The 67820-nt window shown below is 46.2% G+C and overlaps 1 protein-coding gene across 7 annotated transcripts; it reads right to left on the reverse strand.

Moving 5' to 3' along the window:
- Positions 1-788: 788 nt before the first annotated feature.
- On the reverse strand, positions 789-53085 carry ctnnd1 (catenin (cadherin-associated protein), delta 1). Of its 7 annotated transcripts, none has more exons than XM_038987171.1 (23): positions 52740-53085; positions 30106-30177; positions 29789-29914; positions 29017-29309; positions 28823-28907; positions 27273-27463; positions 25851-25961; positions 24640-24778; positions 18553-18775; positions 17757-17952; positions 16567-16684; positions 16363-16407; positions 14503-14614; positions 13969-13986; positions 12782-12841; positions 11093-11220; positions 10498-10648; positions 10162-10357; positions 9316-9512; positions 4603-4650; positions 4426-4508; positions 3763-3817; positions 789-3281 (listed from the first exon to the last, which is right to left on the reverse strand). In XM_038987171.1, exons 3-23 carry the CDS (start codon positions 29906-29908, stop codon positions 3220-3222), a joined length of 2631 nt encoding a protein of 876 aa, XP_038843099.1. In that variant the 5' UTR covers positions 29909-29914; positions 30106-30177; positions 52740-53085; the 3' UTR covers positions 789-3219. The 7 variants fall into 7 exon arrangements, with proteins under 7 accessions (XP_038843099.1, XP_038843100.1, XP_038843094.1 ...); XM_038987172.1 differs by lacking the exon at positions 52740-53085 and adding an exon at positions 43302-43416; XM_038987166.1 differs by lacking the exon at positions 52740-53085 and adding an exon at positions 33556-33716.
- Positions 53086-67820: the final 14735 nt, after the last annotated feature.

A 67820-nucleotide genomic window follows, 5' to 3' on the forward strand; every position in this document is an offset into this window, starting at 1 on the left:
CACTGACAATAGGCCTACAATCAAAAACACAAATGTTAATGTGTTGCATTAGTGCACATTAAATTTCGTTTTCAAACAACTGCAAGTGTGGTACAGCTTTCTATCTAATTAGTTTAATTTATATACTTTTCAGTACACTCGTACCGGAGGAGGAACTGGAAACTAAAGTCTGGTGACGTTAGCTAAATGTGTTAGCTAACGTTAGCTGGACGGCTAGCTAATGCACATGCTTACCTTTTCGATGCCAGTCAGGGCTTTTTCTTGTCTGGTGACTTGCTTTGTCAAAAATCTGTATATCGCCAACCAATTTGTTTCAAATAGTTAATGTTGGCATATTCCATAGTTGATCGATTCCCACAACTTGGCCAAATTCACGGACTTACGTCACACTTCAGAAAAGAGTTCACGTCAAAATCGCGAGGGGCGATCGTGCGTGCTCATACTTACAGTTAACGTGGGAAAAGCCTAGATGGGGTTAACTGCATATTCGAATCATGGGGTCATTTCGGCTCGTCGTTGATCAACTTCTGTTGTTCCGCAGCCATTTGATCTGATCAAGAGCAAACCTGTTGAAATCTTCAATTCAATGTTGAAAAGTATTCTCTTGACTTTAGCCAATCAGAGGCGTGCGTTACTTCAACCATTGATTTCAGCGTCTCAACACCGTATGATGACTGATGTTTGTTTATGAAGAGTACAACTGTACAGCGAGAACTACTAACATTTACTATAACACATGTATTTCTCAAATCACACACAGAGCTAGAGAGAAAAAGTCAAGGCCAGTATTGAAAAATGCACTTTTTTATTATAAACAGTATTGCTTGTTACATATTCCATTCATGAGAGAAATGTGCAACATTAAGAGCCAAGGCATAGAAGAGATTAAGGTTTTCATTCAGAATCACATTTTAGATCAGCGTTCCAATAATAAACTGATGACAGAAATTGAGAGTTGGACTGTCTCCTAAAAGGCCCCCTATATAGTTAACTACTTTCACCCAGAGCCATATCAGGCCATTTAGTAGTGTACTATATTGGGAATAGGGGACCATTTGGAATGCAAAATTGATTTTACATTGTGTTTTTCTTGTTTTATCTTTAATTAAAATATATAAACCATAAATGTTTCTCAATTAAAAAATAAACCCGATTGCATATGCGTTCACCCACAATTACCTGCAAGACGAATAAACCCAAATCATAAAATATTTTTAAAAAAGAAAAATACATAAAACCATTCAAATTAACAAATATTTATCTTGTGTATATATAGTTAAATTTGCTTTTTTTAAATAGCAACTAGAATCAAAATCTGGTCTTTGCACTCATAACAATCTTGCAAATTTTATGCTCCGCCCCTCTTTAGTCCCACTTTCCCATTGGATTCCACTCCCACATCATTTCCTGTATCAGTTCTAGATCATCTCATTCTAGGACTATATCTGGTTACAAGGCAACTCATTTACATTTTTCTGAGACTGACCATTTGTAGTGTTGGATTGGCATGAAAATAATCAAAGGAACCAAGAAACGCTTTTACCCCTAGTGCTTTAATCTACTGAGAAAATATCTACATCTTACTCTGCACTGAGAATAATAATGCCGTCTACGGTACTAAAGGAACTCTGTCTGGGGGAAAACCACCAGCTAAATGTGTCCTCTCCCCTCTTAGTGTTCTGAGGTCTCCATGGACACCAGCCAGTCCAGCAGGGTAGATGGACACCCAGGCGTAGGTTCAGTAGGCTGGAACACTCCAGTCTGACGTGGAATGTATGGCACTAGAATGGTTCTCTCTGTTCCATATGCAGAGCATCAATCATATCAACTCTATACATTCCATTGTGTTATTATGCGGAACACACAAAAAAACTGTTCTATACATTCCATTTGGATGCAATGTTCTGGAATGTAGCTGCTAGTGAATGATATCCCCAGGGCAAACCCCCCCCCATTAGACCAATCAACGAACGAGGCACTCCAGTTAGCCAATAGCCACACAGACGTAGTTGAAGGCAATCACATATTTACACATTCATATATATAGACTTGCAGATTGAAAGAAATGCACTCACTGGATCAACAATCAAATCTGTGGTTTCTCCCATAGCTTCAGGAGAACCATTAGAACCAGAGGGAGTTGAGAAAGGGAATATAACAATGATGCTAAAGAGCCCCACAGATAGAAATGTATTGAATAGAGCCAAAACGGTTCACTGGTCTATTATACACGGCTGAAAATCATAGAAATATACTCTGCAGAACAGACTATCAACAAGAATGTTCTGTGACGCAAGACCCATGTGTAAAATGTTAAAGTGGTCGTCAAGCTACTTACTTTCCCACAATCCTTTGCCACAACACTGCCCGTCTGACATCACCCAATGATGTCATATACACTATAACATCACAACAGATGTGGCTCTGAGAAGAGAAGTAGTGTTCAGAAATACTCTGTAGTAGAAAGTTAGTGCAATAGTGGTGTGTAGTTTGGCACGTGTTCATCACTGTAGTCAGAACCACAACTCAGCAATCACACTTCAAACAGACGAAAGCAACGCCGGCGGTAGATCAACAAACATTGATTCTTTGTTGGGAAACAGAAGTTTAGTGGTAATTAGTTATCACAAGAAAAAAAACGTTGACTGGAAATCTTCACAATTACTTCTAGAAATGCAGTTTTAACCATTCCAGTAAAAAAAGGAGGTTTGTCAGTTTAAGTTCAGTTACAGTTTGAATCCCATTCCAACACTTCCCTTTTGATTAGCTTTGCTACTGTGGTGGTGAACGTTCCCAGTTCCCAGATGAAGTCACAACTGTCCCTATTGTGGTGGGAGGAGCGAGTGTAGTGTTGGGGGTTAGTGTGTCACTGTGGTGGGAGGAGTTACTAAATTAGAAGTGGTGTTATGTCATAGTAGTGTCGACAGCTAGAAGAGGGATGTCAGGAGGATGTCAGGAGTCCATAGTGTTCCTTTAGTGGCTAAGTCACAGTCTAAATAGAGGAATGAGAGAGATAGGGAGGGAGAGAGATAGGGAGGTGAGGAAGGCTGAAGGACATGCAAGTGGCTTATGTCACAGAACCCGAGAGAGATAAGAGGGAAAGAAGATTAAGAAATTGGGAGATAGAGAAGACAGGAAAAAGAGAGAAAGAAAAGAGACGCAGAAGGAGAGAGTCCAGTCCTAGTGGAGTCAGTGGTCCCTCAGTGAGTATCCAGAGGTTCAGCAGGGGCAGTAGGCCGGTAGAGGCTGCTCTCTTCTAGTGATGCACACTATCAGTTTCTCTGTGGGAAGACCAGGACAGAGACAGAGTGAAGGGTTACTACCATGTGCAATATTTGTTGTACTAGTGCAACTCATAAACCAGCCGTATAAACTTAGAGGATTGAGAGGACACAGAGCCTGCTAGTGAAGACAATATCGGTCACAGCCTAAACATTACCAATCAATACATGAGGCACACAGACAACATGAACACACATAGATGCTTGAAAAGAGATCAAACACACACAAGACAGAATTCCAGATGTATACAGACATGAAACAAACGAAACGAACATCAAGACACAAGATCAACAACATACTACATCAAATATACAAAATCACCAGCAGAGGGAGCAAGAAACTAACACCAATAAAATGGGGGGGGACACACAGAGAGAGAGGTTAGTTAGGCCATGCGGTTTAGTGAGAGAGGCAGGTGTTCAGTCGGTGGACACACATACCATGCGCTCACATGCAGTGTGTGAGGGGGTGTGGCCTAACCGTCATAAGAGTCCATGAGAGGAACAGAGTCCCGCCTCTCCTCATACAGCCCTCCCTGAGAGGGGGAAGAGAGAAGTGGGGAGGAAGAGAGAAGGGGGGAGAAAGAAAGAATGGGGAGGAGGGGGGGGAGAATGGGGAGGAGGGGGGGGGAGAATGGGGAGGAGGGGGGGGGAGAATGGGGAGGAGGGGGGGGGGGGGGGGGAGAATGGGGAGGAGGAGGGGGAGAATGGGGAGGAGGAGGGGGAGAATGGGGAGGAGGGGGGGGAGAATGGGGAGGAGGGGGGGAGAATGGGGAGGAGGGGGAGAAAAGGGTGGTAAGGAAGACAGGAGAGAGAAAAGGGGGGGGGAGAAGAGGGAAGAAAGGTGGTGGGTTGAAGCAGAGTGAGAGAAAAAAGAGAAAGAGAGAAGGGTGTGTTCAGAACGAACAATATGAAAACCAGAAGAATCAGATAAGAGAGAGAGGGGAGGACGAGAGAGAGAGAGGGGGGACGAGAGAGAGAGGGGGGACGAGAGAGAGAGAGGGGGGACGAGAGAGAGAGGGGGGACGAGAGAGAGGGTTAGTGTCAGAAGTTAAGTGAGAAATCGTTTGTGAGAAAAGAAGCTAGCCACAGTATTTAGTGAGACATGCGAGAACATGCTCTCTGTGTGTGTGTGTGTGTGTACCTGTGCTGTGTCTTTGTCAGCAGGCTTGAGTGTTCCGTCCAGAGTGTTCTTCCTCCCCCTCTGGTCCAGTGTGGAGTAGGCATCTGGAAGACAGCCAAGGCCTGTTAACAACTGAGTGTGTAGGCGTGTGTGTGTGTGTGTGTGTGTGTGTAGGCGTGTTTGTGTGTACAGACATACCTGGTCCCATATCATTTAGCGGAATCATGTCTCTCTTGTCTCCTCCTCCTGACAAACAAACACAGTCACAGGATGAGAGACAGCTAGTGTGTAGGTTATAGTGTGTAGGTTATAGTGTGTAGTTATAGGCCAGTGGTCAGGGATTGTAGTGAGGTGACTGGGGTCCCCACATAAACAAATACAGCTTTTTTGGTTTTAATTACGAGTACAGATTGGGAGAATATACAAACTCTTTTGAGAAATGTTATAATTTTATTGAGTAAATGTATTTATCAGAGAGATGAAAATGTAATGAATAAAAGGTTGACGTCAAAATCGAAATGGGCAAAATGTCAGGGTTGCGTCATTAGATTTGTGGTGGGGTGTGGGTAGTGAGAAATTCTGGGGGGGGAAATGGGGTCCCACAGAAAACCACTGAATACAACCGCTATAGGCTATCCAGAGCCATGATTGGGTCCGGTCCATCAGCTGTAGTTACATAGACCAGAGACCCGTGGCAATCAAACATGGATCCAACCCAGACCCCAGGGACAATTTTGGACTCAGACACTTAGTTCCGGAGTCCAAAATCGGGTCAGGTCACAGATATTGGGGTAGACCTGTGAAGACCTCAGTCTGTGTGTGTGTGTGTGTAGTGTGTGTAGTGACCCTGGATCATTTTTATTCTAACTTCTGCGACGTATATAAGGCCCTCCCCCGCCCTCCTTTCGGAAAAGCTGACCACGACTCCATTTTGTTGCTCCCCGCCTACAGACAGAAACTAAAACAGGAAGCTCCCGCGCTCAGGTCTGTTCAACACTGGTCCGACCAATCTGATTCCACTCTTCAAGATTGCTTCGATCACGTGGACTGGGATATGTTCCGCATTGCGTCAAACAATAACATTGACGAATACGCTGATTCGGTGAGCGAGTTTATTAGCAAGTTCATCGGCGATGTCGTACCCACTGCGACTACTAAAACATTCCCAAACCAGAAACCGTGGATTGATGGCAGCATTAGCGCGAAACTGAAAGCACGAACCACTGCTTTTAATCAGGGCAAGGTGACCGGAAACATGACCGAATACAAACAGTGTAGCTATTCCCTCCGCAAAGCAATCAAACAAGCTGAGTGCCAGTATAGAGACAAAGTAGTCGCAATTCAACAGCTCAGACACAAGAGGTATGTGGCAGGGTCTACAGTCAATCACGGATTACAAAAAGAAAACCAGCCCCGTCGCGGACCAGGATGTCTTGCTCCCAGTCAGACAAAACGACTTCTATGCCCACTTTGAGGACAATACAGTGCCACTGACACGGCCCGCTACCAAAACCTGCGGACTCTCCTTCACTGCAGCCGACGTGAGTAAAACATTTAAACGTGTTAACCCTCGCAAGGCTGCAGGACCAGACGGCATCCCCAGCCTTATCCTCAGAGCATGCGCAGACCAGCTGGCTGGTGTGTTCACGGACATATTCAATCAATCATTATCCCAGTCTGCTGTTCCCACATGCTTCAAGAGGGCCACCATTGTCCCTGTTCCCAAGAAAGCTAAGGTAACTGAGCTAAACGACTACCGCCCCGTAGCACTCACTTCCGTCATCATGAAGTGCTTTGAGAGATTAGTCAAGGATCATATCACCTCCACCCTACCTGATACCCTAGACCCACTCCAATTTGCTTACCGCCCCAATAGGTCCACAGACGACGCAATTGCAACCACACTGCACACTGCCCTAAACCATCTGGACAAGAGGAATACCTATGTGAGAATGCTGTTCATCGACTACAGCTCAGCATTTAACACCATAGTACCCTCCAAACTCGTCATCAAGCTCGAGACCCTGGATCTCGACCCCGCCCTGTGCAACTGGGAACTGGACTTCCTGACGGGCCGCCCCCCAGGTGGTGAGGGTAGGTAACAACATCTCCACCCCGCTGATCCTCAACACTGGGGCCCCACAAGGGTGCGTTCTGAGCCCTCTCCTGTACTCCCTGTTCACTCACGACTGCGTGGCCATGCACGCCTCCAACTCAATCATCAAGTTTGCAGACGACACTACAGTGGTAGGCTTGATTACCAACAACGACGAGACGGCCTACAGGGAGGTGGTGAGGGCCCTCGGAGTGTGGTGTCAGGAAAATAACCTCACACTCAACGTCAACAAAACAAAGGAGATGATCGTGGACTTCAGGAAACAGCAGAGGGAGCACCCCCCTATCCACATCGACGGGACAGTAGTGGAGAGGGTAGGAAGTTAAGTTCCCCGGCATACACATCACGGACAAACTGAATTGGTCCACCCACACAGACAGCGTGGTGAAGAAGGCGCAGCAGCGCCTCTTCAATCTCAGGAGGCTGAAGAAATCCGGCTTGTCACCAAAAGCACTCACAAACTTCTACAGATGCACAATCGAGAGCATCCTGTCGGGCTGTATCACCGCCTGGTACGGCAACTGCTTCGCCCACAACCGTAAGGCTCTCCAGAGGGTAGTGAGGTCTGCACAACGCATCACCGGGGGCAAACTACCTGCCCTCCAGGACACCTACACCACCCGATGTCACAGGAAGGCCATAAAGATCATCAAGGACAACAACCACCCGAGCCACTGCCTGTTCACCCCGCTTCCATCCAGAAGGCGAGGTCAGTACAGGTGCATCAAAGCAGGGACCGAGAGACTGAAAAACAGCTTCTATCTCAAGGCCATCAGACTGTTAAACAGCCACCACTAACATTGAGTGGCTGCTGCCAACTCCAGCCACTTTAATAATGTAAAAATTGATGTAAAAAATTTATCACTAGCCACTTTAAACAATGCCACGTTAATATGTTTACATACCCTACATTACTCATCTCATATGTACAGTGGGGAGAACAAGTATTTGATACACTGTCTATTTTGCAGGTTTTCCTACTTACAAAGCATGTAGAGGTCTGTAATTTTTTATCATAGGTACACTTCAACTGTGAGAGACGGAATCTAAAGCAAAAATCCTGAAAATCACATTGTATGATTTTTAAGTAATAATTTGCATTTTATTGCATGACATAAGTATTTGATACATCAGAAAAGAAAAACTTAATATTTGGTACAGAAACCCTTGTTTGCAATTACAGAGATCATACGTTTCCTGTAGTTCTTGACCAGGTTTGCACACATTGCAGCAGGGATTTTGGCCCACTCCTCCATACAGACCTTCTCCAGATCCTTCAGGTTTCGGGGCTGTCGCTGGGCAATACGGACTTTCAGCTCCCTCCAAAGATTTTCTATTGGGTTCAGGTCTGGAGACTGGCTAGGCCACTCCAGGACCTTGAGATGCTTCTTACGGAGCCACTCCTTAGTTGCCCTGGCTGTGTATTTCAGGTCGTTGTCATGCTGGAATACCCAGCCACGACCCATCTTCAATGCTCTTACTGAGGGAAGGAGGTTGTTGGCCAAGATCTCGCAATACATGGCCCCATCCATCCTCCCCTCAATACGGTGTAGTCGTCCTGTCCCCTTTGCAGAAAAGCATCCCCAAAGAATGATGTTTCCACCTCCATGCTTCACGGTTGGGATGGTGTTGTTGGGGTTGTACTCATCCTTCTTCTTCCTCCAAACACGGCGAGTGGAAATTAGACCAAAAAGCTCTATTTTTGTCTCATTAGACAACATGACCTTCTCCCATTCCTCCTCTGGATCATCCAGATGGTCATTGGCAAACTTCAGACGGGCCTGGACAAGCGCTGGCTTGAGCAGGGGGATCTTGCGTGCGCTGCAGAATTTTAATCCATGACGGCGTAGTGTGTTACTAATGGTTTTCTTTGAGACTGTGGTCCCAGCTCTCTTCAGGTCATTGACCAGGTCCTGCCGTGTAGTTCTGGGCTGATCCCTCACCTTCCTCATGATCATTGATGCCCCACGAGGTGAGATCTTGCATGGAGCCTCAGACCGATTGTGATTGAGCGTCATCTTGAACTTCTTCCATTTTCTACTAATTGCGCTAACAGTTGTTGCCTTCTCACCAAGCTGCTTGCCTATTGTCCTGTAGCCCATCCCAAACCTGTGCAGGTCTACAATTTTATCCCTGATGTCCTTACACAGCTCTCTGGTCTTGGCCATTGTGGAGAGGTTGGAGTCTGTTTGATTGAGTGTGTGGACAGGTGTCTTTTATACAGGTAACGAGTTCAAACAGGTGCAGTTAATACAGGTAATGAGTGGAGAACAGGAAGAAAAACTAACAGGTCTGTGAGCCGGAATTCTTACTGGTTGGTAGGTGATCAAATACTTATGTCATGCAATAAAATGCAAATGAATTACTTAAAAATCATACAATGTGATCTTCTGGATTTTTGTTTTTAGACTGTTTTAGACTCTCACAGTTGAAATGTACCTATAAAAATTAGACCTCTACATGCTTTGTAAGTAGGAACACCTGCCAAATCAGCAGTGTGTCAAATACTTGTTCCCCCCACTGTACATACTGTACTCGATACAATCTACTGCATCGTGCCTATGCCGTTCTGTACCATCACTCATTCATATATTTTTATGTACATATTCTTCATTCCTTTATACTGTGTGTATAAGGTAGTTGTGAAATTGTTAGGTTAGATTACTCGGTTATTACTGCATTGTCGGAACTAGAAGCACAAGCATTTCGCTACACTCGCATTAACATCTGCTAACCATGTGTATGTGACAAATAAAATTTGATTTGATTTAGCTAGATGTTATTGTCTGTCTCACCCCTGTCTATGAGCGGCAGCGTACTGTCTTCATATCCTCCGTTGACCCGGGGCTGGGTGCTGTTAGGCGGATTGAGGTTCACCATGAAGTCTGTCTTCTTCCAGCCATCCTTCTCCAGGGTCTTCCTCAACTCCTTATAGCCCCAAACTAACTGTAGTATCAGGCCTGCACCACGCACCTCTCGCTCTGACCGGTTCCTATCAGGAGAGAGAACTAGAGGACTCAGAAAGAGAAACAGCAGCAAACAGAAAGAGGTGATTCAACTACACCCCCCCAGTCCACCCCGGGTGGAGGTCAACCACACCCCCTCCAGTCCACCCCGGGTGGAGGTCAACCACACCCCCCCACAGTCCACCCCGGGTGGAGATCAACCCCCCCCCCCCCCCAAGTCCACCCCGGGTGGAGGTCAACCACCCCGGGTGGAGGTCAACCACACCCCCCCCAGTCCACCACCACGGGTGGAGATCAACCACACACCCCTAGTCCACCCCGAGCGGAGGTCAACCACACCCCCCCACCCCCAGTCCACCCCGGGTGGAGGTCAACCACACCCCCAGTCCACCCCGGGTGGAGGTCAACCACACCCCCTCCAGTCCACCCCGGGTAGAGGTTAACCACACCCCCCACCCCCAGTCCACCCCGGGTGGAGGTCAACCACATCTCTGGAGGGACGTGGCTCTTTTGGTTTTTGGTATTTCCTTTCAATTAGTGTCTAATTGATCAAAGGGAGAAACCCTGCAGACCCTCAGCCCACCAGAGATTGAGTTTGACACTCCTGTTCTACATCATCCTTACTGATGGATAGAGACACATGCACCTATATTGGTCACACACACACCAGCTTACCCGTCCTTATTGATGAGCACCAGTCTCTCGATGCCCTGCGAGGCTCTGAGGATCTTGGCAGCGTCCAGGCTGGAGCCCAGTACCTCATGAAGGGTGCTCAGTACAGACACCACCGTCTCCTCTGACAGAGCCCTCACAGGCTGGCTCTGACCCCCACCAGGCAGGTTGGATACCAGGTGGGGAACTGCATGTTTACCTACAGAGTTAGAGATATACAGCTATAGTATTTAATAACACAGGTTGGCTCAAAGAGAGCGCGAGAGAGAGAGGAAGAAAGAGAGGGAGAACGAGAGAAATAGGGAGAGCAAAAAACAGTTCCACGGAAACAGTACTAACCGAGCAGGTCTCTGTTGCGAGCGTCGATAGCCAGGTTCCTCAGAGCTCCAGACATGGCCCTGACCACCCGGTCGTTCCCATGGGCCAACAGCTCTGTCATCATGGGAAGACCCTTCTCCTGACGCAACAACGCACGGATATACCGCCCATACTGAGACACAGAGGGAATACATACAGATCAATGATTATTCTAGTGTATCTGTGTTCAGGAAATGGACAGACTGTTTTTTGAGTACTAGACTGTGGTTTAATAAGGGTCTAGAAAGGTGGTGTCTTGGTTGGAGGTGGAGTTTGTGATTCTACTGTGGTTGACTTACGGTCCAGGTGTAAAGGGTTCTGTTAGAGGTCAAGTAAGGAGGCTGAAACGGATGTGTGGACCTGGTGGTGGTTGTGTTAAACAGGCCCTGGTGTCTCAAGGTGTGTGGTGGTGTTGGGCCTGGTGGTGGTTGTGTTAAACTAACAGGCCGTGGTGTCTCAAGGTGTGTGGTGGTGTTGGGCCTGGTGGTGGTTGTGTTAAACTAACAGGCCTGGTGGTGGTTGTGTTAAACTAACAGGCCGTGGTGTCTCAAGGTGTGTGGTGTTGTGGTTGACTCACGGTCCAGCGTCCGGCACACAGGTTCTGCACGGCTCCGGCGGAGGCTTCCAGCACGGTGGGGTTCTTACTCTCCTTCAGCAGAGAGGTGTAGACACGTACCACCTCCGGCTGGAACAACAACTCATAACCTGGACGGACACGGAGGGAGAGGTGTTAGAAACATGAAGACACGCACCACCTCCATCTGGAACAACAACTCATAACCTGGACGGACACGGAGGGAGAGGTGTTAGAAACATGAAGACACGCAGCACCTCCGGCTGGAACAACAACTCATAACCTGGACGGACACGGAGGGAGAGGTGTTAGAAACATGAAGACACGCACCACCTCCGGCTGGAACAACAACTCATAACCTGGACGGACACGGAGGGAGAGGTGTTAGAAACATGTAGAGACGTACCACCTCCGGCTGGAACAACAACTCATAACCTGGACGGACACGGAGGGAGAGGTGTTAGAAACATGAAGACACGCACCACCTCCATCTGGAACAACAACTCATAACCTGGACGGACACGGAGGGAGAGGTGTTAGAAACATGAAGACACGCACCACCTCCGGCTGGAACAACAACTCATAACCTGGACGGACACGGAGGGAGAGGTGTTAGATACATGAAGACACGCACCACCTCCGTCTGGAACAACAACTCATAACCTGGACGGACACGGAGGGAGAGGTGTTAGAAACATGAAGACACGCACCACCTCCATCTGGAACAACAACTCATAACCTGGACGGACACGGAGGGAGAGGTGTTAGAAACATGAAGACACGCACCACCTCCGTCTGGAACAACAACTCATAACCTGGACGGACACGGAGGGAGAGGTGTTAGAAACATGAAGACACGCACCACCTCCGGCTGGAACAACAACTCATAACCTGGACGGACACGGAGGGAGAGGTGTTAGAAACATGTAGACACGCACCACCTCCGGCTGGAACAACAACTCATAACCTGGACGGACACGGAGGGAGAGGTGTTAGAAACATGAAGACACACACCACCTCCGGCTGGAACAACAACTCATAACCTGGACGGACACGGAGGGAGAGGTGTTAGAAACATGAAGACACGTACCACCTCCGGCTGGAACAACAACTCATAACCTGGACGGACACGGAGGGAGAGGTGTTAGAAACATGAAGACACGCACCACCTCCGGCTGGAACAACAACTCATAACCTGGACGGACACGGAGGGAGAGGTGTTAGAAACATGAAGACACACACCACCTCCGGCTGGAACAACAACTCATAACCTGGACGGACACGGAGGGAGAGGTGTTAGAAACATGAAGACACGTCTCCTTGTCTTCTCATTTACACCTGCACTGTTGCTGCATTCAGAAATCTCAGACTTCAGGGAGTTCAAGAGAACTGGGAGCTCGGGGGGGGGGTCACTTTGAACGGTCATTCCTTGGAATTCCAAGTTAGAAACTCGGGCCTCCTCACAGAGCTCGAAATTTCAGACCTGAAGATCACTGACATGATTTGACCTTGTTTCCCAGTTGTCTTGAAAGCAGCATGATTGGGGGAAAACTTCACAGGTGAAAACAATGTGATGGAAGCTCATTAGGCTGGCTTAGCTTCACCTGGTCACTTCTTTCAGATCAGTACAACAGAGGAGTGGACAGGAGAAACATATTCCAGTCTACATGATGCCACTTTATACTGTGTTACCTTTGGCAGGTGTAGTCCTCTTTGGAATGTCAATCATATCGGCTCCGTCCTCATTTCTCCCTGCAACAGAACATCAGAACACTCAGAAACAGACGCACAGAACACTCAATAACCCCCTGCCCACACTGCGGTGCTCTAGAACCCCCTGCCCACACTGCGGTGCTCTAGAACCCCCTGCCCACACTGCGGTGCTCTAGAACCCCCTGCCCACACTGCGGTGCTCTAGAACCCCCTGCCCACACTGCGGTGCTCTAGAACCCCCTGCCCACACTGCGGTGCTCTAGAACCCCCTGCCCACACTGCGGTGCTCCAGAACCCCCTGCCCGCTATGGTGCTCCAGAACCCCCTGCCCTCTATGGTGCTCCAGAACCCCCTGCCCGCTATGGTGCTCCAGAACCCCCTGCCCGCTATGGTGCTCTAGAACCACACCTCTGTGAGCCACTGAAAAAGCCGCTAGGTAGGAGCACACATGCTAACACAGACTCACACATGCTGCCTCTCTTACACACACGCTGCACACTGCCTCTCTGACACACACGCTGCCTCTCTGACACACACGCTGCCTCTCTGACACACACGCTGCCTCTCTGACACACACGCTGCCTCTCTGACACACACGCTGCCTCTCTGACACACACGCTGCCTCTCTGACACACACGCTGCCTCTCTGACACACACGCTGCCTCTCTGACACACACGCTGCCTCTCTGACACACACGCTGCCTCTCTGACACACACGCTGCCTCTCTGACACACACGCTGCCTCTCTGACACACACGCTGCCTCTCTGACACACACGCTGCCTCTCTGACACACACGCTGCCTCTCTGACACACACGCTGCCTCTCTGACACACACGCTGCCTCTCTGACACACACGCTGCCTCTCTGACACACACGCTGCCTCTCTGACACACACGCTGCCTCTCTGACACACACGCTGCACACTGCCTCTCTGACACACACGCTGCACACTGCCTCTCTTACACACACGCTGCACACTGCCTCTCTTGCACACTGCCTCTCTTACACACACGCTGCACACTGCCTCTCTTACACACACCGTCCTCTAGGAGACGGCAGAGAGCATGACAATGCATGCATAGAGTTAGGAGACTGACATCATTAGCCAGTCCTAATTAATGCTCTAACCAGCAGACAAGCAGAGGTCAGAGAGTCAGAGCTTACCTTTAGAACACCAGTCATCTGTTCCACAGCAGACAGAAGGACAGCAGAATGAGGGAGGAATAAATGATAGGAGAGAGGATGATTTGAGTCAAGCGAGAACAGCAGCAGTGACCCAGCCACCAAGACACCTCCTCCCACCAAAGCACCAGCATAGATCAAATGTAGGATTAGATTAGAAACTATCGCAGCAAAAACACACACCAACATGCACGCCAGCACAAAGACAAACCATCAAAAACAAAATGTCTGTTCACAAATAGAGAAACAAATCATTTCCATCACACAGACATCAGACACACAGACATTAAGGAGTGATACTGAACATTCTTTAGGATGGGGGTAAATAGCATTCAACATCCCAGGCTAACCACTGGTTCTCTGCTGTCTCGCTTTCCTGCTACACTGTCACTTTACTGTGCATACTCACACACACTAAAGTCAACAATTGCGTCACTCTCCATCTGCCTTCCTTCCACAGACAAATAATATAAACACTCTCAGACAGGCAAGACAGACAGGCACCCACACACTGACCTTTGCCCCTGCGGGAGCTGAAGCGGTTGGTCTTTCCAGTGGAGGGGGCGGGGCCCTGGTTGAGGGACATGGCTTCCTGGTAGCGCTCAGCGCCCGGCACCTCCCGGTGAACCTAAGGTCAAGTCAAGTTTACAATCATATAGTATAATATTGCTTATTTAAACACATGCTGCGAAACTTTGGTGCCTACTACGTATTTTCATTACCCCTCCGGCTTTGGGCTGATGTGTCAACGTGTTGTTCATACATTCAGAATCTAGGAGCAGAATTACTGTCTTAACTCAATTAGCCACGAAATCCCTAGTTTGAAAGTAACTTTTTCTGGGAACTATACTGCGCCATTTGCCTACATTGTCCCCCATGTGGGTCAGCCCCCGAGGATTTCAAGTTCTAGCCAATGAGCTTCAGCCCCTCGCAATTTGAGTGACAGCTAGCAAGAGCACTGACGTTGTGCACATATCTATACATATGTGACGTAGTATGCGATTTTCAGGGACCACTTGTGGCTCGCTGGCACTACTTTCAGACCTGTGAACAGTGTTGTCACGATGCCAGAATTTAAACTTCGATACAGATACCAGGTTAAGTATCACAACACTCGATACTGTACCAAAACAATACTGTACCAAAACGATACTGTGGCAAAAAAACGATACCATGGCACCTGATCCAGACACATCTTCGAGTTCAATATTATTACATTTTAAATGTCCGATTTTGTTCAAGGCATGTTATCACAAACAAGGTACTAAGGTAGTGAATTGACGTTAGCTTCAGCTGTAAGTTAGCAAGGAAAACTAGCCTACAAAGCTGGAAGCTACCAGTATCTTCTTGCACTGTAAAGTGTTCTAGTCTGTAATGGACATTGTTTTGCGATTAACAGTTTCAACATTTCTACATGCCGTGTTGCTTTATTCAAGTGTTAACTTCTGTGCAACATGGTGATGCAGCCCAGCCTCCCAGTGATGCAGTGTTTCCCCAGGACAGGCTAGTGCTAGCCATGGTGATGCAGCCCAGCCTCCTAGTGATGCAGTGTTTCCCCAGGCTAGTGCTAGCCATGTTGATGCAGCCTCCCAGTGATGCAGTGTTTCCCCAGGACAGGCTAGTGCTAGCCATGTTGATGCAGCCTCCCAGTGATGCAGTGTTTCCCCAGGACAGGCTAGTGCTAGCCATGGTGATGCAGCCTCCCAGTGATGCAGTGTTTCCCCAGGACAGGCTAGTGCTAGCCATGGTGATGCAGTGTTTCCCCAGGACAGGCTAGTGCTAGCCATGGTGATGCAGCCTCCCAGTGATGCAGTGTTTCCCCAGGACAGGCTAGTACTAGCCATGGTGATGCAGCCCAGCCTCCCAGTGATGCAGTGTTTCCCCAGGACAGGCTAGTGCTAGCCATGGTGATGCAGCCCAGCCTCCCAGTGATGCAGTGTTTCCCCAGGACAGGCTAGTGCTAGCCATGGTGATGCAGCCTCCCAGTGATGCAGTGTTTCCCCAGGGCAGGCTAGTGCTAGCCATGGGGAAGTGGAGCAGGTACCGGACTCTCACACCATAAGGGGACCTCGGCTGCGCTGATAAACAAACGCGATCCTCTCTCAATCAGTAGACGACGTGACACTCATTTGACAGAAGCACCAAACATTTTCTTTTTATCGAGTACCGAACCCTTTGTCATGAGCTGGTACTGGAAAAAGTACAGAAGTTTGGATATACCATGCGACACTAAGAACTACAGGCTAAAAAGTCTACAGAAGTACCAGAGAATCTCTTTAAAGTACAATTCAAAAGGTCACAACACATTACTAAAAAGGCAGGATGAAACACTGTAGAAAGAAACAGAAAGGAGAACAATATCAACTACAACAGTACCTGATAGGACAGATTCCTCAGCAGACACATACTGTTCTCTATCAGCTGGAGACAGAGAGAGAGGGTGTGGGAGGGAAAGAGAGAGGGTGAGGGAGGGCGAGAGAGAGAAAGGGATAAGAGGAAGGAAAAGGAGAACAGGATTAAAATACATGCGGACACACAATCAAAGTTCAGGATCTTAAGAAAAATAGCCTTGGGCCACACCTTGTTGTCCACGTCTTTCAGGTTGATCTGTGATTGGACGATGTACATGAGCGAGTCGACCAATCCTGTGCACTCTCTCAGCTTCCTCCTGGCCTCACTGCGCTCTGAGCTCACGTTCCTGTTTCAGAGAGTGCGGGAGAGAGAGGGGGGAGGAGAGGGAGAGAGAGGGGGGAGGAGAGGGAGAGAAGGGGTGTGTGAGAAAGCAAAAAAAACAAGCAATACAGAAACAGAGGGGGACAGAATAAAATGGGCAGAGAGAGAGGGAGTGAGGGAGGGAGAGAGAGGAATGAGAGAGGCTACAATCAATGGCCACAATAGGATTCCAGCACACAACACAACCATTAGTAGGGAAACACTGAGTGGTCCTATGTCAGTGTGTTGCTTTCAGAGACTGAAAGAGTGTGGTCACGTCCCAAAAAGCACCCTATTCTCTATGTGGTGCACTAATGTTAGGGATGCCCATATAGGAGATAGGGGGACATTTAGGACGCAACCTGTGTTTGTTAAACTCCAGTCTAGTGAGGAGACAGTGAGATCGTAGATTAGGTTACTGGGCAAGTCATTGTGTTGTAGCCTGCCTTTAACAGAGACAGACACACCCACTGGAGAACACAGCACATTCCCACTCTGCCCTACCTTCTGGGAATTCCTCAGGCACACCTGTACAGACATGTACATACACACACAGCACTGCAAGACCAACAGACATGTACATACACACACACACAGCACTGCAAGACCAACAGACATGCACACACACACACACAGCACTGCAAGACCAACACACAGCTACCAGTCACTCATGGACTATACATGACTGTTTTAGGGCAGGCTGATACATCTTCAATACTGGTATGTATTTTTACAATACGGTCTATCATGATATTTTGATACAGCGCTAAGTTAAATGAAAAGTTTGACAAATTGGACGACATCACAGTCAGTTTGGTCCTAGCTTGGTTGAGTATAAAACCATCAGAATGGAAAAAGACCAATAAAATCATTAAGAATTCATTTGTTGCAATTCTACAGTCAATGTTGAAGCATAAAACATATTTACAACTTTTATTATTCAGAAACTTTAAAATACCGTAAAAAATTAGAAACATATTATGATATGATATTATGGCCATATCACCCTTCTTTTTTTCCTCTCCTTGTACAATCCATCCCTCTCCCCCTCTCCGTACCTCAGGCAGCCAGCTGTGTTGGTGAGGGACGTCTCCCACTCCAGGTGTCGTGGTTTGAGGTTCTCCTCTCCTCCTGCCTCGTTCCCTCTCTCCCAGCCCGAGTGAGCTACCATCACCTCGTCTGAGAGGGCGTGCAGGGCGTGGTCAACGATCTCCATCTTCACTGAGTCGTGAGACGACAGATTCCACAGCGTGCCTGAGGAAGAGGGTGACGGATCATCATCATCACCACACACTACCGTTTCCCACTTACCGCAGTAGTACACTAGTCGTAACCGCAGTAGTACACTAGTCGTAACCGCAGTAGTACACTAGTCGTAACCGCAGTAGTACACTAGTCGTAACCGCAGTAGTACACTAGTCGTAACCGCAGTAGTACACTAGTCGTAACCGCAGTAGTACACTAGTCGTAACCGCAGTAGTACACTAGTCGTAACCGCAGTAGTACACTAGTCGTAACCGCAGTAGTACACTAGTCGTAACCGCAGTAGTACACTAGTCGTAACCGCAGTAGTACACTAGTCGTAACCGCAGTAGTACACTAGTCGTAACCGCAGTAGTACACTAGTCGTAACCGCAGTAGTACACTAGTCGTAACCGCAGTAGTACACTAGTCGTAACCGCAGTAGTACACTAGTCGTAACCGCAGTAGTACACTAGTCGTAACCGCAGTAGTACACTAGTCGTAACCGCAGTAGTACACTAGTCGTAACCGCAGTAGTACACTAGTCGTAACCGCAGTAGTACACTAGTCGTAACCGCAGTAGTACACTAGTCGTAACCGCAGTAGTATTACCTGTGATAGTATCAGTCAGGTCCTGGTCTCTGGTCTTCCTCAGCAGTCTGACCAGGGCCGGTACTCCATCACAGTTCTTGATGGCGATCTTATTGTCAGCTTCTCGTCCGTAAGAGATGTTTTTGAGCGCTCCGCAGGCGGCGTGGTGGACCTCCTTCTTAGGGTTGTCTAACATGGACACCAGGGATGGGATACCTTTCATACGACGGACATCTGTCTTCACCTGGAGGGGAGAGAGAGGAAGGAGAGGGGACGAGAAGGGAGGGGACGAGGGAGAGAGAAGGGAGGGAACGAGGGAGAGAGAAGGGAGGGAACGAGGGAGAGAGAAGGGAGGGAACGAGGGAGAGAGAAGGGAGGGGACGGAGGTAGAGGGAAGGAGGGAGAGGGAAGGAGGGAGAGGGAAGGAGGGAGAGGTGTTAGTGGTTGTGTGTGGCTCTCATTCTGACATGAAAGACAGTAGCTAGGTAGCCCGCAGCATGGCTGTGTTTATGACTAGATAAAGGGTGTGTGGGTAATCAAATCTAATTTTATTTGTCACATGCTTCGTAAACAACAAGTGTGGACTAACAGTGAAATGCTTACTTACGGGCCCTTCAACAATGCAGAGAGAAAGAAAATAGAAAAAAAATTATAGAAAAGCTATAACACTTAATAACAAAAGTATATAAATACATAATGACTAATGATAACTTGGCTATATACACGGGGTACCAGTACAGAGTCGATGTGCAGGGGTACGAGGTAATTGAGATAGATATGCAAGGGGCTGTAAAGCTGTGGGTGTGAAGGTGACGTGCTGCAGGTACCATTTGTGTATATAAAGGAAGTGTGTATAGATAAAGATATGACCTTGTCGTTCTTAAAGGTGATGTGGGTGCTATAGGTGTATATATTACCTTGTGTGTATTAAAGCCAAGTGTGTGTGTATGTGTGTGCGCGTGAGTGAGAGTGAATGTGTGGCATGGGAGAGAGAGAAGTGGGGGATGTTCTGCCCATGCAACCTAGATTTCTATGTAGCTAGTAACTTATGGGACCTGTGTGTGTGTTTGTAGTTGAGGGAGTGACTGACCATGAGAAGTGGGGAATGTATTTGTCAAATAGAATAAATGTTTATTAGTCACATGATTGGGCTAATGTTACGTCTACTCTCGCTCCTCCTCTCTGGCGCTCGTTGTCACCAGTGTACTCATCATTACACACACCAGACACCATCGTTACGCGCACCTGCGCTTCATGAGACTCACCTGGACTCCATCACCTTCTTGATTACCTCTAATACATCCGTCACTCCCTTTGGTTCATTCCCCAGGCGTTATTGTTTCTGTTTATATGTTCCATGTCTGTACACTACTTGTGTTTCTTGTTTTGTTCCATGTTGGTTTATTTATTAAATTCCCTCCCTGAACCTGCTTCCTGATTATTAGCGTACACGTTACAGGTAAACAGATGTAGACTAACAGTGACCTGCTTACGGCCCTTCCCAACAATGCAGAGAGGGGAAAAAAGAGAAATAATAAACATGTGTGTGTGTTTATATTTGTCCAAGACAGGTTACATAAATACATGAAATGGCCATCTACAGTAACCAAATATCTTAATATCAAACATGACCCATTTACAATACTAATAAAAGTGTGTGTGTGTGTGTGTGTGTGTGTGTGTGTGTGTGTGTGTGTGTGTGTGTGTGTGTGTGTGTGTGTTCACGCATGCATTTCAATGAGTGCAGGTTGTGTCATTTGTGTGTGTGTTGATATCAGTTTTAAATGTATCGACTAGAATAGATTATGATATTGACGGACTTAAATAATTATTTATTGCTATTCGTCTTTTCTGATGAAAAACATCTAGTGCTCATTGTCAAGATCGCTGGTGCCATGGCTACTCTACTGGGGCCAAAATGTGACTGTAGGTTTTCAGAAAATATAATTAGAGTTTACCCTATTCATCTATGGAAAAGATACTTATGTGTTTCCCCTTTCATCTGTGTCTGGTGTTCGCTAGATACTGGCTAGCTGGGTCTTCAGTCAGCATGGAACAAAGGGGGGGTCTCTTTCAAAACTCATACGCAGTTGTCAAGTCAACACGTGTCAGTGCTGCTGTGAACCACATCACAAAATACATTCTGAACGGGAGATGTATATAAAATATATAGAAATATATCATTGATGCAATTCCATAATTGATGCAACATTGTTTGAGGTTCTTTGTGTTTCACCACATTTGCTTGAGGTGATTTTACTGCAACACTGCATCCAAGTTGCTTGACAAAGGCTTTTCAAAGAGCTGTCAGTCAAGGCGAGCTCATGAATATAAGCTCCACGCCCACTCAGCCTGTCTTTTCAAACTTCCTGGTATTTAGCCAGGAGAGAAAAAAAGTGCTTTTCAGAATGACTGTTCAGCACTTTTAAATAATTGACTTTCTGGTTTCAGAATTTCTACAGACAAGCTGACTGCAGTGATAAGGTTCTAGAAGGAACACGGTGTGGCTCCAAGGAAGAAGCGGTGTGGTGGTTGAAGAAGCGGTGTGGTGGTTGTAGTAGCGGTGTGGTGGTTGAAGAAGCGGTGTAGTGGTTGAAGAAGCGGTGTGGTGGTTGAAGAAGCGGTGTGGTGGTTGAAGAAGCGGTGTGGTGGTTGAAGAAGCGGTGTGGTGGTTGAAGAAGCGGTGTGGTGGTTGAAGAAGCGGTGTGGTGGTTGAAGAAGCGGTGTGGTGGTTGAAGAAGCGGTGTGGTGGTTGAAGAAGCGGTGTGGTGGTTGAAGAAGCGGTGTGGTGGTTGAAGAAGCGGTGTGGTGGTTGTAGTAGCGGTGTGGTGGTTGTAGTAGCGGTGTGGTGGTTGAAGAAGCGGTGTGGTGGTTGAAGAAGCGGTGTGGTGGTTGAAGAAGCGTGTGGTGGTTGAAGAAGCGGTGTGGTGGTTGAAAAAGCGGTGTGGTGGTTGAAGAAGCGGTGTGGTGGTTGTATTGCCAGCAGACGGGTGCCGTCCTACGACGACATTCGGAGAATCATCCACTACATCAACAATTTGACAGATGTCCACGCGATGCCACTCCCAGGATGGATTTAAGAGGCCGACATTTCAGACCTTCTGTGTGGCCCAAGTGCAAAACTTTGATGCGTGATCATGGTGAGTGCTTTCCTAAATCTTGATACTTAGATTTGTATGGAACGTTGAACAGCTCAAACCAGCAGAACAGCGGCAAAGACTAATCAAGGCCCACATGAATCGGACCCAGAGAGACGGTCAGTCTGTACTCTGGTGCCGTGCGGTCATATTGTCTTTAACGTTTCTCCTTTTAGTTGCTGCTTAGAGAGACCAGAGCTTACTCTGACCCATATTACCTCTCACCCCCTCCATCCCCTTCTCTGGTTTAGCTCTATTCAGAGGTTTACTCTGTGTGACTGTCATGTCCTGGGTTTGTGAGAGGGTCGTTTGGGCACATCTGCATGTGCTGTCCCCAGGATCGTGTGACATAGGGAAAATGTGTTTGAATATAGCCTAAACACATTCTCTGTGACATGAAATTATAAGATATATTATTTAACGTGGCAACTGATTCATTATTTATCCTCCCAAGCCTCTCCGAATGGAATCTGACTTGGAAAGACGAAGGGTCACAACCATAATATGTGCAGGGACTACATGATATGTGCACGTGTGTGTGTGTGTGTGTGTGTGTACATGTTCAAACACGTGCACGCCGCATGTAGTCTCTGCACATATGGTTGTGACCCTTAGTCTTTCCAAGTGTTTCTCTGTCATGTATGTGCACGTGTGAACATTAAGTGAATGCAGCCAATACATTCTGTTGCTTGTATGTGTACAAATGTGGTCACGTATACATGTGTACGCAACAACAATGTCGGTATAGTTAGAGCCAGATGGAATGTATATGTAGCGCGTATGTGTGAGAGAGAAAGAACATGTTACTGGATTTCATGTTTTGTGTTTTCGTATTCATTATTTGAATAAAGGTCTTAAAACGAACTGCAAACTTTGACCTAGTTTCTCTCAAAAACATGGTGTGGGGACTCAACATGTAATGACATGCAACTCGTTGGATATTTGGAGTAGAGAGGCCTCCTTACAAAAGATACCATTCTCTTCTTTACAGCACGGTCTAAAACTCCAAATGGTTTTGGGGTCAATGTGACTGATTATCATAGAGCAAGTCACATATTGCCTTGTCATTCTTAAAAAGGTGAGATATATATATATAGGTCGCAGGTGCTGCAGGTGTATATATATATTACCTTGTCGTTCTTAAAGGTGAGGTGCTGCAGGTGTATATATATTACCTTGTCGTTCTTAAAGGTGAGGTGCTGCAGGTGTATATATATTACCTTGTCGTTCTTAAAGGTAAGGTGCTGCAGGTGTATATATATTACCTTGTCGTTCTTAAAGGTGAGGTGCTGCAGGTGTATATACACTGCTCAAAAAAATAAAGGGAACACTTAAACAACACAATGTAACTCCAAGTCAATCACACTTCTGTGAAATCAAACTGTCCACTTAGGAAGCAACACTGATTGACAATAAATTTCACATGCTGTTGTGCAAATGGAATAGACAAAAGGTGGAAATTATAGGCAATTAGCAAGACACCCCCAAAAAAGGAGTGATTCTGCAGGTGGTGATCACAGACCACTTCTCAGTTCCTATGCTTCCTGGCTGATGTTTTGGTCACTTTTGAATGCTGGCGGTGCTCTCACTCTAGTGGTAGCATGAGACGGAGTCTACAACCCACACAAGTGGCTCAGGTAGTGCAGTTCATCCAGGATGCCACATCAATGCGAGCTGTGGCAAAAAGGTTTGTGTGTCTGTCAGCGTAGTGTCCAGAGCATGGAGGCGCTACCAGGAGACAGGCCAGTACATCAGGAGACGTGGAGGAGGCCGTAGGAGGGCAACAACCCAGCAGCAGGACCGCTACCTCCGCCTTTGTGCAAGGAGGTGCACTGCCAGAGCCCTGCAAAATGACCTCCAGCAGGCCACAAATGTGCATGTGTCTGCTCAAACGGTCAGAAACAGACTCCATGAGGGTGGTATGAGGGCCCGACGTCCACAGGTGGGGGTTGTGCTTACAGCCCAACACCGTGCAGGACGTTTGGCATTTGCTAGAGAACACCAAGATTGGCAAATTCACCACTGGCGCCCTGTGCTCTTCACAAATGAAAGCAGGTACACACTGAGCACGTGAGCACATGTGACAGACGTGACAGAGTCTGGAGACGCCGTGGCGAACGTTCTGCTGCCTGCAACATCCTCCAGCATGACCGGTTTGGCGATGGGTCAGTCATGGTGTGGGGTGGCATTTCTTTGTGGGGCCGCACAGCCCTCCATGTGCTCGCCAGAGGTAGCCTGACTGCCATTAGGTACCGAGATGAGATCCTCAGACCCCTTGTGAGACCATATGCTGACACATGCACATTTGTGGCCTGCTGGAGGTCATTTTGCAGGGCTCTGGCAGTGCACCTCCTTGCACAAAGGCGGAGGTAGCGGTCCTGCTGCTGGGTTGTTGCCCTCCTACGGCCTCCTCCACGTCTCCTGATGTACTGGCCTGTCTCCTGGTAGCGCCTCCATGCTCTGGACACTACGCTGACAGACACAGGAAACCTTTTTGCCACAGCTCGCATTGATGTGCCATCCGGGATGAACTGCACTACCTGAGCCACTTGTGTGGGTTGTAGACTCCGTCTCATGCTACCACTAGAGTGAGAGCACCGCCAGCATTCTAAAGTGACCAAAACATCAGCCAGGAAGCATAGGAACTGAGAAGTGGTCTGTGGTCACCACCTGCAGAATCACTCCTTTTTTGGGGGTGTCTTGCTAATTTCCTATAATTTCCACCTTTTGTCTATTCCATTTGCACAACAGCATGTGAAATTTATTGTCAATCAGTGTTGCTTCCTAAGTGGACAGTTTGATTTCACAGAAGTGTGATTGACTTGGAGTTACATTGTGTTGTTTAAGTGTTCCCTTAATTTTTTTGAGCAGTGTATATTACCTTGTCGTTCTTAAAGGTGAGGTGCTGCAGGTGTATATATATTACCTTGTCGTTTTTAAAGGTGAGGTGCTGCAGGTGTATATATATTACCTTGTCGTTCTTAAAGGTGAGGTGCTGCAGGTAGGCGGCAGCATTGCTCTTAACGGGGTCCAGTCTGTAGTTGAGCATGGCGATGACCTCCGGCAGCTCCGGCTGTCTCCAGGAAGTGGCGGGGCCTTTCCTCAGGGTGCTGGCCAATCAGGTAAGAGAATATATACAACACTTCATCCAAAGCGACTTACAGTAGTGCAGGCAAATTCCAAATCTGGACCTTGAATCCAGTTCCACTGTTGAATATCATTCCTCCCCTCTAATTAGGGACTGACTTAGACCTGGGACCCCAGGTGGGTACAATTCATTATCAGGTAGAACAGAAAAACAGCAGTGGTCCGGACCAGTCCTAAAATTAACTTTTTGGTCCACCAGCCACTGTGGCAGGTAGATTTAAAGATCTACCAGCCACTCAGTTTTTTTTTACCATCCAAAATATTTCCTCCCGTAAATTATATCCAACAACACAGATGAGCACGCTTTGTAATGTTTCTAAAACAATAAATGTATTAGTGTTAAGAAGTAATGTGGTATAGTGTTTAATTAAATTTTTTGTGACCTGACACTTAACAAAAATGATCCCCTGCCCCTTTAAGGACGGGAGGTTACCGTGGTAACGCGACTGGAGTCATGTTTGTCCTGTGAGATTGAGTCTGACAAGCAGCAGCCTTGTCTTCTCTTTCCTAGCAGTTGAAACTCAAACATTGATAAACAACCTAGCTTGTGAACAAAACAAATATAAATAGCCAGGAAACACAAGGACAAAGTCTTACTTCAGTAGACTTCATCTTCAAGTAAATTGGACCAACGTTTATGCCTGTGCACAAAGCTTCTAAAAATGAATCTTTCACTCAGCTCCTGACATGCACACAGTGAGAGGTGGAATAGGCTATAAGATTTGTAGTTCTTTGACTTTGTGTGATTCATTTACCAGCTATGAAACAAAAACTGCAGAAATATTTTGAAAATAGCTACTGCAGCATTAAATCATACTAAACTATTTTTATTCACAAATGTGAGTGACATGCTGGCACTGTGGAACCCTGGCCACCCACCAACATGGCTGGTGAAACAGACATCTGACCCACCAATGACAAAATGTACCCGCGTTTGGCAGGTGGTGGGTGTTCATTTTAAGCCCTGGTCCGGACCTGCAGGCTTGGATGTGAATACCCCTGATATATCTACAATACGCCACCAAGGAGTCTCACCTGTCCAATGAAGCCATGCTACCCCTCTCTCCCTGGGCCAGGGGTGCACCTCCCCAGTAGTACATGTCCCCTGCTCCACTCATGTCTCCATCCAGAGTCCCTTCATAGCTCCTGGGAGGGGAGAGAAGAGGTATGGGGATAATAGTATGAAGTGAACACTACTCCTGTGATGGAGTGGACACTACACTGATAGGGGTTAGTAGGGAGTGGACACTACACCGGTAGGGGTTAGTAGGGAGTGGACACTACACCGGTAGGGGTTAGTAGGGAGTGGACACTACACCGATAGGGGTTAGTAGGGAGTGGACACTACACTGGTAGGGGTTAGTAGGGAGTGGACACTACACTGGTAGGGGTTAGTAGGGAGTGGACACTACACCGATAGGGGTTAGTAGGTAGTGGACACTACACCGGTAGGGGTTAGTAGGGAGTGGACACTACACCGGTAGGGGTTAGTAGGGAGTGGACACTACACCGGTAGGGGTTAGTAGGGAGTGGACACTACACCGATAGGGGTTAGTAGGGAGTGGACACTACACCGATAGGGGTTAGTAGGGAGTGGACACTACACCGGTAGGGGTTAGTAGGGAGTGAACACTACACCGATAGGGGTTAGTAGGGAGTGGACACTACACCGATAGGGGTTAGTAGGGAGTGGACACTACACCGATAGGGGTTAGTAGGGAGTGGACACTACACCGATAGGGGTTAGTAGGGAGTGGACACTACACCGATAGGGGTTAGTAGGGAGTGGACACTACACCGGTAGGGGTTAGTAGGGAGTGGACACTACACTGGTAGGGGTTAGTAGGGAGTGGACACTACACTGGTAGGGGTTAGTAGGGAGTGGACACTACACTGGTAGGGGTTAGTAGGGAGTGGACACTACACTGGTAGGGGTTAGTAGGGAGTGGACACTACACTGGTAGGGGTTAGTAGGGAGTGGACACTACACTGGTAGGGGTTAGTAGGGAGTGGACACTACACTGATAGGGGTTAGTAGGGAGTGGACACTACACTGATAGGGGTTAGTAGGGAGTGGACACTACACTGATAGGGGTTAGTAGGGAGTGGACACTACACTGATAGGGGTTAGTAGGGAGTGGACACTACACTGGTAGGGGTTAGTAGGGAGTGGACACTACACTGGTAGGGGTTAGTAGGGAGTGGACACTACACTGGTAGGGGTTAGTAGGGAGTGGACACTACACTGGTAGGGGTTAGTAGGGAGTGGACATTACACTGATAGGGGTTAGTAGGGAGTGGACACTACACTGATAGGGGTTAGTAGGGAGTGGACACTACACTGATAGGGGTTAGTAGGGAGTGGACACTACACTGACTGAATAAACAACCAGGGATACAGAGAAGGAGACCAGACATTACTGCACACACTCCCTCCACACACACTGGGGCATGTACCCTGTCCTGCGGGGCGGTCCGTGGTTGAAGGCTTGTTGGTTGCGTGGTACTGTTCCGTAGTGGATGGCCGGTCCCATGCCGTAGTCTGCCTCGTCATATCCCAGACTCCTCTGGTCATCCTCCAGACCGTACGGCTCAGGGACAAACCTCTGCATCCCAGACAGCTCCAACGCACTGCCCATACGACCCACCTGACAATACAATATCATCATGTTAATACACACTCTGCATCCCAGACAGCTCCAACACACTGGTCATACGACCCACCTGACAATACAATATCATCATGTTAATACACACTCTGCAGTCCTGACAGCTCCAACACACTGGTCTTATGACCCACCTGACAATACAATATCATCATGTTAATACACACTCTGCAGTCCTGACAGCTCCAACACACTGGTCATACGACCCACCTGACAATACAATATCATCATGTTAATACACACTCTGCAGTCCTGACAGCACCAACACACTGGTCTTACGACCCACCTGACAATACAATATCATCATGTTAATACACACTCTGCAGTCCTGACAGCTCCAACACACTGCCCATACGACAATACAATATCATCATGTTAATACACACTCTGCAGTCCTGACAGCTCCAACACACTGGTCATACGACCCACCTGACAATACAATATCATCATGTTAATACACACTCTGCAGTCCAGACAGCTCCAACACACTGCCCATACGACCCACCTGACAATACAATATCATCATGTTAATACACACTCTGCAGTCCAGACAGCTCCAACACACTGGTCATACGACCCACCTGACAATACAATATCATCATGTTAATACACACTCTGCAGTCCTGACAGCTCCAACACACTGGTCTTACGACCCACCTGACAATACAATATCATCATGTTAATACACACTCTGCAGTCCTGACAGCTCCAACACACTGGTCATACGACCCACCTGACAATACAATATCATCATGTTAATACACACTCTGCAGTCCTGACAGCTCCAACACACTGGTCATACGACCCACCTTACAATACAATATCATCATGTTAATACACACTCTGCAGTCCTGACAGCTCCAACACACTGGTCATACGACCCACCTGACAATACAATATCATCATGTTAATACACACTCTGCAGTCCTGACAGCTCCAACACACTGGTCTTACGACCCACCTGACAATACAATATCATCATGTTAATACACACTCTGCATCCCAGACAGCTCCAACACACTGGTCATACAACCCACCTGACAATACAATATCATCATGTTAATACACACTCTGCAGTCCAGACAGCTCCAACACACTGGTCTTACGACCCACCTGACAATACAATATCATCATGTTAATACACACTCTGCAGTCCAGACAGCTCCAACACACTGGTCATACGACCCACCTGACAATACAATATCATCATGTTAATACACACTCTGCATCCCAGACAGCTCCAACACACTGCCCATACGACCCACCTGACAATACAATATCATCATGTTAATACACACTCTGCAGTCCAGACAGCTCCAACACACTGGTCATACGACCCACCTGTGGCTGTGCTACGTATGGGTCCAGCTGGTTCCTGCTGATGGCTCTGTATCCTGAGTCCAGGGTCCGGTACCCATCAGCTGGCCTGGAGGAGAGGAGAAGTAGAGAGGAGAGAAGAGTTGAGGGAGAAAGGAGAGGATATACCCGTTGTCTCCCAACTCTACGTCTATGGTTAAAGAGACAACAGATCCTACCTGTAGCGGTCGTCCATGCGCGCTCCCCTGCTCAGGCTGGCGTAGGTCTCCCCTATGGAGGGAGGAGGGCCCTGGCGATAGTCCTCGTACCCCCCCGGGGGTCCGTAGTGGTAGTTTCGGGGCACGGTGTTGGTGGGGTAATCCATGGGAGGACCTGGCTGTCTGTAGACCCGCTCCATGGGGGTGGTGTAACCCCCTACACCTGTCATAGACCCCCCTCCATCCAGGGAGAGGTTGTCAGACACAGAGGGGATGACTGTACGAGTCATGGTAGTCTTCACTACCTTCTTTACCTGGGGAGAGGGGGAGGAGATGACAGTATGAGTCAGGGGAGAGAGGTTAGTGTCAGACACAGAGGAGATGACAGTACGAGTCAGGGGAGAGAGGTTAGTGTCAGACACGGAGGAGATGACAGTACGAGTCAGGGGAGAGAGGTTAGTGTCAGACACAAAGGAGATGACAGTATGAGTCAGGGGAGAGGTTAGTGTCAGACGCGGAGGAGATGACAGTACGAGTCAGGGGAGAGAGGTTAGTGTCAGACATGGAGATGACAGTACGAGTCAGGGGAGAGAGGTTAGTGTCAGACATGGAGACGACATGAGTCAGGGGAGGGGTAGAGAGGTTGGAGAGGAAAAGGAGGGGAGAAAAAGATAAGTGAGAGAAAGTAAGGGGTGTGGAGGCAGAAAAAGTCAGTCAATTAGCTAATGTCATTCACAATCCTCAAGTGTCAACTGTGTGTGTGTGTGTGTGTGTGTTTTAGTAAAGGTAGTACCGTAGTTTCTGTGCGGCGCGTGGTGCCATCTTCGCTGGTTTCCACGGAGATGACGGGGGGCACCTCGTGAGGGTCCTCCTCCACGGTAACCGTCTCCTGGACAACTTGACCAGGCTCCATCCTGTACTGAAGAACGGAGACAGACCCCGTTACACACACACAATTTATCACACACACACACACACACACACAAATCCACACTAGCGAACTTAATTAACACAGGTGAACACATCACACACACACACAGATACATAAAGACAGTCACACAACTGACAAAGAGGAAGACATATTCCGGTACACACACACACACAGCTTACATGTGTCCCGTTGACGTATCCCTCGTTCAGTGTGAGCCTCTCTATGTCCGCATCACAAGAAACACGCCCATTCTGTAGAGCGGAGGGGAAGACAGGGGTTGTTTACACAAGTGGACAGAGTGTGTGTGTGTGTGTCAACCGCAGGGCCAGGAGGAGCAGAGGTATTCCAAACATTCAGAGGAGCAGGTTAACGCAGGACACAGAGAGAATGTCATGACATCAGAGCCCCAGGCTCCACCACTATCCATTCAGTCAACCCCAGACAACACCACTATCCCATTCAGTCAACCCCAGACAACACCACTATCCCATTCAGTCAACCCAGACAACACCACTATCCCATTCAGTCAACCCCAGACAACAGGCAACACCACTATCCCATTCAGTCAACCCCAGACAACACCACTATCCCATTCAGTCAACCCCAGACAACAGACAACACCACTATCCCATTCAGTCAACCCCAGACAACACCACTATCCCACTCAGTCAACCCCAGACAACAGACAACACCACTATCCCATTCAGTCAACCCCAGACAACAGGCAACACCACTATCCCATTCAGTCAACCCCAGACAACAGGCAACACCACTATCCCATTCAGTCAACCCCAGACAACAGGCAACACCACTATCCCATTCAGTCAACACCACTATCCCATTCAGTCAACACCACTATCCCATTCAGTCAACACCACTATCCCATTCAGTCAACCCCAGACAACACCACTATCCCATTCAGTCAACCCCAGACAACACCACTATCCCATTCAGTCAACCCCAGACAACACCACTATCCCATTCAGTCAACCCCAGACAACAGACAACACCACTATCCCATTCAGTCAACCCCAGACAACACCACTATCCCACTCAGTCAACCCCAGACAACAGACAACACCACTATCCCATTCAGTCAACCCCAGACAACAGGCAACACCACTATCCCATTCAGTCAACCCCAGACAACAGGCAACACCACTATCCCATTCAGTCAACCCCAGACAACAGGCAACACCACTATCCCATTCAGTCAACCCCAGACAACAGGCAACACCACTATCCCATTCAGTCAACCCCAGACAACACCACTATCCCATTCAGTCAACCCCAGACAACACCACTATCCCATTCAGTCAACCCCAGACAACACCACTATCCCATTCAGTCAACCCCAGACAACACCACTATCCCATTCAGTCAACCCCAGACAACACCACTATCCCATTCAGTCAACCTCAAACAGGCAACACCACTATCCCATTCAGTCAACCCCAGACAACAGGCAACACCACTATCCCATTCAGTCAACCCAAGCAACACCACTACCCCATTCAGTCAACCCCAGACAACACCACTATCCCATTCAGTCAACCCCAGACAACAGGCAACACCACTATTCCAGTCAGTCAACCCCAGACAACACCACTATCCCATTCAGTCAACCCCAGACAACACCACTATCCCATTCAGTCAACCCCAGACAACACCACTATCCCATTCAGTCAACACCACTAGCCCATTCAGTCAACAACAGGCAACACCACTATCCCATTCAGTCAACAACAGGCAACACCACTATCCCATTCTGTCAACCCCAGACATTTAAGCAGAAATACAGTAAGTACAGAGTAGACAAACAATCCAACAATTGATGAAGCGAATGAAAAAAAGATGAATGGATGGACAGAATGGGTGAGTCATGGAGGAGGATGAGAGACCGGTTCAGAGCAACACTGCAGCCAGCAAGACAGAAAGAGCCTCAGAGAGAGCAGGGCGTGTGAGAACCTGTCAGTGGGTTGTCAGTTGGCTGTGTGTGTGTCTGTCTCAGTGGGGTTCTCAATGTGTGTGTGTGTGTGTGTGTGTGTGTGTGTGTGTGTGTGTGTGTGTGTGTGTGTGAGATTTGTAAACAGGGTGAAGACCAGGCACATTCCAACCCTGTCTGTTCTCCAGAGATACAACACTGACTGACCAGACCAACCCTGAGAGACGAGACTACGTGTTTTACGTGTGGTGTGTTAATCAAATGCCTGAGGTGGTAAAATGACACACCTCAGTGTGTTTTCTTACCAGACAGTGTGCGTTGACAAGTAATCTAAAGCTATGTGGTCACTACGTCCAGATAGGGAAGCCTGACACAGTCAGACACTAAGCAGGAAGTGGACATGGTAAACAGTAACCAAGACCAGGGATTGGACAAAACCCAACCGCAGCGGTATGCAGCGGTATACTATTTGTAAAAATAAAGTGTATTTCCCTCCTCTGTTTTCCCTTCTGCTCAGTGTACACATGCAGCTCTTCCTTCAGAATAGCACCAACAATGACATTCAGTAGCTACTAGCGGTGCTTGTATAACGTTGAGCTGGATTTGCCTGTCTTTGCCATTGGTTTATTTTCATACGTTAGCATTTAGCTAACAGCTAACATTCTCAAACTAAATACTGCAATTCTACTATCTGAACGATCTGTAATATTCTGACCACAGGATCAGCCATGGACTGGGATCATTAACACTGAAAATACGATATACCGTAATGTTTTATCACATATGAGCCTTAGGAATGTCTTCTAGCCAGGTTTATAATATGACATTTCTCTCTAGCCTATATGAGAATTTCACATGTCAACACCGAACTGCCACAAAAACAATTGTACCACAAGTCTGCTGCAATGCGTAACTGCAAAAACAACCAGAGGTGGGACCAGGCTACCTTCACATGGCATGCACATCCCCAGAGATGACCTGGGGGGAGTTAGACACAAGGCTGGGACCAGGCTACCTTCACATGGCATGCACATCCCCAGAGATGACCTGGGGGGAGTTAGACACAAGGCTGGGACCAGGCTACCTTCACATGGCATGCACATCCCCAGAGATGACCTGGGGGGAGTTAGACACAAGGCTGGGACCAGGCTACCTTCACATGGCAAGCACATCCCCAGAGATGACCTGGGGGGAGTTAGACACAAGGCTGTTTCCACCATGGCCTGGGACAGAGGCCAGACTGACAGCATTAGGGATGGAAGCGGACGGTCATGATAGGGCGGACCAATGATGGCTACAGGAAGGGTTGACCAATGATGGAACGGGACGACGGTAAGCCGGTTGGGGTGAGGCAATGGGTGACACCATGGGGGCCAGGATCGCAAAATTATGTGAACTTCATGAAACATTTCACAGGTTTTCCGGAAATCCTCCAATTTCCTGCTTATTCCCTCCTGGAAGATATCGGAATGTTGCAACCCTAACTTCAGCTATGGAGGTGACGGCATGGATAGTTACAAAGACGGTTAAACGTGATGAAACAAGGTAGGACGAAGTGATGGAATGTGTGATACCATGATGGCTATGGGGGTGATGGATGATCCCATGAATACTATGGGGGTGATGGATGATCCCATGAATACTATGGGGGTGATGGGTGATCCCATGGGGGCGAGGGCTTTACCTGTAGATTGGGGGGAGGGCGTGGGAGGGTACCTCCGCACCTCCTCTCCTCCTCCAGAGCGCGAGTCAGACGCTCAAACTGACGCTCCTGCTCCCGCACGGAGGCCAGGAGAGAGGCTGCACTCTCACACTGCTCCATTCACACTGAGTAGAGAGGACAGGACAGGGTTCAACCACCTAGCACCACACTGAGTAGAGGACAGGACAGGGTTCAACCACCTAGCACCACACTGAGTAGAGAGGACAGGACAGGGTTCAACCACCAAGCACCACACGGAGTAGAGGACAGGGTTCAACCACCTAGCACCACACTGAGTAGAGGACAGGACAGGGTTAAATCACCTGCACCACACTGAGTAGAGGACAGGACAGGGTTAAACCACCTAGCACCACACTGAGTAGAGGACAGGACAGGGTTCAACCACCTAGCACCACACGGAGTAGAGAGGACAGGACAGGGTTCAACCACCTAGCACCACTGAGTAGAGAGGACAGGACAGGGTTCAACCACCTAGCACCACACTGAGTAGAGGACAGGACAGGGTTCAACCACCTAGCACCACACTGAGTAGAGAGGACAGGACAGGGTTCAACCACCAAGCACCACACGGAGTAGAGAGGACAGGACAGGGTTCAACCACCTAGCACCACACCGAGTAGAGGACAGGACAGGGTTCAACCACCTAGCACCACACGGAGTAGAGAGGACAGGACAGGGTTCAACCACCTAGCACCACACGGAGTAGACAGGACAGGGTTAAACCACCTAGCACCACACGGAGTAGAGAGGACAGGACAGGGTTCAACCACCTAGCACCACACGGAGTAGAGAGGACAGGACAGGGTTCAACCACCTAGCACCACACGGAGTAGAGAGGACAGGGTTAAATCACCTGCACCACACTGAGTAGAGGACAGGACAGGGTTAAACCACCTAGCACCACACTGAGTAGAGGACAGGACAGGGTTCAACCACCTAGCACCACACGGAGTAGAGAGGACAGGGTTAAATCACCTGCACCACACTGAGTAGAGGACAGGACAGGGTTAAACCACCTAGCACCACACGGAGTAGAGAGGACAGGACAGGGTTCAACCACCTAGCACCACACGGAGTAGAGAGGACAGGGTTAAATCACCTGCACCACACTGAGTAGGGGACAGGACAGGGTTAAACCACCTAGCACCACACTGAGTAGAGGACAGGACAGGGTTCAACCACCTAGCACCACACGGAGTAGAGAGGACAGGGTTCAACCACCTAGCACCACACGGAGTAGAGAGGACAGGACAGGGTTCAACCACCTAGCACCACACGGAGTAGAGAGGACAGGACAGGGTTAAACCACCTAGCACCACACGGAGTAGAGAGGACAGGACAGGGTTCAACCACCTAGCACCACACGGAGTAGAGAGGACAGGGTTCAACCACCTAGCACCACACGGAGTAGAGAGGACAGGGTTCAACCACCTAGCACCACACGGAGTAGAGAGGACAGGACAGGGTTAAACCACCTAGCACCACACTGAGTAGAGGACAGGACAGGGTTAAACCACCTAGCACCACACTGAGTAGAGGACAGGGTTCAACCACCTAGCACCACACTGAGTAGAGGACAGGACAGGGTTCAACCACCTAGCACCACACGGAGTAGAGAGGACAGGGTTAAATCACCTGCACCACACTGAGTAGAGGACAGGACAGGGTTAAACCACCTAGCACCACACGGAGTAGAGAGGACAGGGTTCAACCACCTAGCACCACACGGAGTAGAGAGGACAGGGTTCAACCACCTAGCACCACACGGAGTAGAGAGGACAGGACAGGGTTAAACATCCTAGCACCACACTGAGTAGACAGGACAGGGTTAAACATCCTAGCACCACACGGAGTAGAGAGGACAGGACAGGGTTCAACCACCTAGCATCACACGGAGTAGAGAGGACAGGACAGGGTTAAACCACCTAGCACCACACTGAGTAGAGGACAGGGTTAAACCACCTAGCACCACACTGAGTAGAGGACAGGACAGGGTTCAACCACCTAGCACCACACGGAGTAGAGAGGACAGGGTTAAATCACCTGCACCACACTGAGTAGAGGACAGGACAGGGTTAAACCACCTAGCACCACACGGAGTAGAGAGGACAGGACAGGGTTCAACCACCTAGCACCACACGGAGTAGAGAGGACAGGGTTAAATCACCTGCACCACACTGAGTAGAGGACAGGACAGGGTTAAACCACCTAGCACCACACGGAGTAGAGAGGACAGGACAGGGTTCAACCACCTAGCACCACACGGAGTAGAGAGGACAGGGTTAAATCACCTGCACCACACTGAGTAGAGGACAGGACAGGGTTAAATCACCTGCACCACACAAAGAGGAAGGACAGAGTTAACCTGACACACACAGAATAAACTGTTTTTAAACCACATTCCATACTCCGTTATAGTCACACACACACACACAGAGAGACATAGACAGAGACAGTTAACCCACAAACACACATTACAGTGATGCTGTACAGAGAAGCAGCAGGGCGCCAGGATGCTAATCACCTCCACACTTAGAGATGAACAGCACGAGAGAGAGGGGAGGAGAGGACGAGAAGGAGAGAGAGGGAGGATAGGAGGGAGGTTGAGGAGATACAGGAAAGAGAAGAGGAAGAGGGAGAAGCAGAAGGAAATATGTCGAGTTACAATAGGAGTGTGATGACTGGGGGCGAGAATCACATGTTCTTAGGGAAGGGCTGTGGCAGGTGGTGCTCGTTAGCACCTCTTGTCTTCCACAGAGGCAGGTGAGAGCGAGATAAAGAGAGGAGAGAATGAGCGTCAGAGCGAGAGAGAGCACCACGGGTTCTAGAAGTCTATTTCTGGGCCCAGAGTTTACACCCATCAGTTCCTGGCTGAGCCCAAAACAGAACCAGAAACTAGAACGACAGTAAAAGACGGAACAGACCTTTAAAGACACAGTGCAGTGAGAAACATGATTTTACTGTGTTTTATATTCACACTATGGAGGTTGAAATAATACTGTGAAAATCACAATGCCCTTTAGTGTAAGAGCTGTTAGAAAAGACTGCCTGGAATTTCAGCCTGTTTTGCTGGGATGGAGTTTGTTAATCTCAATAGGGGGGGGGGCGCTATTTCCACTTTGTAAAAAATCGTTCCCAAATTAAACTGCCTCGTACTCAATTCTTGCTCGTACAATATGCATATTATTATTACTATTGGATAGAAAACACTCTCTAGTTTCTAAAACCGTTTGAATTATATCTGTGAGTAAAACAGAACTCATTTTGCAGCAAACTTCCTGTCAGGAAGTGAGAAATCTGAAATCGAGGGCTCTGTTCCAGGGTCAGCCTATAAATTTGAATGGAATCTATGGGTCTACATGCACTGCATACACCTTCCACTAGATGTCAGTAGGCAGTGAGAGTTGGAATGGGGTGTCTAGCTAGATCTGAGGCCGAACAAGACCGCTTGGAACGGAAGGTCTGGTCTTTTCACCGTTTGGCCTGACGCAAGAGGGACGTCTGCATTGCGCTCTAAAAAGCTTTCGTTTTATAAGTTAGATATCTCCGGCTCTGATTTAATTTGATATATGTGTTAAAAACATCATAATGTAGTTATTTTAAACCGAGTTATATCAGTTTATATCAGTATATTGCGATTTTCGGTATTTTCTTTGTTTTGCGTTATGGTGAGTTGGACACTTCTGCGCCACATGGCTAGCGTTGGCTGCTAATTCCACAGATGAAGACGACATTCCACACCCGAACAACGATTATTCTGGACAAAGGACAACTTGTAAAAGATTCTGATGGAAGCTCATCAAATAGTAGGAACAATTTATGATGTTAATTCGCATTTCTGTCTCAAATGTTTAGACTAATATTCAACCATTATTTTCGGCGCTGTCTCGCTATAACGTAAGCTTATGTCGTACTAACGTTATTTTTAAAAATCTAACACAGCGGTTGCATTAAGAACTAGTGTATCTTTAATTTGCTGTCCAACCTGTATTTTTTTGTCAAATTTATGATTAGTTACTGATTAGATGCCTCCAAGATTTCTCCGGACAATATTTCTGCATTTTCACTACGTATTCACATTGTCAAACCACGAATTGTGCCGCTAAATATGCACATTTTCGAACAAACCATATATGTATTGTGTAATATGATGTTATAGGAGTGTCATCTGATGAAGTTTGAGAAGGTTAGTGAAAAAATTAATATATTTTGCTGGTTTATTCGCTATCGCTAACGTGCCTTGAATGAATGCGGCTGTGTGGTAGGCTATTGTAGTAAGCTAATATAATGCTATATTGTGTTTTCGCTGTAAAACACTTAAAAAATCTGAAATATTGGCTGGATTCACAAGATGTTTGTCTTTCAGTTGCTGTACACTGTGTATTTTTCAGAAATGTTTTATGATGAGTATTTAGGTATTTCGTGTTGGTTTCTGTAGTTATTCTAGCTGTTTTGGTGAGACATGTAATGGTGGCTGCTATGTAAAACTATGATTTATACCTGAAATATGCACATTTTTCGAACAAAACATATGCTATACAATAAATCTGTTATAAGACTGTCATCTGATGAAGTTGTTTCTTGGTTAGTGACTATTTATAGCTTTATTTGGTCGAATTTGTGATAGCTACCTATGCAGTAAAAAAATGGTGAAAATATACGGTTGGGTGGTTGCTATCGTGGTTAGCTAATAGAAATACATATTGTGTCTTCCCTGTAAAACATTTTAAAAATCAGAAATGATGGCTGGATTCACAAGATGTGTATCTTTCATCTGGTGTCTTGGACTTGTGATTTAATGATATTTAGATGCTAGTATTTACTTGTGGCGCTATGCTAGGCTATGCTAGTCAGCTTTTTTACTGATGAGGGTGCTCCCGGATCCGGGATGAGTACCAAGTAGAAGTTAATAGACCAATAAAAAAACCTCTGCCAATAAGAGCTAGTTCTGAGTTTCCCCCTCCCCACTCCCAGACAGCTGATTCATTTCTCAAGCAAGAATGTCTCTTTGCTAACAAGCTATTTTTGTTTCCGTTTGACCATTTGAATTGAAAACAATCACAGCAAGGTACTTAATTGTTACCCACAAATTATTTCATATTGAGAAAAACAGCTGCATTGGACCTTTAAACAAAATGTTAGGTTGTTGAGGAGCCAAACGTAGCTAGATGATTCAGGACAGAACACTTGGCCTAACTGGACCAACCATAAACCCACAGAGATTAACCTCCTGGTCAAGTCTTGGGAAAATCTGTAAAAAATAGGAATGAGGGTCTGAAATAATTTCACTACTCAAATAGTATCATGACTCTTTGTCAGATATCCGGATATTCAAAATACATGTTTTTTTTAAACATACGTTTTTAACCTTTACCGAACCTCAACCCCGTATCCGGGATCACCCCCCACCCCCCCCACACTGATTAGCATCGCTAGCATAGCGTCACAATTAAATAGTAGCATCTAAATATCATTAAATCACAAGTCCAATACACCAAATGAAAGATACAGATCTTGTGAATAAAGCCACCATTTCAGATTTTTAAAATGTTTTACAGGGAAGACAAAATATGTAAATCTATTAGCTAACCACGTTAGCAAAAGACACCATTTTCCTAACTCCATCAGTTTCTTACTCCATCAGGTGCTATCACCAATTCGGCCAAATAAAGATATTGATAGCCACTAACCAAGAAAAAACCTCATCAGATGACAGTCTGATAACATATTTATTGTATAGGATAGGTTTTGTTAGAAAAATGTGCATATTTCAGGTATAAATCATAGTTTACAATTGCACCCACCATCACAACTCGACTAGAATAAATACACAGAGCAACGTGTATTACCTAATTACTAATCATAAAACATTTCTTAAAAATACACAGCTCACAGCAATGGACAGACACAGATCTTGTGAATTCAGACAATATTTCAGATGTTCTAAGTGTTTTACAGCGAAAACACAATAAATCGTTATATTAGCATACCACATATGCAAACGTTACCCGACCATTGATTCAAGCCAAAGAGAGCGATATCGTTATCATCGCCAAAATATATTAATTTTTTCACTAACCTTCTCAGAATTCTTCCGATGACACTCCTGTAACATCATATTACAACATACATATAGAGTTTGTTCGAAAATGTGCATATTTAGCCACAAACAACCGTGGTTATACAATGACAATACTAGCAAAACTAGCCTGAAAATGTCGGACGCCATCTTTCACAGTGATCTTGTCTCATGGATAACTATTCATAAACTTGACTAAAAAAATATAAGTTGGACAGCTATCGAAAGACAAATTAGTTCTTAATGCAATCGCTGAATTACATTTCTAAAATTATCCTTACTGTGCAATACAGGGTTCGCCAAGCGAAGCTATACCAAACAAAATGGCGGAATATGCGTTTAAAATTTTTCGACAGAACAACGATTTATCATCTTAAATATTTCTTACTATGAGGTGATCTTCCATCAGAATCTTGGGCAATGTATCCTTTCTTGGGTCTAATCTTCTTTTGGTCGAAAGATGTCCTCTGTCCGTCGAAATGCCCACTAACGTTCGACCGGGACCCCGAAACGTGCCCAAAGCTTCAAAGAGCATCACATAGAAATGCCTCAAAATCGCACTAAATGGATATAAATTGCTATAAAACGGTTTAAATTAACTACCTTATGATGTTTTTAACACCTATAACGAGTAAAAACATGACCGGCGCTATATTACTGGCTAAACCAAGGCTTGGAAAAATGCCAGTCCGACGTCCTTCTTGCGTTGAGCGCAGGGTCCAAAAGAACGCTACTTCCGGTATTTGGTGATTTATAGAGGCACTGATTGCGCAATCGACTCCATTCAAATTGTCACCACTTACTGACATCTAGAGGAAGGCGTGGGCAGTGTTTGTATCCTCATAGGATTTACAGGGACTTTAAAACTGATCTGGAACCAGAGGCCAAGATTTTCTGAAATCTCACACACTGGGAGGAAAAGTGCTGTAGAATGAGTTCTGTTTCACTCAGAGACATAATTCAAACGGCTATAGAAACTAGAGAGTGTTTTCTATCCAATAATAACAATAATATGCATATTGTACGAGCAAGAATTGAGTACTAGGCAGTTTAATCTGTAGAGCAAATTATGCTAATGCGAAACAGCACCCTTAACCTGAGCTCTTCTGCACGAGGGAGATGGGCTGGCACTCTATTGCTGCTGCTGCGGATGGGCCGGTTAGTAACGTATGAGAAGGGAGCGAGCAGACGGAGGAAGAGGAGAGACTCTATTGCTGCTGCGGATGGGCCGGTTAGTAACGTATGAGAAGGGAGCGAGCAGACGGAGGAAGAGGAGAGACTCTATTGCTGCTGCGGATGGGCCGGTTAGTAACGTATGAGAAGGGAGCGAGCAGACGGAGGAAGAGGAGAGACTCTATTGCTGCTGCGGATGGGCCGGTTAGTAACGTATGAGAAGGGAGCGAGCAGACGGAGGAAGAGGAGAGACTCTATTGCTGCTGCGGATGGGCCGGTTAGTAACGTATGAGAAGGGAGCGAGCAGACGGAGGAAGAGGAGAGACTCTATTGCTGCTGCGGATGGGCCGGTTAGTAACGTATGAGAAGGGAGCGAGCAGACGGAGGAAGAGGAGAGACTCTATTGCTGCTGCTGATGGGCCGGTTAGTAACGTATGAGAAGGGAGCGAGCAGACAGAGGAAGAGGAGAGACTCTATTGCTGCTGCTGATGGGCCGGTTAGTAACGTATGAGAAGGGAGCGAGCAGACGGAGGAAGAGGAGAGACTCTATTGCTGCTGCTGATGGGCCGGTTAGTAACGTATGAGAAGGGAGCGAGCAGACGGAGGAAGAGGAGAGACTCTATTGCTGCTGCGGATGGGCCGGTTAGTAACGTATGAGAAGGGAGCGAGCAGACGGAGGAAGAGGAGAGACTCTATTGCTGCTGCGGATGGGCCGGTTAGTAACGTATGAGAAGGGAGCGAGCAGACGGAGGAAGAGGAGAGACTCTATTGCTGCTGCGGATGGGCCGGTTAGTAACGTATGAGAAGGGAGCGAGCAGACGGAGGAAGAGGAGAGACTCTATTGCTGCTGCTGATGGGCCGGTTAGTAACGTATGAGAAGGGAGCGAGCAGACGGAGGAAGAGGAGAGACTCTATTGCTGCTGCTGATGGGCCGGTTAGTAATGTATGAGAAGGGAGCGAGCAGACGGAGGAAGAGGAGAGACTCTATTGCTGCTGCGGATGGGCCGGTTAGTAACGTATGAGAAGGGAGCGAGCAGACGGAGGAAGAGGAGAGACTCTATTGCTGCTGCGGATGGACCGGTTAGTAACGTATGAGAAGGGAGCGAGCAGACGGAGGAAGAGGAGAGACTCTATTGCTGCTGCTGATGGGCCGGTTAGTAACGTATGAGAAGGGAGCGAGCAGACGGAGGAAGAGGAGAGACTCTATTGCTGCTGCGGATGGACCGGTTAGTAACGTATGAGAAGGGAGCGAGCAGACGGAGGAAGAGGAGAGACTCTATTGCTGCTGCGGATGGGCCGGTTAGTAACGTATGAGAAGGGAGCGAGCAGACGGAGGAAGAGGAGAGACTATTGCTGCTGCTGCGGATGGGCCGGTTAGTAACGTATGAGAAGGGAGCGAGCAGACGGAGGAAGAGGAGAGACTATTGCTGCTGCTGCGGATGGGCCGGTTAGTAACGTATGAGAAGGGAGCGAGCAGACGGAGGAAGAGGAGAGACTCTATTGCTGCTGCGGATGGGCCGGTTAGTAACGTATGAGAAGGGAGCGAGCAGACGGAGGAAGACACCAAGGCAACTCAGCTACAGCCAAGACTAGCTAACTGGTAGCAGTCACAATGTTCTTCATCATCATACAACGTATCATCATAGAAGTCCCTGTCTTGGATAGAGTAGCCTAGAGAAGAGCCAGCTTTACACTGACTGTACAAAACATTAGGAACACCTTATAATATTGAGTTGCGCACCCTCCCGTTCAAAAGGCACATAAATATTTTGTCTTGTCCATTCACCCTCTGAGTGGCACTCATGTCTCAAGGCTTCTTTAACCTGTCTCCTCCCCTTCATCTACACTGATGGTATGGGATTTAACAAGTGACATCAATAAGGGGCTCATGAATTTCACCTGGATTGACCTGGTCAGTTTGTCATGGTAAGAGGTGTTCTTAATGTTTGGTACACTCAGTGTAAATAGCTAGACTAATGCTGCGGCCACATGCTGCACTTCCACCCCAAACCCCATTCACATAAAACAGCAGCCTACCTGTTGGTTGCTGGTTCTAGCCTTCTCCCTCTCATCTGGCTAACTTTTAATTGGGTAATTGTATTCCGTCTAGTGTTGCAATAGTGAAACCTCGCTCCACATCGAGCCTCTTTGATTGGCCAACATAAACAACAAGCTACGCATTGAAGGTTACCGGTCGACTACCAGTCTGTGGCGTCAAAAAACTAACCTACATTGAAAAAAAAGTGTTTTATTCAACTAAGAATTTGAAATGTCATGGTATATTCTTGTATGTAACAATGTCACATGGATATTAACATGTCATTTAGAAAAAGTTTTCCCCCCCCCCCATGTTAAAATAGCCCCCCCCCCACAGAAAGAATTCACAAAATGTCATACTCACAAAAGTATTTCAATCCTAACGTCCGTTTGGATATTTGAATAACCGTTCACATACCTAGTTCAAAACATAACCGATTCAGACCCACATCAGCCTACATGGAATCAGATCCTTGTTGAGCTCTAGTCATACCGGAGGACCAGCCACCCAAATCATTTTCACCCTTGAATCCTGTCTCCAGTCAGCCACTGACAGTATTCATTAGTGTACAGTAGCAACCCCCCACCCAGTCTGCAGCTGTCTGTGGTGAGTGGATGAACAAAGAGACGTGTATTACAGTAGGTCTGGTATCTGGTCATGGTGACATGAGCTTTATCCTTGAAAACTAAAAACAGAACATCAAGTTTCAGTGAACTTGTTTAATCTCTTTACCCAGCCCTTCTCTTTCCGCTTCACACACACACACACACTGTCTCCCCCCCTCTCTTTCTCTCACATACGCACACTGTCTCCCCCCTCTCTCTCACACACTGTCTCCCCCCTCTCTCTCACACACACACACCTCCGTCACACATTCCAACGGGAGTTCTGACATGTCACATCCTGCCTCAGCTGTTCAGGTTGTCTTTGTGGCTAATCCTTTACTTTTTCATTTATCCACTCACCGGTCCCTCTCTACCTCTCTCTCTTTCTCAGCCCTGGAGTGGTTGCAAGGGCAAGGGGACTTTCTTTCCATTCCTCTAATGATTTCACATCTCAAATCAAATGTTATTAGTCACGTACACATATTTTGCTGATGTTATCGCGGGTGCAGCGAAATGCTTATGTTTCTAGCACCAACAGTGCAATAATACAGAACACAAAACAATACACACTAATCCAAAGAAATATAAGAACTAGAAAGAATGATAAAAGTTGGCCTCATTTATCAGCAAACATATTTTCAAGGTACGTCTAAAGCAGGCTAATGCATTTAAATTGGGCTCATGGGTTTACACTGACAGGGACAAAACACTTCAGATGGTTCAGATGGGTAGTCTTGTAACACATACAGGCCTCAAATTTCCCAGCGGCATCGACGACCCCCTTGTGTGGCCACAACGCCCCCGAAAATCCATGCCTTGCAGCCAGTGTCCGTTGTGCCCTTGGGCTGAATATAATCATTATAATTCCCTTCTCCCGGCTGCCAACCGCCGTGCTCCAAAGCACCTCTCACTCACATGGCTCTCTCAGATATCTCAATTGTTATTAGCCAACGCCAGTCTCGTGACCGGGTCCTTCTCACAGGCATCTCAGCTCTGAAGTAGACTAGGAGTGAAGAAGGACACGTCAGGGATGCTACGGTGTTCTTCCTCCTTCTCCAATTCTGAGGTTGTTAGAAGAACTGTCCACATTCACTTTTCATCAGACATCAAGATGAGTAACGAACAGCAAAAGCACTAGCCTGTCAATTTACTATCCCCCATAGTCCAAAAGTTGACCTATTCTATTGGCCAGATTGTCATTCTGTGCAAGAAATAAATATCCCAAACAGATAACTTATTAGGCTATTTACTCACATGATACGTTCCAAATTCCAATTAGCGGGAAAACACCATTCTCCAAAGCACACCGAATAGTTTCATATGACAGAAATGAAAATATCCTTTAAAAATTCAAAAAGAGGGAAGATCTAAAGATGCAACAATTAGCATTGGTTGTTAAAAAGATTGTGTCTTTGGATGCTGGATAATGAAAGTTGAGAACATGAGAAATACTAATATCACATTTACATAAGTATCAGAACCTTTACGCCATACTTAGTTAAAGCACCGTTTGCAGTGATTACAGCATTGAGTTTTCTTGGGTATGACGCCTCAAGCTTGGCACACCTGTATTTGGGGAGTTTCTCCCATTCTTCTCTGCAGATCCTCTCAAGCTCTGTCAGGATGGATGGGGTTGTCTTGGCTGTGTTGTCTTGGCTGTGTGCTTAGAGTCGTTGTCCTGTTGGAAGGTGAACCTTCGCCCCAGTCTGAGGTCCTGAGCGCTCTGGAGCAGGTTTTCATCAAGGATCTCTCTGTACTTTGCTCCGTTCAAGTTTCCCTCGATCCTGACTAGTCTCCCTGCTGCTGAAAAACATCCCCACAGCATGATGCTGCCACCACCATGCTTCATCGTAGGGATGGTGCCAGGTTTCCTCCAGAAGTGACGCTTGGCATTCAGGTCAAAGAGTTGGAAACTTGGTTTCATCAGACCAGAGAATCTTGTTTCTCATGGTCTGAGAATCTTTAGGTGCCTTTTGACAAACTCCAAGTGGGCTGTCATGTGCCTTTTAATGAGGAGTGGCTTCCGTCTGTCCACTCTACCATAAAGGCCTGATTGGTGGAGTGCTGCAGAGATTGTTGTCCTTCTGGAAGGTTCTCCCATCTCCACAGAGGAACTCTGGAGCTCTGTCAGAGTGACCATCGGCACAAAAAGCTTATTTCTCAAAATAAAATGTACATCCCTGTTAGTGAACATTTCTCCTTGGCCAAAATAATCCATCCACCTGACAGGTGTGGCATATCAAGAAGCTGATTAAACAGCATGATCATTACACAGGTGCACCTTGTGCTGGGGGTCACTAAAAGGCCACTAAAATGTGCAGTTTTGTCACAACACAATGCCACAGATGTCTCAGGTTTTGAGGGAGTGTGCAATTGGCATGCTAACTGCAGGATTGTCCATCAGAGCTGTTGCCAGAGAATTTAATGTTAATGACACAAACTATTTGCACCCCGCTTGTTGGAGGAGAAAATGTTGCTGGTTTAAAGCTTATTTTCTGCAATTATTCGCATTTTGGGTGCAGAGAAAGAAAAAAATATTTATATAGCTCATTTTCTTGCAATTCTATACATTTTGCCATGTCTAATGTCTATTCATGTGATATTTGAGTGACTCAAAATCTGTGCTAAAAAACAGATGACATGAACTAGTTATGAATAGCTCTGAGGTATGCAATGACTGACATGACAAGACAAGAGGATACCTGATGATGTACTACCCAATATCGAAATTTCACCTCGTGCATTCTACTATTACAGCTTTTAAGAGTAAGTTGAAAGCCCGACTAAGTTTCTTTTTTTTTTTTAAACACTGCCCTGGCAGATGGCCTTAGTGCCCTGGCAGACTGAACACCTTTTGAAGCCAAATGGCCATGCCCCTAAAATCATGTGCCAGATTTCTAGGATTCTAGGGCTGCGTTCAGACAGGCAGACCAATTCTGATGTTTTTCCCACTAATTGGTCTTTTGACCAATCACATCCGATCATTTCAGAGCTGACCAATTATTGGAGAAAAAAATATCAGAATTGGGCTGCCTGCCTAAACACAGCCTTAGACTGTGTTGTGAGACACAGAGACAGCAGCTGTTCAGAGACCGGAGGTGAGACACCAGTAATATGAGGCTCTGTCATCCTCAATGTGCTGCATGTAATTTTGACCTCACTCAGCATGCCAGGTAGGGTTCTAGGATATTTCTATCAGCTGTTGAAAGAGACTGAAGGTGACCAGTTGGCTAGGATTCTAGGTTCTTTCTAGACTATCAGCTGTTGAAAGACTGAAGGTGACACCAGTGATATCAGTTGGCTAGGATTCTAGGTTCTTTGTAGAGTGTGTTCTTAGACACACACGACAGCTATTGAAACAGACAGCAGTGATATCACGCTCAGTCACCCTAAAGGCTGTTGAATGAGACAGCAGAGATAACACGCTGAGTCAACCTAAAGATTTGCTTGCCACCATGTATGGCTGTACTGTGGTGTTGTGTTTCTGTGTTATATTACGTTACTTACAGGCCGTGGAAATCCTTTCCCATTTCAAGGAGAATAAAGTGTCACGGCTGTATGCATATATGAAGATCTCTGAGCATCAGGCTTCATCACCATAATGCTGATGTTTCTAACAAGTCCAGTCCAGCGCAGGCCTTAAGTGCAGGTGGAGGCCATCGTTAGCCCCTCCATTATTAAAGCCGTTAGCCCAGTGGTGAATCCTGTGTGTCCACTGATGGGACAGCATGGGTATTAGACAGCTAAGCCATTTACTGCTCCCGACCCTACACAGTTCTCACACACAACTAACCCGCCAATGTGCACGATGCATTCTCAGTCAACACATGCATGTAGGATTGTAGGTAAATACTACTAACTGCTCTAGATCAATGCCAGCAGCATACCACCCTGTATCCCAAAGCTGGCTTGCCCCTGAAGCCAAGCAGGGTTAGTCCTGGTCAGTCCCTGGATGGGAGACCAGAGGATGTTGGAAGTGGTGTTGGAGGGCCAGTATGAGGCACTCTTTCCTCTGGTCTAAAATAAAAAATATCCCAATGCACCAGGGCAGTGATTGGGGACATTGCCCTGTGTAGGGTGAAGGCTTTTGGACGGGACGTTAAACGTGTGTCCTGACTCTCTGTGGTCACTAAAGATCCCATGGCACTTATTGTAAGAGTCAGGGTGTTAACCCTGGTGTCCTGGCTAAATTCCCAATGTGGCCCTCATATTGTCACCTTATCACCCCCAGCTTATGACTGGCTCATTCATCCCTCTACCCTGTAACTATTCCCCAGGTTGTTTCTGTAAAGGAGAATGTGTTCTTAGTCAACTTACCTGGTAAAATAAGGTTTAAAAAATATATAAAAAATAAACCACATCTGAAGAAAATATCAAAAATATCAAATATTTTCCAAAAAAAAGAGTCTCAGCGTGACCAGTTAAATCTCCAGATACAAAAGTCATCTCAATCAGTAGCAGTTATCAGGCCTCATGTCAGTGGAAGCTCAGTATGTTCCCATACTACATGGAAATAATAGTTTTATAGTGATTGGGTAGTAATATGCAAGGACCACACACACACTTGATTCCACCGTGTTTTACTGGGTGTCATGGCTGCTGTGTGGTAAAGCATTGTTGTGGTCTGGTCCCTGTACTGGTGCTGTGTGGTAAAGCATTGTTGTGGTCTGGTCCCTGTACTGGTGCTGTGTGGTAAAGCATTGTTGTGGTCTGGTCCCTGTACTGGTGCTATGTGGTAAAGCATTGTTGTAGTCTGGTCCCTGTACTGGTGCTGTGTGGTAAAGCATTGTTGTGGTCTGGTCCCTGTACTGGTGCTGTGTGGTAAAGCATTGTTGTGGTCTGGTCCCTGTACTGGTGCTGTGTGGTAAAGCATTGTTGTGGTCTGGTCCCTGTACTGGTGCTGTGTGGTAAAGCATTGTTGTGGTCTGGTCCCTGTACTGGTGCTGTGTGGTAAAGCATTGTTGTGGTCTGGTCCCTGTACTGGTGCTGTGTGGTAAAGCATTGTTGTGGTCTGGTCCCTGTACTGGTGCTGTGTGGTAAAGCATTGTTGTAGTCTGGTCCCTGTACTGGTGCTGTGTGGTAAAGTCTTGTTGTAGTCTGGTCCCTGTACTGGTGCTGTGTGGTAAAGTCTTGTTGTGGTCTGGTCCCTGTACTGGTGCTGTGTGGTAAAGCATTGTTGTGGTCTGGTCCCTGTACTGGTGCTGTGTGGTAAAGCATTGTTGTGGTCTGGTCCCTGTACTGGTGCTGTGTGGTAAAGCATTGTTGTGGTCTGGTCCCTGTACTGGTGCTGTGTGGTAAAGCATTGTTGTGGTCTGGTCCCTGTACTGGTGCTGTGTGGTAAAGCATTGTTGTGGTCTGGTCGTGTGGTAAAGTCTTGTTGTGGTCTGGTCCCTGTACTGGTGCTGTGTGGTAAAGTATTGTTGTGGTCTGGTCCCTGTACTGGTGCTGTGTGGTAAAGCATTGTTGTGGTCTGGTCCCTGTACTGGTGCTGTGTGGTAAAGTATTGTTGTGGTCTGGTCCCTGTACTGGTGCTGTGTGGTAAAGCATTGTTGTGGTCTGGTCCCTGTACTGGTGCTATGTGGTAAAGTATTGTTGTAGACTGGTCCCTGTACTGGTGCTATGTGGTAAAGTATTGTTGTGGTCTGGTCCCTGTAGTGGTGCTATGTGGTAAAGCATTGTTGTAGTCTGGTCCCTGTAGTGGTGCTATGTGGTAAAGCATTGTTGTAGTCTGGTCCCTGTACTGGTGCTGTGTGGTAAAGCATTGTTGTAGTCTGGTCCCTGTACTGGTGCTGTGTGGTAAAGCATTGTTGTGGTCTGGTCCCTGTACTGGTGCTGTGTGGTAAAGTATTGTTGTGGTCTGGTCCCTGTACTGGTGCTGTGTGGTAAAGCATTGTTGTAGTCTGGTCCCTGTACTGGTGCTGTGTGGTAAAGCATTGTTGTGGTCTGGTCCCTGTACTGGTGCTGTGTGGTAAAGTATTGTTGTAGACTGGTCCCTGTACTGGTGCTGTGTGGTAAAGTATTGTTGTAGTCTGGTCCCTGTACTGGTGCTGTGTGGTAAAGCATTGTTGTGGTCTGGTCCCTGTACTGGTGCTGTGTGGTAAAGCATTGTTGTGGTCTGGTCCCTGTACTGGTGCTGTGTGGTAAAGCATTGTTGTGGTCTGGTCCCTGTACTGGTGCTGTGTGGTAAAGCATTGTTGTGGTCTGGTCCCTGTACTGGTGCTGTGTGGTAAAGCATTGTTGTGGTCTGGTCCCTGTACTGGTGCTGTGTGGTAAAGCATTGTTGTGGTCTGGTCCCTGTACTGGTGCTGTGTGGTAAAGTCTTGTTGTAGACTGGTCCCTGTACTGGTGCTGTGTGGTAAAGTCTTGTTGTAGACTGGTCCCTGTACTGGTGCTGTGTGGTAAAGTCTTGTTGTAGTCTGGTCCCTGTACTGGTGCTATGTGGTAAAGTCTTGTTGTAGACTGGTCCCTGTACTGGTGCTGTGTGGTAAAGTCTTGTTGTAGTCTGGTCCCTGTACTGGTGCTATGTGGTAAAGTCTTGTTGTAGACTGGTCCCTGTACTGGTGCTATGTGGTAAAGTCTTGTTGTAGACTGGTCCCTGTACTGGTGCTGTGTGGTAAAGTCTTGTTGTAGTCTGGTCCCTGTACTGGTGCTATGTGGTAAAGTCTTGTTGTAGACTGGTCCCTGTACTGGTGCTGTGTGGTAAAGTCTTGTTGTAGACTGGTCCCTGTACTGGTGCTGTGTGGTAAAGTCTTGTTGTAGTCTGGTCCCTGTACTGGTGCTGTGTGGTAAAGTATTGTTGTAGTCTGGTCCCTGTACTGGTGCTATGTGGTAAAGTCTTGTTGTAGTCTGGTCCCTGTACTACTGCTGCTGACTCAGATACATTTGAATGGCTGGTGACAGTTGGTGTGTGTGTTTTAACCTTGGCCTCAGTCCAAACACCACCAGTGCCACTCCTAGACTTCCGCCTATGTAACACTGCCCGCAGGCAAACTAAATACTGGCCAGAGTATGGTGGCCTCTGACACTGACACACACAGTAGAGGCACGTTGAGCAGTGCAAGACAGACCTTCCAAGATCCAACCAACAGTAACAAGTTAGACATGTTAATTCTCTGACTGGGGAAAAGGGAGTCAGATACACAGCAGTATGATGTCATGCTCAATCAAATATATGGAGGGAAGAGAATGTGAAATAGCCACACCCGTTGTTTACATACAGGTAGAGTGGAGTCATGCACAACCAGTAAAAGTGACCAGGAAATGAAATGGCTGACATGTTCACTCTGAAAACCACCGGCAAATTTTTGTATTTATTTTTTTAACACCAAGTTAACAGTTCAAATATAAACACATCTCAGGTGTAGCGCCAAACCTAGGAAGGTGCAAATACAGTAAAAGCAGACTTCCGTGTGTCTGGGCCACACCCATAGTGTGACTTGAAAGGCTGTCATTACAGAGGTTCATAAATGATACTCCTGGCATAAAAAGCACCGACTGTGTGCTGGAGCTAGGCTACTACATAGCTAGGCTACAACTCTCAAGTCACTTTGAAATAACTTCTAGTATGAACTCAACGACAGAGTCATCTCACAAATGACATTTGAGGGTATTTATATTACAACTACTGAAAAGAGAGCATGTACTAACTCGTTCCCTCTCCTTCTCCCAAATTTCAACTGGGCAATGTTGACAAATGTCAAACATTTGGCTGTGTTGCGCTGGAACCCCCCAGCTGACAGCTAAGATAGTTTGACATGTGTATGTATGGTGCTCTTTTTGATCAATAGATACTGGTAGTGAGGAGCGACAAACCATGGAACTGTAGCATACAATATAAGAGCAGAACAAACCAATGCATGGCCCTGGTCACGTCTGGTGGAGACCCTGCATTGAAACAGTGTAAACTGAGAAGGTGGCAATGGCATCGCCGTTGGACTCTAAAGTCTTTCTACATAACTTGAGTGCGCAAATGAAACAACCACGCCTGACTCTACCCCACCCATTGGCAGGCAGCCTAGCGGTTAGGAGTGTTGGGCCAGAAACTGAAAGGTTGCTGGTCCAAATCCTGAGCCGACTAGGTTAAAAATATGTCAATGTGCCCTCGAGCAAGGCACTTTACCCTGATTGCTCTTGTAAGACACTGGATAAGAGCGTCTGCTAAATGACTATGTAAACCCATCCTATTCCAAAACGTGGCCAAGACCCACAAAACAGGTTATTCTCTTCCTCTCCTCCCCCTTTCCATCTTGCTCTCATTGTGAATATATCAAAGAAATCCAAGACATGAAAGAGGGAGCCACCCCTTCATAACAGAAAAGGAAAAAACACAAACACGGATGGTGTTGGGCAATTATTACTGTACACCGCCATGTAATGTTACAGTAGTCGTGTGTACACCTTGCAGGTGTTTCATGCATTCACCACATAAGGTTACATCTCGATTTATCTTGGCAAATATGACAGGAGATAAAGTTTAGTACAGAGCAAACACTTCCTAAACAACGTAACGTTAGTTAGCTACCTTGGCTAGTCGAGAACAACTTCTTACTAGAGTCATTAACGCTACACATTAACAGCATGCGGGGGGGGAAAGACAGCAAAAACTCCCTCTACACATGATGGTGATGTAATAGAGACCTATGATAAAATGACTAACGTGGACTTTGACTCATATTTCGTGAGCGGGCTGGCCAACGTCCGTGACGATGAGTATCTGGTAGCTCACTCTCCCGAAGGGCTTTGACCTAACGACTACAGTATGCCCAACTTACTGTCTGCCGGGAGTCAGTGAAATGCATGGAACTTAAGACCATAAAATGCTTGTTAGGTAGACAATTTTGATAACTTCACATAGCTCAATTGCTTGTTGGGTAACGTTAACTAGGTGACAAACGTCACACTCGCTCTCAAGCAAACGTTAGCTCGTTAGCTCGTTTGCTAGCAGAAACTAACTTAGCGACTAACCTAACGACGATTGTTTTATGCTAATGTTAGCTTATTAATAGGTAACTAAGCAAGTCGCTATTATTGGACAGTAGTGCAATGAGTGCAAAACAAACAGTCGAATACAGTAGCTATATTATAGCTAAGCTACAAATTCGCTAACTGTAGACATCTAACGTTAGCTAACCAAACTACAACACCGCTAACGTTAGCTAGCGACCGCTTGCTAACTAGCTAACGTTAACTCTTTTTTTGTATACGTTCAGACACTTAAATAAAATGATTGAAAAACAATGTATTGAATTACCAATTTCTTTTGTTGTTTTCATGCAAGTCCCCAGACGTTGTTTGAACAGGGATCCAGGCCTATCGAAACACTCAGATTTCCAACTGCTGCGGTAGCAAAGTCGTTGCAATTCCAATTCTGGGCGTTCTTAGCCCACTGCACGACCGAGTAGTGAAGTCGAATTTCCCCTATTCACCAAATAGCTTTACCTAGATTACACAAACATGGGTAAACTAACGCTGAAAGTGAATAGCTAAGACCCCCTTGACTGTGTACTCTTTTAGAACCAACCTAGAATAGATAATAGGTATGTTCACTGCTCTTCCCCCTTCCTTCCCGACAGTTTTCCTATTTTCCCTTAGTGCGAGATGACGAGCACACACACACAGGATAGGGGATGGGTTCTTTACCGTAATTACCATTTGTTGCGCATTACCCAACACCCGCATGCTTTGTAAATTAAGGTGGTTTATTTGATAAAAATACAATGCACACGAATCAAAGTTTTATTTTCTGAATCAGTTAAATGGGTGTACTATGCACTGATAACATACAGTTTATTTGATACAAAAAAACACACAGATATATATTTATTATTTACACAAGCATGAATTATTTTCTACATCAATCAATTTTTGATTTAGTGCACTTTCCATACATACTGCACTATAGGGCACTGGTCAAAATAGGGTGACATTTGCGACACAACCATAAATTCGTAAAAACACAGGTTATGGGTTTTATATACAGGAAATGACTCAGGACATACTGTACTCAGAACTGGAAATTACCTATATCTTTACATTGATTATTCTGAAAATCTGTGTGTGTGTGTATGTGTGTATGTGTGTGTGGACAAACTGGAGAGATATTAAAAGGTTAGAAATGCATCATCCCCCCCACCCCGACTGAGGCCATTTCCTCATTTTGTGGAAATTACTCAGAAATTAGTCAGTGGAAATGACCTATATCTTAAATAGCTTACTCTGAAGATGCGTGTGTGTGTAACCTGATCTTGGGCAGTGTGTTGAAAGACTTGCCTCCTACTCGTCCTCTTCCTCCTGTCCTCTGGGCTACTCTCACCTCTCTCTGCCAGCAGCCCTCCCTCCTGGGGTGCAGGGGCTACCCCTCCATGCACCGCTATCCAGCTCTCTGTTGACACCTACTGACCTAAAGAGACAGCACCAGGAGACTACTGTTTACCGAAAGGGATCTCAATACACACACACACAAGCACGTACGAATGCACGCGCACGCGCACACACACACACACACACACCATGACAGTCCATCTCCCAACTAGTTCGTATTCAGCCTCTATGCATAAATCTTTTGTTTGCCTGACTCTTGACTTGCAGAGCAGAAACATAGCTGTGGTGGTCAGCAGCACTATGACCAGTCTGATGATGACAGCTGGCAGAGGAGAGGCTGGAACAGAGACACGTATTGGTTAGCATCCTAGTGATTAACATCAGAACCATCTGTGAATCAGAAGAGTCTGTCAGTTAAAGTTACGTCTGGTTCATGTTCAGGTACCTGTTACGGTTAGAGAGAGGAGCTCACTCTCAGAGGAGAAGTTATGAGAGAAAACATCATTCTTATAAACACAGCTGTAGTTCCCTTGGTGGGAGTCATCTGCAGCAGGGAAGAGGAAGGCAGAAGAGTGATTGACAGCTGGCTGGGTCTGGGTTCTGTTGATCCCGGGGAGCATGAGGAGGAAGGAGCCTCCTGGGTACTGTGGCTGAGTGGAGCAGGTGATGGTGAAGCTGTGGCCCCATAACAGCTCGGGTCCCGGGTAGCCCCTGGACACCCCTTCGGTTGAGACACTCAGGGAGATATCAGGCTGGACCAGGAGATCTGGAGAAGAGGATGGAACATCTAATGACTTTCCTAATTTAGGATGTGATGACATCATCGATGTGGAAGTAAGTGTAAGTGATTAATAACACCCTCCCTCACAGAGCAACACAAACAGATACCTACCCTGTTTATGAGGCTTGTTGTTATTCTATTTCAAAGATGAAGGGCCTACAGCAACTTATAGACCTGAAAGACAGTAGCAGTTCTGATGATCCCGGGGAGCGTGAGGAGAAATTGAGGATTTCTATTTGATTAATTAGTCAAGTTTCTCTGATAGTTTGGCTCCATTTACACGATCACGGAAATAGTCAAACACACAAAACAAATATTTTTCCAGAGTATCAACACAATGCTGGAACCTGAAACCTGAAAATTGTCTGTAAAATGTACTATCAATGGAAACTTCTCCTCCTCACTTCGGAAAGCTATTATAGCAGGCACAGCACGTGACTCAGTAAAAAAACAAACATCTTCAAACCATCTAACCAACAAGTCTTACCTGAACAGACCACACCGGCATCGCCTCCGTTGTGAGAAAGCTTCCGAAGCCAGCGTATGAGTATGGGCATCGGCGCAGTTCAGACTCTGATCCTCTGCATGAAAAATACATCTGTGTGACTAATCCAGATCCTCTGCCAAAGTAACTGCCTCGTGTTGCTGAAACTGCAGAACCACAGTCCAGCTGTCTGCCACAGTCCAGCTGTCTGCACACAGTCCAGCTGTCTGCACACAGTCCAGCTGTCTGCCACAGTCCAGCTGTCTGCCACAGTCCAGCTGTCTGCCACAGTCCAGCTGTCTGCCACAGTCCAGCTGTCTGCACTCCACAGTTGCTCTGTTGATGTCCCAGTCAGTGCCCGCTATTGTGGCCCCGCCCAAATGCAACAGACCGAGTAGTGTAGCTAGACAGAGAGAGAGATAGAGAGAGAGTCAGAGAGAGTCAGAGAGAGAGAGAGAGTCAGAGAGAGAGCGACAAAGAGAAATAATGTGTGTAAGAAGGAGAGAGAGAGAAAGAGAGTCAGAGAGATGGAGAGAGAGAGGGGTACATGTACTGCTCTTAAAGCAGACAATTAAATAAGCAACAAGTTGTTTAGTGACATAGTGTTGTTTGATTTGTGACATCTGAAAGAAAGACTCCTTTACTTGAGCAGTTGAGTCCCACATCATTTCCATGTGTGCAGTTCTTCTTTTCTCTGGCTGCGGTGCTACAGTCCAGGAGAAGGGACTCATTGCCTTTACACTGGAACTCTTTATCCCAGGTCTGACCCTCACCTTCTCCATAGAGCCCCCTATGTAGAGCAGAAAGATCTGGACAGAGAAGCTCCCGACAAACTACCTCTGCATCCTGCCAGTCAAAGTCAGCTTCACACACTGAGGCCCAGGACTGATTGAACTTCACCTCCAATCTACCAGAGCATGCATTCTCTCCATCCACAAGCCACACAAAGTCCGAGGATAAACAGATGATTGAACAATCGATCAGTTGTGTTGATGATTCTGTTATCCGCAGGTCATCAATTCTCGAACACATCTGGGATTTCTAATCAGCTAATTCTTGATTGGCTGAATGTGTGTACGTGTGTGGTTTGTGTGTGTGTACCTGTGTGTGTGTGCATCAATGAAAACCCTTTTCTTCGATATCAAGAGTGCAATGATCATCCCTCCCCCATCTATCTCCCTCTCCCTCTCTCCAAACATCTCCCTCTCTCTCTCCCCCCCTCTCCTCCCTCCTCTCTCTCTCTCCCTCCTCCTCCCCCCCTCTCTCTCTTAACAAACACTGGATATGGGATACAATTCTGTTTACAGTTTTTGCTTAGACAAAAGCATCAAAACCTTAACTTTTGCAACCATCCCTTAAACAAAGGCACCAAAAGTACAACACACATTTTCTGCTTTGCACTTTGTTTGCAATTCTGCAACACACTTGCGAAACACTACGCACTGGTTCTTACATTAGACACTTATCGTTGATATCGTTTTCAAACTGGGGCTCCACTGGGCTGTAGCCTACAGGTCTACTGTCTAAATACTGAGCTGTAGTCTACAGGTCTACTGTGTAAATACTGAGCTGTAGTCTACAGGTCTACTGTCTAAATACTGAGCTGTAGTCTACAGGTCTACTTTCTAAATACTGAGCTGTAGCCTACAGGTCTAATGTCTAAATACTGAGCTGTAGCCTACAGGTCTACTGTCTAAATACTGAGCTGTAGTCTACAGGTCTACTGTCTAAATACTGAGCTGTAGCCTACAGGTCTACTGTCTAAATACTGAGCTGTAGCCTACAGGCCTACTGTCTAAATACTGAGCTGTAGCCTACAGGTCTACTGTCTAAATACTGAGCTGTAGCCTACAGGTCTACTGTCTAAATACTGAGCTGTAGCCTACAGGCCTACTGTCTAAATACTGAGCTGTAGCCTACAGGCCTACTGTCTAAATACTGAGCTGTAGCCTACAGGCCTACTGTCTAAATACTGAGCTGTAGCCTACAGGTCTACTGTCTAAATACTGAGCTGTAGCCTACACGTCTACTGTCTAAATACTGAGCTGTAGCCTACACGTCTACTGTCTAAATACTGAGCTGTAGCCTACAGGTCTACTGTCTAAATACTGAGCTGTAGCCTACAGGCCTACTGTCTAAATACTGAGCTGTAGCCTACAGGTCTACTGTCTAAATACTGAGCTGTAGCCTACAGGTCTACTGTCTAAATACTGAGCTGTAGTCTACAGGTCTACTGTCTAAATACTGAGCTGTAGCCTACAGGTCTACTGTCTAAATACTGAGCTGTAGCCTACAGGTCTACTGTCTAAATACTGAGCTGTAGCCTACAGGTCTACTGTCTAAATACTGAGCTGTAGCCTACACGTCTACTGTCTAAATACTGAGCTGTAGTCTACAGGTCTACTGTCTGAATACTGAGCTGTAGCCTACACGTCTACTGTCTAAATACTGAGCTGTAGCCTACAGGCCTACTGTCTAAATACTGAGCTGTAGCCTACAGGCCTACTGTCTAAATACTGAGCTGTAGCCTACAGGCCTACTGTCTAAATACTGAGCTGTAGCCTACACGCCTACTGTCTAAATACTGAGCTGTAGTCTACAGGTCTACTGTCTAAATACTGAGCTGTAGTCTACAGGTCTACTGTCTAAATACTGAGCTGTAGCCTACAGGTCTACTGTCTAAATACTGAGCTGTAGCCTACAGGTCTACTGTCTAAATACTGAGCTGTAGCCTACAGGTCTACTGTCTAAATACTGAGCTGTAGCCTACAGGTCTACTGTCTAAATACTGAGCTGTAGCCTACAGGTCTACTGTCTAAATACTGAGCTGTAGCCTACAGGTCTACTGTCTAAATACTGAGCTGTAGCCTACAGGTCTACTGTCTAAATACTGAGCTGTAGCCTACAGGTCTACTGTCTAAATACTGAGCTGTAGCCTACAGGCCTACTGTCTAAATACTGAGCTGTAGCCTACAGACTGAAGAGTGAACTGAACTTGCAGCACTTCTATCATATGACGCCCTTCTTCAGTCTCACTGATATGGCATCCTCCTGTTTTTTACCTCCGCCTCTCACCATTAAGTTCTGATCAGTTTTAGAAAGCAAAAAGACAGGAAGTTGCTCAGAGCACAACCCTGTGAGGGGATTTATCTTAAATCACTGACATCAAGATCCATAGATTAATGACCTACTAGTTGTCCTCAAAATGATGAAATGGACATAAATTGGGTTAGTATCTCTCCAGTTTGTCACGCAATGACACACACACACACACACACACACACACACACACACACACACACACACACACACACACACACACACACACACACACACACACACACACACACACACACACACACACACACACCAACTGTACAGCTATTCATTACTTGTTTACAAAGTCTAAAATTACAAACAAACATATCTCATGAGGCATAAATAAGTTATATTATTCAAGAATCAATGGTTTATAATGAATCTGATTTACTGTAATATCATTAGTTAACATGTCCATTAAGCAGCAGCCTGTTGTATATTTGGTATACTGAGTCTGATTTACAGTAATATCAGTAGTTGACATGTCCAATAAGCAGTACCCTGTTGTACAGTTGAAGTTGGAAGTTTACATACACTTTAGCCAAATACATTTAAACTCAGTTTTTCACAATTCCTGACATTTAATCTGAGTAAAAATTCCGTCTTTGGTCAGTTAGGATCACTACTTTATTTTAAGAATGTGAAATGCCAGAATAATAGTAGAGAGAATGATTTATTTCAGCTTTTTTTTCTTTCATCACATTCCCAGTGGGTCAGAAGTTTACATACACTCAACTAGTATTTGGTAGAATTGCCTTTAAATTGTTTAACTTGGGTCAAACGTTTCAGGTAGCCTTCCACAAGCTTCCCACAATAAGTTGGGTGAATTTTGGCCCATTCCTCCTGACAGCTGGTGTAACTGAGTTAGGTTTGTAGGCCTCCTTGCTCGCACACACTTTTTCAGTTCTGCCCACATATTTTCGATAGGATTGAGGTCAGGGCTTTGTGATGGCCACTCCAATACCTTGACTTTGTTGTCCTTAAGCCATTTTGCCACAACTTTGGAAGTATGCTTGGGGTCATTGTTCATTTGGAAAACCCATTTGCGACCAAGTTTTAACTTCCTGACTGATGTCTTGAGATGTTGCTTCAATATATCCACATAATTTTCCATCTTCATGATACCATCTATTTTGTGAAGTGCACCAGTCCCTCCTGCAGCAAAGCACGCCCACAACATGATGCTGCCACCCCGTGCTTCACGGTTGGGATGGTGTTCTTTGGCTTGCAAGCCACTGACCTTTTTCCTCCAAACATAATGATGGTCATTATGGCCAAACAGTTCTATCTTTGTTTCATCAGACCAGAGGAAATGTATCTAAAAAGTACGATCTTTGTCCTCATGTGCAGTTGCAAACCATAGTCTGGCTTTTTTATGGCGGTTTTGGAGCAGTGGCTTCTTCCTTGCTGAGCGGCCTTTCAGGTTATGTCGATATAGGACTTGTTTGACTGTGGATATAGATACTTTTGTACCTGTTTCCTCCAGCATCTTCACAAGATCCTTTGCTGTTGTTCTGGCATCGATTTGCACTTTTCGCACCAAAGTACATTCATCTCTAGGAGACAGAACGCGTCTCCTTCCTGAGCTGTATGACAGCTGGGTGGTCCCTTGGTGTTTATACTTACGTACTATTGTTTGTACAGATGAACGAGGTACCTTCAGGCATTTGGAAATTGCTCCCAAGGATGAACCAGACTTGTGGAGGTCTATACATTTTTTTGTGAGGTCTTGGTTGATTTCTTTTGATTTTCACATGATGTCAACCAAAGAAGGACTGAGTTTGAAGGTAGGCCTTGAAATACATCCACAGGTACACCTCCAATTGACTCAAATTATGTAAATTAGCCTATCAGGAGCTTCTAAAGCCCTAACATCCTTTTCTGAAATTTTCCAAGCTGTTTAAAGACACAGTCAATTTAGTGTATGTAGACTTCTGACCCACTGGAATTGTGATACAGTGAAATAATCTGTCTGTAAACAATAGTTGGAAAAATGACTTGTGTCATGCACAAAGTAGAAGTCCTAACCGACTTGCCAAAACTATAGTTTGTTAACAAGAAATTTGTGGAGTGGTTGAAAAACGAGTTTTAATGACTCAAATCTAAGTGTATGTAAACTTCTGACTTCTACTGTATATTGTAGCCTAGGCCTACCTAAAGAACACAAACCCTAGTCTAGGCCTACTCCGTTCGATTTGACAGAGATAAGAACGAGGTTGGTTTTTCATGTATGTAGCCTAGTGATATGAATTTGAACGTAAACCAAATGAGACTATATGGAGGTGAATGTTTATTAGGCTACTTTAGGATGTTAATTTAGCTTTACTGATGTTTCCAAAGACCTGTTTGCAGGATTTCAACTAGGCCTACAGTAGCCTACTTCAAACCAAATGTTTTTCAGAACTGCAAATGTATATGACATTGATCATGACATCTATTATCAACAGCTGTTATTGTTGCATTTATGCATTTATGTCCCTTACAAAAAAAGATTGCAGTTTTGAAACTACAGTAAAAGTGCAGTAACGGCAGTTGACTGTGGTATTGTGGAGGCAGTAATTACAGATAACTGCAGTTACACTGCAAAATTATTGCATTATTTTTTTATATTTTGGACGCAGTGATGGCAGAACACTGCAGTTATACTGCACTCTGACTGCAATATTTTTTCGTCAGGGGTGTGTCCGTGTGTGTGTGTGTGTGTAAACACATTTTGATTTGCAGGTGAGGGAATTATTGAGATAAAGATTCTGTGGTGGTAAATGATTAATGTGTTAATACGATGCAATTTTTGAGGACATACCTCAACCACCAGAGCTAGGTGTAAACAAGCAGATGATATGGACCAGACCTAGAGGTAAACAAACAGATGCTATGGACCAGACCTAGAGGTAAACAAACAGATGCTATGGACCAGACCTAGAGGTAAACAAACAGATGTTATGGACCAGACCTAGAGGTAAACAAACAGATGCTATGGACCAGAGCTGGAGGTAAACAAACAGATCTTATGGACTAGACCTAGAGGTAAACAAACAGATGCTATGGACCAGACCTAGAGGTAAACAAGCAGATGCTATGGACCAGAGCTAGTGGTAAACAACAGATGCTATGGACCAGACCTAGAGGTAAACAAACAGATGCTATGGACCAGACCTAGAGGTAAACAAACAGATGCTATGGACCAGAGCTAGAGGTAAACAAACAGATGCTATGGACCAGAGCTAGAGGTAAACAAACAGATCTTATGGACCAGACCTAGAGGTAAACAAACAGATGCTATGGACCAGAGCTAGAGGGTAAACAAACAGATGCTATGGACCAGACCTAGAGGTAAACAAACAGATGCTATGGACCAGAGCTGGAGGTAAACAAACAGATCTTATGGACCAGACCTAGAGGTAAACAAACAGATCTTATGGACCAGACCTAAAGGTAAACAAACAGATGCTATGGACCAGAGCTAGAGGTAAACAAACAGATTCTATAGACCAGACCTAGAGGTAAACAAACAGATTCTATAGACCAGAGCTAGAGGTAAACAAACAGATGCTATAGACCAGACCTAGAGGTAAACAAACAGATGCTATGGACCAGACCTAGAGGTAAACAAACATATTCTATAGACCAGAACTAGAGGGTAAACAAACATATTCTATAGACCAGACCTAGTGGTAAACAAACAGATGCTATAGACCAGACCTAGAGGTAAACAAACAGATGCTGTAGACCAGGGGCCTGTTGCACAAAAGTAGAATTAAGACATCCGGGATAAATGACTCAGCTGAGCTCAATGAAGCCAAAACATGTGCGTCCAGGCTTAATTGGTTGCACAAAGACCAAGCCAGGATGAGCAGACACGGATTCATTAAGCCAGGTGAAACCAATCCTGGATAGGTGCGCGCTCACGGCTCACTCAAATAGACCCCGCCACAGATCACAGATTAACTGATTTACCATGGCAACTAGAGCCGCGTACTTTTCCCCGTCGGAAGCACAAATCCTCATGGAGGCATACGAGGAGGTAAAAGATATAATTAAGAAGAAAGGCAACACCGCCACAGTGATAAAGCAAAGAGAAAAAGCGTGGCAAAGTATTGCAGACCGCCTGAATGCGTAAGTAGTGCACAATTACACACTCACCGCTCCGCTGAAACATCACAATTACAATTCAAATATTTAATTCACATCTCCAAAAATGCAGTTGTACTGTAATTATGAAACGGTTAAATTTTTAATTGAAATGCACTGCAGATATGAGTGAAATTGTGTAAAGTAACTCCATCACACTGTATAAAGCTATGATAAATTTTTTGATATTTTTACTGAAAACAAGACAAAAATACCAAGTAATTTTTTGCAGTGTGACTCCATTAAATGTGTGTGTGTGTGTGTGTGTAGATTAAACATGAACGGGCCAAAACGGACATGGCAGCAGGTCAAAATCAAATACAAGAACATTCTGCAGAATGGTATGGTCCCTGACTAATATTTAACAAAGCACAAGCATATATTGTACCCAGAAGGTGCCTGCTCACACATTGTCTGTACTGTTTTAGCAGTGAAAAAGAATACCCACAGACAAGGCACGGGTGGTGGGTCACCAAAGGCTGACCTTACCCCAGCAGAGGACATGGCCTTGGAGCTAAATAAAGGCAGGCCCGTCTTAGAGGGGATCCCTGGGGGGAAAGAGACGAGCATAGGTTCCTCCCAAGATGCCACCCGCTTCATTCAAGGTATGTCCTTCCATCTCTACATGGGATACAACCACATTCATATTGAATCAATTTGGACTGTCTGACTTTGGTTTACCTATTGCCTTGCAGTGTCTGGCAGCACTGTGTTCCTGTTAGAGCCACCAGCACAAGCACCAGACGATGCTGATCCAGTGAGTACTCCATCAAAGGCATACTGTAGGCCTGGCATGTCTTGTCTACTAGCTTCAATATGAATCCGATTAAATGTGATAGGGTGAAGGCCCCAGTGCAGCAGCAACAGCACATGATGGAGACGATGATGAGGAGGAGACCATCTCTCTGGATTCCAGAAGGCATGAGGTATCATGTTAAGACTGTGAAAGTACTATTTACTCTACAATGGTGAGGAGTCCTCATCAAAATCAAAAAATCTAATTTCTTTTACAGGACCCAGATGCTATACAGTGGGAAAACCAGCCTGGCAACATAGTGCGTATTAATAAAAGGACACCACATCCTGCCAAATTCCAGCTGTGCTAATTGTATTGTGTTCACAGAGCTCACAAGCTATCAGAAAGTTGTATGGCAACCACCTCCGGCGCCAAATAGAACTGGCAGACATAGACATTCAGTACAAGAAGAAAAAGATGGAAAATCTTGCACTGGAGTCCAAAATAAAAAAGAGGACAATTAGGAAACTGGACCTTGAAATAAAAAAACTTGAGAGGGAGGTGAGATATGCCTTCAATGTACACTGTATGCTAACTGTAACACAAATGTATTAATCATTATTTTTCTTTCCTCCCCCAGCTCCAAGAAGATGACACAGCTCAAAATAAAAATTAGGTATATTCTCGTAAAGTCAAGTGAGCCATGACATATGAGCTCTTATTGTGAGCACACAGGACGGTGGCATCTTTCTAAGGTTTTTTTTATTTTCCCAGCAATCAGTACAACCGAGTCATCGTTATAAGGCATCGCCCTCTTTTGCCCACCCCCCCAGCACCAGGTGTGGCCACTAGCCTATATGAAGGCCCAAAATTGTGTGTTCCTTTCTGCTCTGACAATGGCATGCCCATTCGTGCGAGATGTGGTGGATGAAGAAGCACTTGTGCTGAGGAGAGCCTTCAGGCGAGAAAGGGTCTTCAGGGACCGGTTGGACCCACTGGCCTTCCCTGATGACCATCTATATGAAAGATACAGGTTTTCTGCAGATGGCATCAGGTATCTATGCAGACTACTGGGTCCCAGGATTAAGCACCGCACTGCACGGAGCCATGCACTGAGTGTGGAGCAAATGGTTTGTGTGGCCTTGCGCTTTTTTGCTAGTGGAGCCTTCCTGTACTCAGTGGGGGATGCAGAACAGCTGAACAAGGCCACAATTTGCCGCACAATAAGGAGTGTGTGTCTGGCTATCAAAGCATTAGCAGATGTCTTCATCTCCTTCCCTGGCCACAGAAGACTCTGTGACATCAAAGAGGAGTTCTATAGGATTGCAGGTAAGAGGATCTACAAATTACAGGACAACTGTTAACACATAGTAGGATACTCATTACTTTGTGTGACAGGTTTCCCCAATGTCATTGGTGCAGTGGACTGCACACACATAAGGATAAAAGCCCCCTCAGGTGCCCATGAGGCCGATTTTGTGAATAGGAAATCCTTTCACAGCATTAATGTTCAGGTGAACATAACTTTTTGATATTGTCCATTGACGAACACTCTGCATTGCCAGTGATGTGCATTGATTGGTGTAATATTCCTCATCTTATGATTTCAGATGGTCTGCAATGCTGACTGTGTGATCAGCAATGTTGTGGCAAAATGGCCTGGCTCAGTCCATGACTCCAGAATCTTTCGGGCCTCTGAAATCTATCAGTGCCTATCACAAGGTAAGCCACACAACCCCTATTTATAACCATCATGGCTGTGTCAAGAATATCACTGTGTTTATGAGGTAGTAATGATGAGATTTTGTGTTGACAGGTGAATTCTCTGGTGTGTTGCTGGGAGACAGGGGGTATGGCTGCCAGCCTTTTCTCCTGACACCTTTCACAGACCCCCAGGAAGCACAGCAGGCCTACAACCATGCCCATGCCAGGACCAGGGCCAGAGTTGAAATGACCTTTGGCCTCCTGAAGGCACGCTTTCACTGCCTTCACAAATTAAGGGTCAGCCCTGTTAGGGCATGTGATATTACTGTGGCTTGTGCTGTCCTCCACAATGTGGCCTGCCTGAGGAAGGAGAGGGCCCCCAGAGTGCCACCTGCCATGGACTGGGACAATCCGGCAATCTTCCCTGATGACGACAGTGGTCGGCTGCTGAGGGACCAATATGTGTTGAATTATTTTAGTTAGTATGTGTGCTTTCAATTTTGGTTAAATATGTCCTGCGGTGGCAGAGGAATTTGGGTTTTTTTGGGTTCGTTTTTTTACGAATTTGGCCTCTTATGATGTTTGTGCGGTATACTGTGTGTAATACAAGGCTGCAGGGAGGCTACTGCATCCATTCATTTGTCTGTTCAGTTGATGTGTATGGATTTGTCCTGCATTTATTTTAGTGTGCAGACATGCAGGGTGTGTTATATACAGACCTTTGAATGTGTATGTATCATTTTGTATAATATGCTTGGATTCTGTGCTTTCCATCTTGTAGAGTCACTGTGACTTCAGTTTCGAAAGGAGCTGATGGTTTACCTGCTTTGTTTTGTCCTTATTCAATAAAGGAACATAATGTTACACATTGTGTTTTTATATTCATATGGAATGTGTATTTGTTTATATGACAGAGTACTAGGGCCACACTGAAGAAAAAGGATAAAGTCATAAATTTATGAGGCTGGTTCTTTCTGCAGAAAAGCTACATATTGTTTTTACAGTTTTGATACTTATGACAATGTGATACTTAATATTCTGGCACATCAGCATGTCTTTGTTTATGAAACCATACTGAAGTACAATTTCACGAAATGCCCCACATCTGTCATTTTAACAACTGTCCTCCTTTAAAACAACTGGTTACAATATTATGACTTGTGTTTTTTCCCCCTCTGTGGCCCTAATATTCTATCATTTTATATATAGCCTTATAGTCTATGGGAAACTGTAAATTATCTAATGATAGCAACATCATCTAAAAATCATTTTTTATCCAAAATCATTGAAATTAATGATCACAAACGTTTAAATAATGACAGTGGGTCTAGTTATATGTGATAACAATGTATAGTGAGCAGTGAAATAACTATTGGTTTCCATTTGTGGTGACTGCTGACTGACATTAGGGATGAGATTAAATAGATCCTGGAATTTAGCCTGGTCTGGAGCAGGCTAGCTCCACAGAATAAATCTCCATGGTAATTTATACCATAACATATCCTCCTGCCCCCTATCCATCTTGTGCAACCGGATTACGGATCAATTGAGCCAGGATCACCAAGATATCCTGGCTTAATCCCTTATCCTAGTTTTGTGCAACAGGCCCCAGAGCTAGAGGGTAAACAAACAGATGCTATGGACCAGAGCTAGAGAGTAAACAAACAGATGCTATGGACCAGAGCTAGAGGGTAAACAAACAGATGCTATGGACCAGAGCTAGAGGGTAAACAAACAGATGCTATGGACCAGAGCTAGATGGTAAACAAACAGATGCTATGGACCAGACCTAGAGGTAAACAAACAGAACTAAAACTAACGTAAACCTTTGTAACCTGTTAGCTGTTAGTTCTGATAGCAGCTAGTAGACGAGACGACCTCTGACCTTGTCACAGCTCACAGCACTCCTCTGGTCTGGTTGGACTGTTGTTGAAGGCAGACAGAGGAACTGTATGTGTGTCTGAGAGCAGGATCTTTGGGGATAAGGAAGGTACAGCCACAGACAGCCACACCACTGGGAGGAGCCAAGGCAGTCCAAAGAACTAATGAGAGCCTAAGTAGAGGATGATTGACACACTGAAGCCCCCCCCCCCCCCCCCCCCCTCCAGCCACTGCCAGTAATGTGTCTGATAAAGCGTCAGGCTTTTCCTGTGTCAGCCTGCACATAGCTGCAACCAGGACACAACCTCAGTCAGTGACTCTGCATAAAACTGCCAACTGGAACACGCTGAGGCATTCTCTCCAGCCGACAACATGGAACACGCTGAGGCATTCTCTCCAGCCGACAACATGGAACACGCTGAGGCATTCTCTCCAGCCGACAACATGGAACACGCTGAGGCATTCTCTCCAGCCGACAACATGGAACACGCTGAGGCATTCTCTCCAGCCGACAACATGGAACACGCTGAGGCATTCTCTCCAGCCGACAACATGGACTTTGGGAACCTGGCTTCAATCGGTGGGGGGGCAGCCTTTGAGGGAGGCAAGCAATTTAAACCAGTGAGCCAGTTAGAACCAGTGAGCCAGTTATAACCAGTGAGCCAGTTATAACCAGTGAGCCAGTTAGAACCAGTGAGCCAGTTATAACCAGTGAGCCAGTTATAACCAGTGAGCCAGTTAGAACCAGTGAGCCAGTTAGAACCAGTGAGCCAGTTAGAACCAGTGAGCCGGTTAGAACCAGTGAGCCGGTTAGAACCAGTGAGCCGGTTAGAACCAGTGAGCCGGTTAGAACCAGTGAGCCAGTTAGAACCAGTGAGCCAGTTAGAACCAGTGAGCCAGTTTGAACCAGTGAGCCAGTTAGAACCAGTGAGCCAGTTAGAACCAGTGAGCCAGTTAGAACCAGTGAGCCAGTTAGAACCAGTGAGCCAGTTTGAACCAGTGAGCCAGTTAGAACCAGTGAGCCAGTTTGAACCAGTGAGCCAGTTTGAACCAGTGAGCCAGTTAGAACCAGTGAGCCAGTTTGAACCAGTGAGCCAAATAGAACCAGTGAGCCAATTAGAACCAGTGAGCCAGTTAGAACCAGTGAGCCAATTAGAACCAGTGAGCCAATTAGAACCGGTGAGCCAGTTAGAAC

Source organism: Salvelinus namaycush, unplaced genomic scaffold (genome assembly GCF_016432855.1).
Source record: "Salvelinus namaycush isolate Seneca unplaced genomic scaffold, SaNama_1.0 Scaffold66, whole genome shotgun sequence".
NCBI lineage: Eukaryota > Metazoa > Chordata > Actinopteri > Salmoniformes > Salmonidae > Salvelinus > Salvelinus namaycush.

Bases quoted from the DNA above. Each gene is read 5' to 3' on its own strand.
- ctnnd1 (XM_038987166.1), bottom strand. From the start codon at position 33,693: ATGGAGCAGTGTGAGAGTGCAGCCTCTCTCCTGGCCTCCGTGCGGGAG. The intron at 27,464-28,822 runs GTGGGTCGTATG...TTGTATTGTCAG, and splicing joins CATACGTAGCACAGCCACAG to GTGGGTCGTATGGGCAGTGC. The intron at 3,282-3,762 runs GTTAGGCCACAC...GTCTTCCCACAG, and splicing joins TCTCATGGACTCTTATGACG to AGAAACTGATAGTGTGCATC.